The sequence below is a fragment of the Saccostrea echinata genome, unplaced genomic scaffold (genome assembly GCF_033153115.1).
Source record: "Saccostrea echinata isolate AGI-Se365-2 ecotype Australia unplaced genomic scaffold, CSIRO_AGI_Sech_v1 ptg000088l, whole genome shotgun sequence".
Lineage (NCBI taxonomy): Eukaryota > Metazoa > Mollusca > Bivalvia > Ostreida > Ostreidae > Saccostrea > Saccostrea echinata.
Window position 1 is genome coordinate 702,225 of NW_026889837.1, and position 72,089 is coordinate 774,313.

The window sequence follows — 72,089 nt, forward strand, 5'->3', positions numbered from 1 at the left end:
GCATCGTTATTATGTTAACAACTTTCGTGAAATATTTTCATATAAGATGATAAAGCACAACAATTTGCACAAAAAATACACAACTACTGACGGTTTTAATAACGTTTTAGCACCTTTATTAATAGGTATTATGACGTAGTCAATATGAAACTTTCGAGATACGCCGGAATCGTGGTTTGCGGCTGACTTTTACACACAGCAGTCACGTGATAATAAGGAAATGTAGGGCACTGTAATGGTGAATGTTTACATCGCAACGAAATATTAAGCAGACGAAATTATTCGACGTCTTAAAAAAAGGAAGAACACAGATACTCCCAGTCCTACTGGTGTTCTTTGCCAGGGTGTGCAGCAGACGGGAGGCCAATTGAGGCACTTATTCTTGAATGCAAGGCGTCCAGGCCTCAGCAGGTCTTTCGATCGAGACGAGAAGTTTTCCCCTAAACGATACTACTCCGTTTGTTCCGTACATTTTGTAGATGGATGTCCCACTGAAAATAATCCTATCCCCACCTTATTTAGTCGATACAATTTCAAGATTCCAAAACAGAAACCACCGCCATTGAAAAACGTCAGCATATGCGAATACAACCGCTATAAATATACATGTATACCTCTACATCAACAGAGAAGAAGTGTGAAGAGGGTCAATGTAAAAAAAAAAAAACCCAGGGCCATCCAGGAAGCTGATTAGATTCGAGGAATTCTTGATGACACTCCTCAGAATTAGACTTGGTGGCAACACCTCTTTATTTACTTGCTGACTTGTTTGGGGTAGCTGAGAGTCGGGTATATCAAATATTTAGCACATGGATTAATCTCATATTTAGGGTATATTACTAAGAAATATAAGATTCAAACTGCAAGTTCACTAATTTGTCTAAATTTCAAATAAAAATGTAAATATTGTTAATATTTTTTGAAAATATCTTATTATAATACAAATGGTTTATTTCCTTAAATAGATTAATTACTGGTAATTGGTAAATATATTATATTTATATTTATTTATTTATATTCACATACAATTTAATATAATTCACACATAATACTAGTATTTTGACGTTGAAAAGTATTACTATGTAAACGTATTTTATATAGGTATTTGGACCTCAAATTAAATGGCCTTCAAGAGTAAAAGTAAGGAAATCCGTGCCATACTCGTTCAACAAAGTTTTTCCTAGGACAAGAGTTCACAGTAATCGACTGAACAGAGATGTTTGTTCGGCGGCCACGTACACCTGCAGCACAGCATCAAACATCAGTAACTATAAGAGTCATAACACATTCAAGTGCCTTTTTGGAATCACTCCCTCTGGTGCCTTCTCTTTTGTGTCTGAGTTATGGGGAGGGAATGTTTCAGACAGATGTATCATGGCTAAAAGTGGATTTCTTGACCTAATTATCTCCTGGAGATGAGATAATTGTGAACCATGGCTTTTAAATAAGGGGCTACTTACTTGAAAGGAAGGCAAAGTTGATAATACCACCTTTCACGATAAAATGTAATTAGGAAAAGGGGAAACAACCCACAGCCTCTCAAGTGCGTGATACACGAAACATTGCAAAACTTCGAATACATGAAGAGAGGGCAATTCAGAGATTAAAATACTTTCAACTGTTGTCAACTGTTATGCCATTATCTTTAAAACCATTAGAGCAAGTCAGATAGTCACTGTATCTGCTTTTCTTACTAATCTTGTATCATCACTTGTCAAATGAATAATGATCTACATATGATGCATGTAATTGTACTATCCAAAGATGCGTTCATGTTCTATATAGTTAACTCTATGATCATGAATAGTAGCTACACGTATGCACATAATATGACATCTGAAACTTGTGCTTAAATTAAATCAAAAGAATAAGATCTTTTTATGTATCTGAATGTTCATTCCATTAAGACATCTTGATACATACCAGGTCTGGGGTCAATTACTTTAAATGTAATGCATTAAATTACAATTACTTCGAAATTTTTACAATTACAATTCCCATTACCATAACTCTCATTTAGAAAAGAAATTAATTAAATTACAATAACTTTGTTAAAGTAATGAATTGCATTACACATTACATTTTATAAGAGAAAAACATAAAAAATTTATTACTACACAGTTTATACCTATACTTTTCACACTTTGTGCTTGATTGATATGCTTTCCCCCAGGTCTATAAGTCAGAGTGGTATTTGGATTTTGGATTAATTCATTTATCATGTTCATGTAGTGTATCAATCTACAGATGACAAAGAAAGTGGATCAGAACACCTTTAATATTGTAGTTTTGTTCAGTCTCTGAAGTTAGTTCCTCCGTTTTTTTTAAATAAATGTATTAATGTCACTTGTTTTGTGGCTTCTTTGAAACCTAATGATTTCTTCTTTTTTTTAATTCTGGCTTTCTTCAATTGATTTTATAACTGTCTTGTCAAGAAGTTTTCTATTAAAACAATTATTTAGTATGCCTGTCAATCACCATTGAATAAACATTTTTTTTTTTTTAAAAGTAAGATATAGGATTTTAATTTTAAGACTTTAACATTGTAAATAACAAAAATAATCTCTCAGTGACCTTTATTTGTTTCAGATTCAATAATAAAGAGATATTTAAAACCAAAATGTAATTGAAATGTAATTGAAAAGTAATGGTCATTACTGACATTATTTTTAAAGTAATGCATAACATTACAATTACTTGTAATTGAAAGATGAATCCATTACACATTACATTTAACTACTTTAAAAAAATGTAATGATTACAATGCATTACCATTACACATTACCATTACCCCAGGTCTGATACAAACTGTAATGTAAATATTGTATTTATTTTTGAAAGAATTTGATCATGATGATTGAGTTTTTTTTTTTTCGTTTGTTCCTAATTTATATTTATCAGTTCAGGTATTCTGCCATCAACAAATTATGAATAAATGAATCCTGTACCTTAGACCAAAAGTGATTTAAGTTTTTCCTCACTGTTATAATCAAGAATGTCATAAATTATAGTTCCTTGTACAAATCAGTATGCATTACATGCTTATCTCAGCTATACTCAGAGAGACATAATTGCAAATTTCAAATGTCTGTTGAAGAAATATTTACATTTTTGTACAATTTCCTCAAATTTTAAAGGATCATAATGTATTCGCTCACAGAAAAATCCACATTTTGTGTAAAAACACAGGAGCTGAAACATTTTTTTTTTAATTTCTCCAATAGAGTTATTGTTCAATGACTTGCATGGGTTGTTTATTGAATGGTGAGCGCTCACTTCAGGTTCTTCTCCTGTAAAGTCCTGTAGTTTTGTGTATTGGCCAATATAGGATGAGATGACATGAGGTTTGTCCCAAACACATGGAATATCTGTTCCTACTTGAGTGTGACAGTCTTTGTGCCTCTCACAGAATGAAGCCACAGCAAATATCGAAGCCGTACAGTGCTTACACGACCCATCATCTCTAAAATCAAGAATTGTTGTTCAAAGTGATGAAGTATTCAATATAAAATTTCATGACATGAATTATTAATAAGTGTATTGAGCAATTTACATAATCATGAATGCTTGTAGGCTGAGACTAGGCTCCCTCTGTGTATGTTTTTTTTTTTTTTTTTTTTTTTTTTTTTTTATGAACATTAGTATAGCTTTATGAAATAACATTTTTGGTAATTATTGCTTTAAATCCTACTGGAGAATCTGTAGTCATACTGTTAAAACCAGAATATTTACACTACATCCACCTGAGTGAATCTGTCCATTGCCCTCAACAAATATCCATGTCTTGTATGGATCTGCATTCTGGCTAGTCTCAGGAACTGTGTCACACTTGATGAACTGAAAATCATCAGACAGGGGGGACACTTTCACTTTATCAACGTGGTTGTTTTAGTCTGTATCCATTGTCTTGTCTCTGTCTATGTTTTCAACCGAGAATGACGTACTCCAGCCATCGTTCAAGAGTTTTATGAAAACATCGGAAATCTCAATGTCCGGCAGTTTTATGAGATCTTCAGACCACCTATCAACACTTGTTATACTTTAGAAAACTTTATCTCCAACAGTTCGTCGTTTGACATCATCACCCTGCTGTAATTAATCATCTGCCACTTCTGAATTTCAACTGCCAGTTCAAAAAGTCTTATCAAATGATGTTTTAAATATATTGAAAAAGCTATACCTTTACGGGAAAAAAAGTCTTTCAGCATAGGCACTTGCCAAGAATTGAAATTATAGTCGTGGTCGCAGTCTGTATCTAATGACGCCGTCGTTTACAAGAAAACGGAAGTAAACATGCCCTTCATTTCACGTTTGCGTGATGTAAAAATCGGGTCGGAAACGTATCTCTTAAGTCGCGTGTTGTGTCATGAGACTTTGTCCTGTATCCCTTTAAACCTAAAGTTTGTTACTAATACAACCTTTCTTTTATTTTTCTATTAAATGTCTGAGCGCCACCGATATGTACATGTACATATTACAAAAAAATCACACATATCTAGGGTAACTTTGTTGCATCGTTATTATGTTAGCAACTTTCGTGACAAGGTCTCGCTTTTCACTCAAAATGCCCACAACGGTATTCCAACTACCGAGCGTTTGGCAAAGGAACAGCTGTAGCCTATTTATACAAAATTCGGTTTGTCGCAGTTGTCTTTCGCCCACGCCCTTCCGACTGCGTAGCCAGCGCTCTACAAGTTGTGGTGTCATGCAATCAGATTATGTGGAAATATATTCCGAAAAAGACACCAAGGGCATCGCAAAGTGGAAAATCCCCTTGCAAGAGAGTACATTTCTGTAATTTACATGTCAGCAAAGGACATCTTTCTCTATGCATGTTTCCCCTGCGCACGAACACACTAACCCTGTCAAAAACTGACAGGCAAATCACTATATCCACTCTATCTTCGTTTGAAGGGTATAACGAAAACAAAATCATGATTAATAGAAAATATTTTTCCTGAGTTAAAAGATGATCAACAATAATTCATGTTTCATTGTAATTATTGCAAGTTAATTTTCAAAAAAAAATATGTTGCAAAAACATCTTCTTTTCATAAATGTTGATTTGCAATACAAATCATAACTCGTTAGCTCATTAAAACATCTGTGTCAATTTCATTAAATGTCGCTATCAAATTTGTACTAGTCAAGTAATGGTATATGTAATAGTTGTTATCATGAAAGATAAAAACATTGAATTATCTGTACAAAGTGTAAAGTTTTGTTTATGCGAAGGGGTTATCTCTTATGATTCCTTTTTAGTACATATATCGAACAAATGACATAAGTTTAAATATCATACCTGTGGTCGTTACTTTCCATAAAATAAAATTCTGCTGTATCTACGGGTATGCTTTGTCAATGGAACTTCCAGTTTTGACACACTTGAAGTTTTAAATTTATGAAATCTACTTTTTGTGAAAATTCTTGCATTAGAACATAAATAAAAATGAGCGAAAATGTTCGTTAAAAATAAAAAAAAAAGATTCCAGATACTTTGATGAAATGTCAAAGTATCGTTATGGTTATTACGAAGAAAGATGTTAACCCCCCCCCCCCCCCACACACACACACACACCATCGCTTAACAGTTACAGTAAGCTGTAAGTATAAGTTTCCTTTGACTATGCAGGAAAGTCTTGTCACTTTCAAAGAAAGTGGCACCCATCAGCCACGTACCTCAAATCACTTGACTCGACACTAATTTAGTGTTTCGGCGGTGTGATACGAGGTTTATGATTTTTAATTTCTTACAGTATATTACTTAGCTGCAAATCCGCCATCACCAGGAGCCTATTTGCACATCTGTTATACAGATTATTTAATTAGTTAGGAGGTGATCATATCACCCACATTTTTATTGCGTTTATATGACACAATAGGCAATTCAGAGAAAATCGCATTGCAGTCCTTATCTTTACAAAGAATGTGCCAGTATTTTATTACTTTCCGTTTTATTTTCCAGAGTCCAGGATTGTATTTGGTTACAAAAACAAGGGGGATCTCTTTCTTTTGGTAGTATTTTTCACCGTGAGAGCTGTGTCCCTATTATAATTATCAAGGACGTTTTGTATATTTTGATTGATTTCATTTTCATATTAGCCCCTCTTTTTGAGATTCAATTTAAATTCACTTAAAATTTCATTAAGTGCAGTAGTGTCACTGGTATTTCTTAAATGACGAATGGTTTCGCCTTTAATGAATCCTTTAAAAACAGGAGGATTATGAGCACTACTACGATCCAAATATTGGAACGTATTGGTGGGTTTAATATACGTTTAAAAATCCAGGATTAGATTTCTGTCAAATCTACATTGTATTTCCTTTGAATACCGTGGTGTCTAGGAAATTCATACTTTGACAGTGATTTGAGGTACGTGGCTGATGGGAGCTACTTTCTTTGAAACTGATATGAGGGACAATGTCCCAATGGCTTTATTCCCATAAATCGCCGACTTTGTCTGCGATCCGTACTTCCTTTCATTTGATCTCACTGATTCATTTGTTTCGGTGTTGTCATACTACACACCCTCTATTTTATACTATGTATAAATCTTAACTTGGTACGCATATTTTAAAATGCACAAACTCTCACTTAAACGCATACCAGTCAAAATGGAATTATCAATGGATGACGATTTACCCTGTAACCAGGAACAATTATAAGAGCAAAATATGGTTCCTGATTCCTATGAGGAGGATATATTTGATTATAGTATTGATCTTTCTAAAATAGATCTACCCAAATCCAATAGAGGCGCAACAGCGGACCCTGCACTTGCAGACATTGTGTCAGACGCTGTCAATAATTTTGACTTGGAATTACACAACAGACACACAATCGCATGTGCACGTGAAGGAATGTCAAACGCCATAATCTCCGGGAAGATGACACCCTATATGAGATGGCAATTGGAATGTAACCAAAATTTAGGTGATCCCAACATAAGCCACACTTTCAAAGAACTTTGGGACACAAAAACCCAATCCATGAAGGAAAAGGTTCTTTAATCGGCTGTTGATTTTTTTGGTAGTAAGATTAATGAAATCAACGATCAGCTTAGGGAAATCTCATATTAGAGAAAACGACTCCCGCCGCTGGTTTGGCTAAAAGTGAACGCAACAACAAGACAAGAGAGTCGAAGGAGAAATTTGACCGCCTCCTGTTGGAATTCAAAATGAACATTAGGTCTGAAAAAACCCCAGTCAACCGGAATGAGTCCGTGAGATATATCCACCCCAGACAAAAACCTCGCATCCATGCGAAAAAGGGACAGAAATTCCATCCGTATTGAAAATGAATTAAATTCTTCCATAGTTCTGTGACTGAATGACTACGTATTTCAGTTTGTACTTAAGAAATGATATAATTACTATTTTGTTTTGGTTGGAATTAATTAAACAGGTAAATAAGCTTGCATTATACTTTTTGTTAACTAAGTTTGTCATGTGCAAATGGAGTTCTGAAGCACGTGACCTCCCACGTGCGCTGGTTCTTAAGTACATTCATATTAGAATGGCACGTCGTTTCGATCGAAACGCTAAATCAGAGCGCAAATTGTGCAGGGCTAATAATAATAAAGCCCATAAACACCCCTATTAATGTTATTGGGATTTAAATTCAAGGCACGTGGTGTGGGTTGACCCATTCAAAGGTTATAGGATAGAATCGGTTTTATAAATAAAATGGGCAGTAAACAGGAAATTGCTATAAACTGTTTCTTTTAAAAATTTTCTGAAAGATTTTCAAGATTTTTGATTTTCGCTTTTGTGATAATTTACGGCGAAAATTGGAGATTAGTAGTGTTAATTTTTCCAAAATCGCCCAATACGCCGGTAAAAAAAATGTAAAGATAAACCTTTGTTTATCTTAAATGGTTGTTTTTATTAATACGCTCAGAGGATCTTTCTACTGACCAATCATTGAATGCATATGAATAGCAACGTTAACTTGACACCTATATGTTTACATTTTACTTCGAACACGTGGTTCAACTCACTCTACGATCGATATTGAATTCATTACAAAAAATAAACCAATTAAAAAATCTGTTTAAATGAAAAAATACAAAGAGCAGAAACTATCGAAGATGCCACGGGCGTTTGTAATTTGTTGTTACGTTGTTAACTAGAAAATGTATATAAAATGTTGTCTGTACACGTTCAGAACACTAGCGCTTCAAGGTTAAGGAAAACGAGCAGCATTCCTTATAGTTAAATGGACAAAAAAGTTTGGGTTTTTTTTTTCAAGTTACAATACCCGTGATCATCTGTGCTTTTTGGTCAGGGAACCCACCTTACAATTGTATTCACCGATAGTGCAACAAAGGAATACAGACGAAAATCACCTTACAGTATGAATGATAAACCTAGAATTCCACGTTTATTTAACATGTTACTAATAAATTGTATGTAATTGTGAGCATGGAAATAATAGAATAAAAATGGAAAGCATGAAAATGCCTGGAAAAAAATGTTCTATGTGCCTTTCCGATCGCCTTGTTTTTATTTTTCAAGCGTAAAATTCCTGTAATATCCGTAGTAACCCACAATGCAATTCAACTCATTCAGATTAGGCTATATTGGTACCCCATTTGCTAATCTAATGCCAAAAATAAAGTCCTAGTTCCCATGCAATCATGTTTGTATAATACATAAGTACAGAGGAATACTTATTGACGTTTGAATAAATTCAAAAGAGATTGAAGTTCATTTCTACAGATATTATTCAGGGGTGAAAAATGAAACGCAAGATAACTTTTCTGTTTACCATGTCTCCACGTGCTAGTCACTTCCTAGCCACATTTCCGTGAATAATTAACCTTATCTCGTTGTAGTCTCGCTAGATCTAGCCAGACTTACTGTGAGTGTTACTTGGAACTCCTCGGATTTTATAATTTGCAGAACACCGAAAAAGAAAATGTTCCGAACATATTAGTAGGGGTAATAAAGAAAGAGAGCAGAAAACAAAGTTCTTGTAGCCGACCCGGATAAGTAAACAAATCCTTTTCTGCATAAATACAATGAATGATGAAAAAATCTAAGCATACCTGGTTAATAGACTTTAATTCCTTATATTGTTATGGACCCACTGTGACAGTAATAGTTGTTTATTGATTTATTTATTGTTGATATTGTAAAAATATAAAATGCAATATTAATAGGAATAATAATAGTTAATGATTATTCCTGAGATATGAAGAAGTTACAATTGTCATGTGTATTGATGTTTATTTTTGTGCGGTACTGTACTACAGTGCATGTAAACAAGGATCGAATAATTCTTGTATCCAGCAAGAAATATAGTCCAAGATGATTCAACGATTGGTTAGAGGTGCAGAGACTACTATTTATCAACTTTGTCTATCAGCAACTGGTGTTATTTAGAATTATTATACGTAATCACCCAGCTGACAGCCAGCTATAATTAAGTCAACACGTGCTCAGCACATCGTCACCTCGGAGAGATGATTCAGCTTTAAACACCATTTATCATGATTTATAGACATGATAAACAGAATCTAAATGATTTAATTACTCACATCTGAATATTAAGACATTGTTAAATACTTTGTATAAGCTGTATCGGTCGTCATCTCTAGGGAGAATTCAGCAATGTTTTCTCTCGCAGACACCATCATAATGAAGGGTCACGTGATAAACACTATATAAGGCCGATCCCGATCTGATTCCATCACTTTGGTCACATAGCAAAATGAGCCAGAAGCAACTTTTTCCAGCCAGACCATCCGGCTCAGAAGGTGAATATTTTGCACCTTCTCTATTAGTTAGATAGATTTGAGCATATGTTCCATTCATGATCTATTGATGTTTAGTAGAAACACCATCATAACCTTCTGTATCATATTCAGCATCCCTACTCATCTTCCTTAGAATTGAATTAGAAACGAATAGAATTGCAACTGAAAGAATTTAACACCTTTCATCACCTTCTACTAGAATTATTACTTAGATTTTATTGTATATAATTCTACACTAATATAAATTGTCACCTTCTCAGAACTTCTACACCTTCTTAGGCATCATCTCGAGAAAATACCAATACCTAGAGACCTGAACCACATTAAAGAGCGCGTTTGACCCTGTGCTTCTTAACTTAATAAATTCATAGATATTTTAAATCATATTTGTCATTACTTGATTTCTGACAGGTACAGAAGGGCTCACAAACTTTGAAAAGTCTGCAACCTTTACTAATAAAATAGCAGGTCATTATATTACTACTGGTTTCAGCAGGTGTGGCGTTTCAATATGTTTGGTTTTAAACCCCCGCTTACGTATCGTTTTTCATGTCATCTCATTCCTCAAATATTCGATTCGTATTTATGATATCGTTGGTCTGAGTATTTAACCCATGAGACATATAAGTCATGAGAAATAGAACATACTTAATTTCTATTCATGATCATATTTGCATGACTCAACAGAATTTTTTCAGTGTCCAATTGAATCTGTAAAACCAGATATTAAGAATAATGAGTTCTAAATTTGACGTCATCTGGCTATCTGTGAAGTTAGAATATCTGAATGTTTCCTTAACACATTTGCTTACCATAATTACGCATGTACTATACACAGAATCAAAGAAGAATTTATGATTCCTCGGTCCTTATTCTGAAGTTGACATTAAAAAGATGCTTGATTTTCTGATTGACAATATCTATGTGGTTTTTGGACACCAGGTCTTCCAACAATCTATTAGAATTCCCATGGGTACCAATTGCGCCCCGTTATTAGCAGACCTTTTTCTGTATTCCTATGAAGCAGAATTGGTCCAAAATCTTATAAGTAAAAAGAAGAAAACACTTGCTGTGGCCTTCAACCCGACATTTAGATATATCGACGACGTATTGTCAATTAACAATAATTATTTCCATTCTTATGTCGATACGATATATCTCAGTGAGCTTGAGATTCAAGATACCACAAAGTCTGACACATCTGTTTATTTTTAGATATTTTACTTGAAAAAGACGTTAATGGTAATCTAACAACCAAGCTTTATGAAAAACGTGATGACTTTAACTTTTCAATCGTCAACTTCCCTTACTTATGCAGTAATATACCTTCATTACCTGCATACGGGGTATATATCTCTCAGTTGATTCAGTACGCCAGAGCATGCTCTACGTATGTACAATTTCTAAAACGAATTGAATTATTGACTAACAACTTGATGAAACAGGAATATCAGCAGTCTCGTTTAAAGTCATCTTTTCGTAAGTTCTATGGTCGATACAATGATCTTGTCAGCAAATACAATTCATCATTGCGTCAAATGCTGACTGGCGTTTTTCATACTAATTGTTAGGCCATTATTTACACACTGAATTGTCGACTGATTTTTCCGTTATTTCCCGATCATGACAAGGAGCACACGGCGGGTGTGACCGGTCGGCAGGGGATGCTCACTCCTCCATGGCACCTGATCCCACCTCTGATGTTTGGAGGTCCGTGTTTGCTCTGCTCCTATTTTATAATGTATAATGCACTTTTGAGCTTGAATACTGATCCTTATCTCTATTTATTTCATTGCAGTGCTTAATAGATCTTTCCGTCCATAGTTTGAAATGAAAATCTCCAACAAATTGACCCATACGTTAAAATCATTCCAGGACTCCACATCACTCGGCACATCTCGGCCGATTCGTACCTCATCAAACCTTGGCTTTATCACGTGAACCTCCATTGAACCGGAGCTACTTTATTCGCAATATTGTTGCGCCCTACAATTACACGTGCACAGTGTGTTGAATTAAACGTTAACAAACATGTGGTTATTTAAAGATACTAAGTGCAAGTTTCTTGGTAAGTGTTATTCTTAGTGTTACATAAATGCTTCTGAAAAATTTTATCGTATTTCAGATGCATGTTTATTATCGTTTTCAAAGCGTAACGTTTCCCTAAGCGGTAAACAGGCAGCCTTATCACAAATGTTAAGCGGAGATGCATATCAAGTTTCCTCATACAGCCGAGGTTTGATGAAGGTGACGGAATCAGCAGAGGTTGCCGAATGGATTCCACATATCGTATCGACTAATAAATTTCTTTCGACATGTAAACGTCAACAATGCAACCTCATTAATTGTACACGTCATCAATATTAGTAGAAATCAGTAATAGATTTATAGGGGTTATTTCAAAGTTTTCTTAAAACCTTAGATTTATATGGGATAAAAAGAACATCTATATTTGCATGATTTGATATTTCCTTATTTCAACTTGTTGATCAAATCAAATATAAAATCACACAATATCCACGAAATCTTTTAACTAGAATGTATAAAACTATACTACAAAAGAGTGTCAAAAACCATAAAATTCCACATAAAATTATTCACGCATACTCATTATTTGTTATAAAGCGTAAAATAAATTATGTAATAATAATGAAATATAATGCACATATTTACCAGGATTTAGGGCAAATGATGTTAGCCCTGAAAAACGACATATTTCCCAACGTGCAGCATATCATAGCACAATGGATAATACTTGATGGATTTTGCAGTCTAATGACCTGTCCTGATCATTTCCTTTTCAGAATCAATCATTTCAGATTTTTCTACCTTTCTTATATGTTATGGGTACATTTATGTACCGTGATGTCAAAGGATATGAGGCAATCTAACACAGCCGAATTTTCGGATACAAAAATTTCTGATTCTCATGATATTGAGATTTGAAACCATTATTCAGAGGAACACGATGGAGAAAAAATTTCCATTCCCCTCCAGCAACCAAAAAAATCCTTAAAAAATGTGCTAACCCCACATGGGGAACGAGTTACATGTACACGTCTGAAAGTGCGCCATAATGCCAAATATTATCACGACGTCATGAGAAACATTGTTAACTTTTCTACACTGACTGTAGAGCCAACATGGAAAAGGGTAAAGATTTTATTTAATTTAATATATATAACGTTCAATAAAGGATAACATATTGAACGTTTTATATATATATATATATATATATATATATATATATATATATATATATATATATATATATATATATATATATATATATATATATATATATATATATATATATATATATATATATATATATATATATATATATATATATATATATATATATATATATATATATATATATATATATATATATATATATATAATTTAACAATTACCATCATATCAAAGACCTTACCTCTGAGCTGACTAACCCATAAAATGAATGTTTTAAGATAGATAATCACAAGGCAAGCGTAAATAAGATACCCACTTCATATAACTGATATTAGGTTAGACGTGCGCTTAAGGGTAAGTAATATGCTTTAGATTGATACTCTTATGAAAAATTTCTTATAAAGGATAACTTATATTGAAATGGTTTAAAACAGGCAAGAGAGTGTTTAAAAAGATCTCTGATTAGAATTTTGTATAAATTAAATTGCTTTTAACAAATAGAAATTAATGCTAGATTCAAGCTTTTTTTGTCATGGAGTTTGGGAAGTGGCAATATATATTTTATTTTCCCCTTCACCAGTGTACATTATCTTATTCTATTTTTTTTTATATACACGGTATTTCAATATTCATTCCATTCATCTGATGTTGTATTTTTTACAATGACAATTTCTGATAAAATTATGTCGCATATGATACTCAAACGTATCAAAAAGTACTTATCTATCCGCCACATAATTTTTATCATGCGTTTAAATCTCTCCGTATCATTTTTGTAAACATACGGGGAGCAAGGTCGATTGCAGATTTAATGTGAAAAAACATGTAAACCTTAAGAACATATATCTCTAGAGTTAAATTTAGAGAAAGAAATAGATTAAAAGGAATAAAGTTGATAAGTTTTTTTAATAAAATGTATCGAGTACCAGTAATAAAACATCATTTAAATTGATATTTTCGTAGACACTATCATGTACACGAGGATACCATACGTTCATTTATGTAAGGAAAAGTAAACGTTGATTTTGTTCAGCACTTGTATTTAATCGATTTAAGTATAATAACATCTGATAAAGTTTTATTTGTCTGTCACGTATTCAACCAAGCCATGTGATATCAAAACCAGTGGGTTTTTTTTTTTTTTTTTTTTTTTTTTTTTTTTTTTTTTTTTTTTTTTTTTTATAAAATGGCTGGGGGAAATGCTCTCTGCAAATAATCTGTACATGAACTTGCTTAAGTAGCTTGAAAAATAAAATCAAAACCGCGTTCAGAATTCAATATTGTGCTTAGATAATATTTTAAAGCTCAGTGTAATGTAAATCTTATACAGTACCAATTTTGATGCACCAGATGTGTTTTGTGAACGTTGGAAATTCGAAATATTTAAATAAATAAATTTAATTTAATTAAAAAAAAAATTAAACATAGTTGCTGTCTCAACTGTCACGTTAAAGTTAGCATTTCATTTTTTCTTTTTGTTCTTCTTCACAAATATGCCTAGCAGGTTTCATACGAATTGTGGCTATCTTACAAATTGTGAACACGAATTACTATTTTGCTTGTTTTATGAGTGTGAACCATCGTCGGGGGGTGCTTACTCATCTAGGCACTAGTCATATCTAGTATTTTCAAAGGCTTTTACCTATTCTAGATTTATATGGAATTTATTTAAAACAATTTATTATTATTTTTAGTGGATAATTTTAGATCTAACAGTGTTTGTTATCTTCATCTTTTTTATATATAAAACAATGAATTTTTAGCACTCCACGTACTAAAACGTTTTATCAATACCTGTTATTATTCAATTGTTTCATGTCTTAACATGGGCAATCAAAATCCCTCCACAATTACGCTCCCCAAACGAAGTTTGGGAACATATTGTTTTTACTCTGTTTCTTGTTATTATTATTAAGGTCTTCCGCTTTACTTCGGAAGACCTTATTGTTTTTCTTCTGTTCTCTGTCTTCAGCAGAAGACCTTCTTAGGTTTCTTGTCCACTGTTGTTAAGGAAGACCTTATTGTTTTCGTTTGGTTTCTTTTTCCCTATTATGGTCTTCCGTCTACACGGAAGACCTTATAGTGATTCCACTGTTTCTTATTAAGGTCTTCCGTTTCCACGGAAGACCTTATAGTGATTTTATTGTTTCTTATTATTAGGGTCCTCCGTCTTCAGCGGAAGACCCTTCTATTATTCTATTGTTTCTTTTTCACCTTTATTATTCTTTTTTTTTCTTTACAAATTTTGTGCAGAAGATTTTTCAGAGTTGGCTCGTTCAATTTGTTTCAAATTTTCAGGGTTGATGGTTCTTTATCTGAAGTTAATTCTGGCAATTCTGTATTTGATAAATCACTTCCGGTCGGACGTTATTGCCCTTTAATCGAATTTTTAATGACTATATTGTCTACACTAAAAACTCAAAAACGACAAAAGCTAGAGTGCTGAAATTTTCAGTGATAATAGAGGACATGTTCTTGTTGTGCACGCCAGTTTTAAAATTTTCCTGATGTCCCTAGTATGGAAACTCGGTAGGGGTCGAAATTTAGGACATGAATTAGGAGTGAATTTTCGAGACATTTTTTATCATATCTTCAAAACTATGAATATTTTCTTAAAATATATTGAACTGAAAATGTGTAGAATTACTGGATCTTTTATGTGACATCAAGAATAAAGGGCTGACTTATCACATTAGGTGCCAAGTGGGACCAAAAGTCTTTAAAGCAGAAGTCTTTAACGATCAATATTTTGTTATACATTACTAAAGGAAAAATGTTTATCTGAAAAATCTTCAACTATATATTATGATATTTATCTCATATGTTACATAATTAGGGGCCATAAGGGGTCAGGATGCTAAATCTTTGACGCTTTATATCTCGAAAGTGGGAAATATTTTGATACATGTAAACAATATTGAACAAAAGATGTTCAAAATAATGTGCTAAACAATATGCAACCTTTCAATATTTGCTAAACGTCCCCATTCAGGAGTTGAAGGGTCGGCCCCTAAATATTTCTTTTGCATATATCTCCGAAACGAAGAAGAATTTCTAAATAGTTGTTGAACAAAATGTGTTCAAAATCATAAGAGCTTTAAGGTGATATCAAGAAAAAGGGACTGGCCCTTCAAAATCAGGGCCGATAGTGGCCGAATGTCTTTCATCAATAACTCTTTAACGATCAATATTTTGTAAAATATTACTGAAGCAAAAATGTGTGTCTGAGCAAACTACAACTATATGTTAAGTTATTCACATCATATTTCGCATAATTAGGGGTCATAAAGGGCCAAAATGCGAAATCTTTGACGCTTCATATCTCTAAAGTGGGAAATATTTTGATAAGCAATATTGAACAAAAGATGTTCACAATAATGTTCTGAACAATATGTAACCTTTAAATTTTTGCTAAACATCTCCATTAAGGAGTTGATGGCCCTTAAAATTTCTTTGGATATATCTCGGACATGAAAAAGAATTTCTAAATAGTTGCCGAACAAAAAGTGTTCAAATCATAAGAGCTTTAAGGTGATATCAATAAAAAGGGACTGGCCCCTTAAAATCAGGGCCGATAGGGGCCGAAAGTCTATCAATAACTTTCAGAATAGTTGTTTTACAAATAGTGTTCAAAATCATGAGACCTGTAAGAAGATAGAAAGAAAATAGGGCTGGTCCCTCAAAATAGGGACCAAGACGGACCGAAAGTATTTAATCTATAATCTTTAATCGTTAAAGATTATTGAAGCAAAATTGTTCCTATTAACAATTTATGTATATCATTATATTTGAACGAAAGTCTCAGTCAAATTCTGATCTCATCTTATTAAAAATCGGTCGGAAGATCCAGTCGTTGCTCGCAACGAGATCGCATCTAGTTCTTATACCCTTTTTTTTTTTTTTAGACTTTTTTTTGTGCACGCGATTTCTCGAAAACAATTCGATGAATTTATTTGACATTTTAGGGATAAAAGGTCTTTATATGAATTATATATAAAAATCAGTTTTTTGGTAAATTCGGTTCCAGTGCCAAGTTATGGACAATTTCATGATTTTAAAATGAAATTTTGTCCTCGAAGGATCTAAGAAACGGCTAACGATATGAACTGGAGAGTTTTTAGAGATGATAGACCATGACGTCTAGATGTTCGAAATTACCTTGGTTTTCGTCATCAGTACTTCCGGTCGCTACCGGAAGCGAATTAAAAAAGTCGAATTTTTCAACTTTTTTATTTTTTAACATTTTTCTTTTTTGTTTTTCAATATATTTCTATGATTTTAGTAGGGTTAATAGAAACATTTTTCACAATGCTAAATATATAATTTGTTTTAAAATTGATAAATCCAAACTCTAGAAATTATTAAGGTCTTCCGACTTCCTTCGGAAGACCTTATTGTTTTCCTTCTGTTTTCTATTATTATAATTATTCCACTTTTCATAGTACAGGCGATATCTCAGCTGTGCGTGATTCAATTCTAAAGATTTTTTCAGGGAAGATGCATCATGAATATATCTCCAGGGGTGTCCCTCACTTTTTTGAAATTCACTTCCGTTCGCGATTTTTGGGGAAAATTGTATTTTTTGAATGGAATTTTGTCCGTTAATTTTCTCGAGAACTGCTAAAGATATGAAATTGAAACTCACAGACTTGATAGAACATCAAATGGAGATATGGAGATCGACCTTTACTTTTCGTCGTTCGTACTTCCAGTCGCGAACGGAAGTGAATTTAAAAATATTAAATTTGCAACTTTTTTGTTTTTCAATCTTTTTCTTTAGGATTTACAGGGTTTATAGAGTGTCTTACAAGAATTCTAAATATGTATTCAATATTTTGATGCGTGCATTTATTGCAAAGATATGACCGATCCAAACTTTGTCCCACTGTCTGGTGTTCGAATCCTGCTGGAGGCAGTTCATTTTTTTCTTTGTTTCTCTCTTTTTTCAGTTGCAAATGACTTCTCTCTCTCTCTCTCTCTCTCTCTCTCTCTCTCTCTCTCTCTCTCTCTCTCTCTCTCTCTTTGAAAACATGTATGGTAGTTTTTGCTGATTTTTAAAAGCTTTTTTGTCAGAGATTCTGTAGAAAACCTTTCGACATATACTGAATATCTTTGCATCTATAATATGTCCTTCTAAAACTATTTAAAGGATTTCATGCTTGTCCCCAAAGTTTGACCCATTCAAATGTTGTCACCCCTTTTGCAATAAAACCTTAATTTCGCTATTCCTCCGAAACTAAACCATAGAGATTCCAAACCTTCATCAGTGTCTTTGACTCATTTAGTACTCTCTTCATTCTATCATTGCAAAAGCATTCTTTGGTCCCTTGTATGAGTTACTGCCCCTGAAAGTTTACGCTGCTTACATTTAAGGAACTTTTTTTTAAAACGGTGTATCCTAGAGACATGGGACCAACTGCATCGGCATATTTGACTTTGACCTTGAAATATAGGTCAAGGTCAAAGGTCAAGGTCATTTAAAAACATAAGAAACTCCTTATATATGTGTAAAATATAGCAATTCACCAAATAACCTTGACCTTTGACCTTGACATTGGGTCAAATGAAAAGTAAGGAATGCATCCAGCTCCAGTATCAGGTATAAACATAGAAAGTAAAGATTTACTGGTTTTTTTTTTGTAATGACCTTGACCTTTGACCTTGACCCAAAGGTCACAATCAGGCTTAAGGATGTGGAAGTAGTTACAATTCTTAGTTTAAAAGAGGCATAAAATAAATAATTCATCCCCCCCTTCTTAAAAAAAAATTGCTTCAACAACAACGTAGAATATTTCTGTAAAATTCAAACCAGACCTCGGATGGACACCATATTTGGTACAAATGTAGTATAGACCTCAGAGAAACTTTCTGGAGAGTTTTACGGTGAGTCTTATAAGTGTATAGAAGTCACGAAGTTTCACGGCAAAAACTACAAGTTCTGTTGTGTTTGAAATTAAAGTGCAGGTGAACAAAGAAATGACCTAACCCTTTAATCGGCTATTTCTTCAGATGTCGTAAGTAGCATTCGATTCTCCTGATATGATACGACATTTTAATACCAAGCATTCTCTCTTTCTTTTACATTTGGAATTTATTTGATTTTTATTTAGAATTAATCAGTTTCCAGAAATAGCGATTTTCGGTATATTAAAAACAATTCTAGCTTTCATTGTCGTGTTTCCCTTCTAAAAATGCATGTTGGGAGTTTAATTTGTGCTACACATATTTAATTTAACCCAAAGAAATGCTTATTTAAATGTTTTTTTTTTTTGCATTCTTCTTCCTTTTTTCAGCCCAAATGACACGGAAACACTTAAAAAGGTGGAAAGGCCTCTAATTGTTCTCTGAACAATTAGTTTACTATAGTTATTATTAAGGTCTTCCGACTTCCTTCGGAAGACCTTATTGTTTTCCTTCTGTTTTCTATTATTAAGGTCTTCCGACTTCCTTCGGAAGACCTTATTGTTTTCCTTCTGTTTTCTATTATTATTATTCCACTTTTCATAGTACAGGCGATATCTCAGCTGTGCGTGATTCAATTCTAAAGATTTTTTCAGGGAAGATGCATCATGAATATATCTCCAGGGGTGTCCCTCACTTTTTTGAATATCACATCCGTTTGCGATTTTTGGGGAAAATTGTATTTTATAAATGGAATTTTGTCCGTTAATTTTCTCGAGAACTGCTAAAGATAAGAAATTGAAACTCACTGATGTAATAGAGCTTCAAATGGATATATGGTGATCGACCTTTATTTTTCGTCGTTCGTACTTCCGGTCGCGAACGGAAGTGAATTCAAAAATGTTAAATTTGCAACGTTTTTGTTTTTCAATATTTTTCTTTGAAATTTACAGAGTTAATAGAGAATCTTCTAAAAATTCTATGTATGTTTTCATCATTTTGATTGATGCATTTATTGCAAAGATATAACCGATCCAAACTTTCTCGTATGTTGCGGGTTCGAATCCTGCTGGGGCGGGGGATTGTTTCTCTCTTTTTTCAGTCGTAAATAATATTTTTCTCCGTGAAGACATGTATGATAGTTTTTGCTTATTTTTTAAAGCATTGTTAAGAGAGATTATACAGAAATCCTTTAATAATCATGATCTTTGTTGAAAGAAATTGTTACATGAACGCAAACGAAAAATACCTTCAATAAAGTATTAAATGAAGTGAGATAGCATACCGTTCTGGAGAAAAGTTCGGTCGGAAGACCACTTGTTGCCCTAGCAACAAGAAACGCATCTAGTTATTATTATCTTTTTTAAAGACAAAATTTTGTGCACGCGATTTCTCAAAAACTGTTCAATGAATTTCTTTGAAATTTTCAGGGATAAAACATTTTTATATGAAATTTATAAGAAATTCCGATTTTGTGGAAATTCGGTTCCAGTTCTAAGTTATGGACAATTTCCTGATTTTAAAATGAAATTTTGTCCTCGAAGGATCTAAGAAACGGCGAAAGATATGGACTGGAGACTTGTAAGAGATAATAGACCATGACGTCTAGATGTTCAAAATTACCTTGGTTTTCGTCATCAGTACTTCCGGTCGCTACCGGAAGCGAATTAAAAAAGTCGAATTTTTCAACTTTTTTTATTTTTTAACATTTTTCTATGATATAAGTAGGGTTAATAGAAACATTTTTGAAAACACTAAATATACAGTACAGGCCACGAGTTTTCCCCGTCGCACGGTGTGAAATATTCTGTGTCACACAGTGTACACGATGTAGCATGGTGTATGTGGATTTGAAATACACTGGTTTGCACACCGTGCTGCACCGTGTCTAGAAAAATCCCAGCTAATGTTCACCGTGTCGCACCGTGCCCAGGAAACTCCCTCCGTGCCGCACCGTATCCATAACATTACAGAGAAAAATCATTTTGTTCCGATAAAATATTTTAAGATTTTAAAACAATTATCACATTTATTTATATGTATAATTATCGTTTCCTAATGTAGAAGACATTGACATGTGTTTTGAATCTGACTAATGATGTATGTAGTAGGATTAAATATCAGTAACAGAAAAATTAATTTAAATGGAATTGAATTTACCGTGCGCCCAGAAGTTCATACTTCGTAAAATTGTTTGGTTACTTTTTAAAATTATTACTTGGATTGAAATTTTTAATGTCTGAAGAATTCAATCCCACGCAATCACGTAACGAAGAAATGGCACGATCTGTTACATGTCGTATACGATCCGGGCTGCATGTATTTGATTCAGTATACAAACCGAGCGTTTATATTCCAGAGTAAAGCACATTTTTTTTGTTAATCTTAATATATTATTCTGAATTTATAAGCGAGAATCGAGAGCAAAAACACGAAATTCCTGTGCAAAATAATGTGCATATTTTTCGTAACAGAATAAATTCTTTACATAAACTAGTAAGTATGAATTATATTTTAAAAATCCTTTTAGTGTAAGAATCTAATATGTTTTTTCCTTAATTATGTAAAGAAACAATATTAGAGAAAGAGAAAAAGGAGAGAGAGATTCTTTTAACCCCCTTTCGCATAAATCTGAAGAAAAAAATCATTTAATTCTTTGTTTAATAATGCCGAAGCCTAGTAACAGACGATTTTTTTTTTCCTTTTTATAAACTAGTATTTATGTTTTAAAATCCTTTCAGTGTAAGTATTTTATAAGTTTTTATTTAAATGAAAAGTGTGTAAAGAAACAATGTCAGAGAGAGAGAGAGAGAGAGAGAGAGAGAGAGAGAGAGAGAAAGAGAGAGAGAGAGATTCTTTTAACCACCTTTCGCATAAATCTGTTAAAAAAATAAATCTTCGTTTTATTTACATTACCAAATTCAAAATTAACCATTCTCTAATTCTATTTAAAGACTGTAACATTGTTTCATAGCCAACCCAGTTGCAACATGTTATTCTCGGTTACACACGAAATCCTCGTGCTATACCTGTCAATCAAAATCGCACGACGCTAGATGGCCAAAAAAGTCTGTTTACGCGGAAAGTGTTGTAATTTGAAACATTCTTATGGTCAATTCCGAGTTCACACCTTTCTTAAAAAAATATATTGGGGCACTGCCGGAGGGATGGGGGCGCTGTGTGTTTATCACACCTTTCAAATTCTTTCGTGTGTAACACACTCAACTGACTTTCAACCAAATTCATCTACCGGGTTACGCAACCACACGTGTACTTTGGCTTGATTACAAACTTACTTTGTAAGTCATTCCTTTTCAGACACATATAAACATGTTACCTGTTTGATTATGGTTGTTTTATCTCACAATAGCGTAACATATAATTTAATAAAAATATCTACAGACTCTCGATAAAAATGGGGGGGGGGGGGGGGTTAACAAACATAATAGCTTGAAAGAGGCCAGAGATTTTATTAAGTACATTTTTTTTCTCTAAAACCATGATAATAACCTAACAAAGACTTTGACCATAGAGAAGCTTTATTCTATGCATGTACATCCCCGCTCTACATGCGCTTATTGATTTTTTTTTTTCTCGCAAACCGTTCGACACATTTTTCATTAAATAATTTCAGGATAAGGTAATATTTGTACAGTATCTGAACAGCAGATTTGAGTTACAAAAATTCGACTTATTGTGTGTGTGATATATATTTACCTCCATATTTTACAAGATTACAGATTGCAATAATCCTTGAATTATCAGAGAGTTGATGAATTATGTGCGTGTGTCTGACATGTTTTAATTTTTTTTAATTCTCTTAATGTAGTGTCATATTGTAATTTTTGAGTTTACCAGGTGGTAGTAAATACAAAAATTACAATATGACTATATTGTAATTTTTGTATTTACTACCACCTGGTAAATTCAAAAATTACAATATGAGAGTAGAAATGATTTATAAAATGAACATGCATCTGATAAATAGGACATATGAATGGATACGTGCGGCAAAAAAAATTTTTTTTTCTATAAAAATGACTGTAATTAAAATGAACACAGTTATAATCGAAAGAAAAGACAACCAGGTAATTTATTTACGAAAGTGTAATCGCTTTTCCTTCTAAACATTATAATAGTTTGCTGAACATATTTTTCGTATAACTAGGTTTTGAAACACAACTTACATGGATCACGTGGATCTTAGATTTTAGGGCATCTTATTTGTATGCCGATAATGAAGAATTAATATTTAAGAATAAAGTTTAAAAAAAAAATTAAAAAGCTTACTAGTATTTTAAAGGAAATTGATATAATTGACAATGAATAGTATTTCTTTTTTTAGTTCTGCGTGATATCGTAATGGGACACTGAGATACACCGCGCGTACACACCGTGTTACACTGTGCACAGACATCTTAACTTCAAAGGCGCTGACACTGATCGAGGTCCACGCAAAAGCGTGGACTTGCGGTCCACGGAGACCACGTGTTTTTCAGGGAAAACTCGTGTCTTTCAGGGAAAACTCGTGACCTGTACTGTATAATTTGTTTTAAAATTGATAAATCCAAACTCTCAATACTCAAGAAGTGATCAAAGAAATTGAAAATGTCAACTTTTCTTTTTTTTTTAATTAAACATTGATCACTTTATTACATCTTTTTCACAGATTCGAAAGATGTTCTTCCCACCGGAAAGAAAAACGACAACTTCCGGTTAAAAAAGAGAAACTAAATAATTGGAGTATTTTACTTTCCAATAAATATTCTTTATAGATAAAGTATTTGAAATGAATTTTAAGTATGTTATTCAGAGTGCAAATGTCTAAAGTAACCTTTAATATCTTTCAAAAATTCACTTTCGGTCGCGTGCTTTCCTTTCCTCAAAATGATAAGTTGTCTGAGCGAGATCTCAAAAACAGGTAAAAGATTAAAACACCAAACTTTTATGAGTAATATACCTTGAGGAGTAGGCAAAACCATTTGGGTTAAACGCGTCAGTCGTCACTTCCGCTGGTCACAGGAAGTGATCAAAGAAATCAAAAATTTTAACTTTTTTTAAATTAAAAATTGCATTACTTTATTTCATCTCTTTCGCTGTTATGAAATATTTAGATTTCTCCGGAAACGAAAACATCAACTTCCGGTTTTAGGAGATAAACTACGTTATTTTTATATTTAACTTTCTCATGAATATTACTTATTGATAAAGGACTTGAAATAATTTTATGCATGTTGTAGATACTGCAAATGTCTAGAGAAAAGTAAGAGATTTTTATAAAATTCCCTTCCAGTCGCGTGTTTACCTATCCTCAAAATTGCAATTTGTTCTCACAATATTGCAACAGTAAAAGTCTGAAGTCTAAACCTTTCAGGACTGATACTCAGTCATCAGTTTATTTGAATCGTGAGGAAATCTCGTTACTTCCGGTCGTGACGGGAAGTGATGTAAAAAAGTGAATGGTTAATGGTTAGCACGTTGAATTTTCAAGCTGACGACCAGGGTTGAATTTCCATAGTGTCTGAATTCCTTTTATCACTTTTCAGCTTGAATTTTCGTTTTTATTTTCAGAATCGGACGGAAGACCTCTCATTGCTCGCAATGAGTTTCTAGTTAAGGTCTTCCGACTTCCTTCGGAAGACCTTATTGTTTTCCTTCTGTTTTCTATTATTATTATTATTATTCCACTTTTCATAGTACAGGCGATATCTCAGCTGTGCGTGGTTCAATTCTAAAGATTTTTTCAGGGAAGATGCATCATGAGAATATCTCCAGGGGTGTCCCTCACTTTTTTTAAAATTCACTTCCGTTCACGATTTTTGGGGAAATTTGTATTTTTTAAAGTGATAATAAACTTTAATTTTAACATTTTTTTTCATTCAGATTTTATCTCAGATCAATGTTAAACAATTATTGAAATGCAAATAATACGTCTTACAGTAGTAGCAAAGTGATTTTTGTTAAAGAAAATGCATTTCTATCATACATCGGTAACTCTTGCTTCCCAGACAGTAATGCAAATGATATGCATATGACCTCGGATGTGAACTCATTCGAAAAAAAAAAATACGCATGCGTGTAGTGCATATTGGGGAAGAAAATGTCGGCGGCAACGAAATCAAAGCCAGGACCAAAGCGCAAGTTGACCGATTCGGCCATAAAACGCAACAAGAAAGAAGCAAACTCGAAACTAAATAAAAACAGAATTTATATCGGTGATCAATATGATCGATGGACTGAGCTGAAGACCGATCTCCATCTCAACAATAACACCGAAGTTGCAAAGATTCTCCTTGACAGGTAGGTCAAATATAACCGCGTATATCTTGCTTTCTTTTAAATGAATTGAGCTAGAGTCAATAAAACAGCTATAATTTATAAACTCGTTAGTAATATATGGCTATGTATACATTGTTCACTTCAGCGCAATGACATAACCAACAAAATTATTTTGGGGGGCCCCTTGAGGGGGCAGCCATGGACAATTGGAGACGTCTTTATCTTTCATGGAATAAATGAATTTTTTACTGATTAAAATTGTTCAACGCAACATTTGATTTATTTTAAACCCATATGATGAACTATTTTGATAATGTTTTTGTGTTTAAACACATATTGCAATATATTTTATTTAATTTTGGCAGTATTATTTTACATCATGCATCAGTATCAATCAATCAGCTTTCCTAATCATTTCACACTGTAGGAAGTAATCCGACTCTAAAATATGTAAATTTAGTAGAGTTTAGGCATGTTTGCTGTGGAATAATATGTGGTTTGGAACAAGTTTAACCCCCCCCCCCAAAAAAAAAAAAAAAAAATTGTAAAGTTTTAAAAACTTGGTAGAACACTAAAAAATCATGCAGTACCTGATTTAGGCGATTCAATGAAAGTCCTAGAGAGTGAGCAGAGTTACCACTGTTAATTTTATGTTTTAAATTATGTAATATGCAGCTTTGATTTGCCCTTCAGCCTGTTAAGATTTGCTTGCTTATAAATCATATATGCAAACATTATTTGACAAAATTAAAGATTTCTGTATGATCTTATAATTTAAAAATTACCTCAGCACTATCTGCAATTTATAGTGGTAAATATTTTGCATGTAAAATTTTATGTTATTTAATATTCTTATACATAGATTGAAAATACCCCACTTATTTACATTTGTTTCATCTTTGGTATAATTAGTATAATATATATATATATGAAGTATCTTAGAAAATGAAAAATTATAATTTTTCAGGTATCTTGCAACCCAACCACCAATAGAATATCAGGTTGAAGAAATTCAAAAAACTCCAGTGATTGGAGTGCAAGTTGGTCTGTCAACACCAGATGTTAAACATGTGCAGACTTCAACACCTGGACCTTCTTATAAAACTCTGATTCATCAACTTGCTTGTCCTGTATCAGATATTTCCTCTGAATTAAGCAACAGGTAATTTTTTTTTCTAAATAAATAGTGTCTCATAGCAAATTCATTATCGTACTCTTCCACTTTTAAATCTTGTTCTTTTTCGTATGGCCTAGCCAAGATAAAAATTGTTGTGTTTCCACTTACCAGTGGACCCTTGATAACAATTCAGACCCTTGACATGTATTTTGGTTCATGTTCATTATGATATAATTTGCAATAATTAAGAGAACATTTATCTGAGTATGATATAATCATATTTACATAAAGCTAATTAATAGTCTATAATAAAAAAAACTACCAAAAGTCAAGAGAATTTTGGCATTCAATATCTTGGAGTTTTATTAAAACGCTGAGTTTGCACTTTGTAAGCGAGTATGCCCCAATGACCCTATAAGTTATGATTGAATCTCTGTTTTGTCAACCCTTATTCATTATCTCCTTTTATTACCATAACTACATATACCAGTATGTACCAGTAGATATTTCAGATTTCAAAAATTTCAATCAGACTTTATAAGAAATTGTATTTTTTTTTTTAAAACAGGGATGAGGAGTTATCTGGTGTAGAAGCATTGCCAACAAAGAGGCGGAGACTTCAGAAGTCAACACTGTCAAACAGTTTTCTTTATAGTCCACAGTAAGGATAAAAATATATGTTATAAGTAAACATAATACACAAGTAATAAATTCCAATAATGATAATTAGAATATAAATTGTCAAATTTTTAGAACAATGTTTTATGAATATGCAGTCATTTTTACTCACCTGAGCCGAAGGCTCAAGTGAGCTTTTCTGATCGAAATTTGTCTGTTGTCTGTAGTTGGCATTGTAAACTTTTCACAATTCATCTTCTCCAGAACTACTTGGCCAATTTCAACCAAACTTGGCACAGAGTATCCTTGGGTAAAAGGGATTCAAGTTTGTTCAAATGAAGGGCCACGCCCTCCTCCAAGGGGAGATAATTACAGAATAGCGAAAAATTAATGGCATCATCGAAAAATCTTCTTCTCAAGAGCCAATGGGCCAGGAAAGATGAAACTCATGTGGAATCATTGTCAGGTAGTGTAGATTCAAGTTTGAACAAATCATGACCCCCAGGAGTAGGGTAGGTCCTTAATGGACGATCAAAGTTTTACATAGGAATAGATAAGAAAAATCTTTAAAATATTTTCTCAAGAACAGCAAAGCAATGATTGGCCATATTTATGTGAAAGCATCCTCAGGTGATGTAAATTCAAGTCTGTTCAAATCGTGACCACCGAGGATAGGGTAGAGCCACAATTGATGATCAAACTTGTAGGGACAAAAGTCACAGTTAGTCAAAAAAATAGGTAAGCATCCTCAGGTGGTGTAGATTCAAATTTGTTTCAAATCATAACCCGCCCCCCCTTTAGGGGTAGGTCGGGACCACTTATGCATTTAAGCTTTTCAGTACTAAACTGATTTTTGCTTTTTTCCTAGCCACAGTGCTCAGGTGAGTGATGTGGCCCCTGGGCCTCTTGTTAAATTAATTACACGTAACAGGAGGGAATACTTGTAATAGTTTTTCAGCTGGTTAGTGGAGTGATTTAAATTGCACACATGTTGTAGGTTGTCTGTAATTGACATCACTGAAACTGATGACCATGAGGATGACAGTTCTTCAGATTCTGATTATGAGCCAAGTTTCAATATAAGTTTGAGGTACTGTAGTCTTTTCTGTCATACTAAATTTGAAAAAAAATAAATAAATAAAATTTCTTTCAAAAAATGCATGTTATGGACACTGTGACACTGACTTTCAATTAAAGATTGCTTATGAAAGAAAATTGAACTTAATCAAGGAACCATCCACAGTTTTTGTAAAATAGCAGATTTTTTACATCAATTTCTTTTTAATTTTTTTTATGTAGACCTAACACTGCCAACTTCACTTCATTTGACATAGAAAATTATTCAGATGAAGAAGAATACAATGAAAATGAAGATGATGACATTTGTGAGCCAAGTACTGATGTACAAGACATGGTAAAGATTTCCAAAGCAGAAGACATTACATCAGACCAGTCATTTCTGGTGTACAACCAATGCCTGATGAAGCTTGCAGCAATCAATGTCCCAAAAACCTGTACAGCAAAAACCTGTGGAGCAGAAGTCTCTGTCACCAAGAGTATCATTGGATCAGCAGTACATTTGAAATGGGTAAATGATAAGTGTTTTCTAGATTTTTAGTTGTGCTTAATTAAAATCTTGGTGGAATTAAGGGAGAGGTGGATGGGAGACAAATCAGAGAAAATTGATTCAAATTTTCATTTATTTTACAAATTGTCATTTAACTTGTTGCTGAGAGTTATTTTCTTATATTTTAGCTTTCATGTCTGATGTTCATTATCACTGTTTAATTACATTAACTAATTAACAGGTTTGCAGACAAAATTATGTATTGTACGAGTGGTGCTCCCAACCCATTTTAAACAGAAGAATGCACAGTGGGGACTTGATGCTTGCATCAGCCATTTTGCTCTCGGGAAATAACTTCAAAAAGATTGAATTGATGTGTAAATTTTTAAATCTTCCAATAATAAGTAACACCACCTTTCATAAAATACAGAGGACATATCTTATTCATCAGTAGATGAGTTTTGGGCTGATAATCAATTGAATACCATCAACCAATTCCTTGGTGAAGATTTGGTCATCCTTGGTAAGTATTGAAAAAAAGAAAATGTATTCTGAACCACACACAAAATGTGCGAGTCCCATAAAAATCGCTTTGTTAATCCATCTATCCTTCCACCTTTATGTCGACATGCAATTTTGTTGTGACAAGATAAGTTTAGATGTATTCATGGGTTCATACAGAGGTGCTTGATTATAATACAAGACAACTAATCAAAAACTGTGTCTGATCAGATAATGTAGGTATGTGTTTCTACTTCAATCAGCATTATTTTTTTGTGATGGAGTATGAATATCTCCAACAGTTATTACATTTTAACCTTATACAGAAGAACATGTAGTTACCAAAGGAGGAAGGCACATATATGAGGGTCATATCAGTTTCCTTGGTTGTTTCAGTATATAAACATTTTTTTTATATATCCAAGGAACTTTCTGTTAGGGAGAAATTTATATCACACTATATCCTTCAAGCTTGCATGTTCACATCCATGATAAATTAAATCATTACAGGGACTTTCTATATAAGTGTTTTTATTTTTCTGGTTGCAATGTTTAAAGTTTTAATTATACAAATAACATGACTGATTTAAAATTATACAATTGTTTTATTACCACAACTTTAATGTGTTTTATAAACTATGAATGTTTTATATTTTTATGTCCACATAAAATGTGGAAATTAAATATGAGCAATTTTTTAATTTCATTTCAAGGTGATGGAAGAATGGACAGTCCTGGACATTCTGCACAGTTCTGCTCCTATACCTTTATGGAGTATAGTTCTAAAAAAATTCTATGTGTGGTCACCATGGACAAAAGAATTACGGAACTCAAAAGCACAAATTTAGAGAAAGCTTGTTTCATAAAGGGTCTCAATTTCTTGCTTGACAGTGGTTTGAAAACTGTTGAGGTGGTCACAGATGCCCATAATCAAATTGCTGCAGTGATGAGTAAGTTTTACTACACACTAAAGTGAATTTGTTACCAGTATTCCAGTTTCTATACAGAGTTTAATTAATTCTTCTTTTTTTTTTTCAGAAAAAGAGTACAAGCACATTCGCCACTCATTTGACATATGGCACGGTACTAAGAACTTAGGAAAGAAAATAATGTTGGCAAGTATAAGTATTATTGACCTAGGTTTTTAATAATGTTGCTCTGAGTCAGATCTATACATCCTTTATGCATATCCCTCAGTTATCTGAGACTTGGGGGGCATATAGTTTTTGATCTGTCTGTCTACAAAAACTTTAACCTTGGCCATAACTTTTGAAAGGTTGGTTCTAGCAGGGACATAGTATTGTTTTTGAAGGGGGGCAGCCAGAGAGAAAAAAAAATACATCATACCATATATACCAGAGTAGGCTTCCTGATTTCTCACGTTTTTACCACATTATTAAACTTCCAGACAAAAGTTTTTTTCAAGATTTAACATTTTGTATCAACAGATAACTTTCGACATATCAATGTCAGCAGTATGACAACATCAATTTGGGAGGAAATCAACAACATAGTTTCACAGGGGTTATTTCAAAGTTTTGTTAAAAATAAAAAGCAAAGGAGATAAATTAAAAAAAAAAACATCTATAATTGTGTGATTTGATATTTGCTTTATCCAACTCGTTAAAATGGTGTATATTTGCTCGGCAAGACTTGGGGCCATTTCAACTTGTTGGATATATACAGCAAAAATCAAATCACACAATATAGATATCTTCTACATCATCCTTATTTGACTATACTGCTACAAAAAGTTGAGGGGCCAACCAGCCTTTTAATGAACATTTATAATTGGAAAAAGAGTAATGTTTAGAAATTTTTTTTTGGGGGGGGGGGGCTCCCACTTCTTGTTATATTTTGAATTTGACAACATGGCACTTTCATTTTATGCTATGATCCTATGAAAGATCAAACATTATGGGCAATAAATAAATGTACCAGTACATTATAAAGCTTCAAATGTGTGACACAAAACAAACTCTCTTTTTAAGAAATTATTTATTATATTGCACAGGTTGGACAAGAGACTGATAAGAAGGAACTACTGAATTGGACTAAAGATATAATGAATCACTTTTGGTATTCTGCACAGATCAGTGAAACATACGAAGTATTTATTGTAAGAAGAAGTAATAAGTATCAATGCAAAACTTCACACTTATCACTGATATAAATGTACCACTTATACATGTTTATATTTTTACTCCAAGGGTGTCTGGTTTGGGCTTCTTCATCATGTGACTGACGAGCATGAGTGGATACTGCCATATGGAGACAATGCATCGAGTTCTTGCAGTCATGGTCCATTAACGGAGGAGAGAACTAAAGGATGGATGCAGAAAGGCTCACCAGCACATGTTGCATTGCGATACATTGTTATGGACAAAAGAAGACTCAAGCAAGTTCATTATTACTTGAATTGCAGGTATTAAAATCAATATCTATTAATTGTCTTATGCTTTTATTGAAACAATAACTTGCTTTTAAGCTCACATGAGCCAAAGGTTCAAGTTAGCTTTATAGCTCACCTGAGCTGAAAGCTCAAGTGAGCTTTTCTGATCACCTGTTGTCCGGCATCCGTCCGTCTGTCTGTCTGTCCATCCGTCCGTAAACTTTTCACATTTTCAACTTCTTCTCAAGAACCACTGAGTCAATTTTAACCAAAGTTGGTACAGAGCATCCTTGGGTGAAGGGGAGTTTAAATTGTTAAAATGAAGGGCCAACCCCCCTTACAAGGGGAGATAATCAAGAAAAGACAAAAATTGGGTGGGGTCATTAGGGCGGGGCCACAATAGGGAATCAAAGTTTTACATTGAAATATATAGGCAAAATCTTTGAAAATCTTCTTCTCAAGAACCACTGGGCCAGAAAAGCTGAAACTTAAGTGGAAGCATTCTTGGGTAGTGTAGATTCTAAATTGTTCAATTCATAGCCCCCGGGGATAGGGCGGGGCCACAATAGGGAATCAAAGTTTTACATTGAAATATATAGGCAAAATCTTTGAAAATCTTCTTCTCAAGAACCACTAGGCCAGAAAAGCTGAAACTTACATGGAAGCATCCTTGGGTAGTGTAGATTCTAAATTGTTCAATTCATGGCCCCCGGGGTAGGGTAGGGCGGGGCCGCAATAAATATTACAAAGAGGAGGTCTTGTGAAGAACTGCAGGGCCAAAGTAACTCAGGTGAGCGTTGTGGCCCATGGGCCTCTTGTCTGATTAAAATTTGTCTGTTATCTGTCGTTGTTGTCCTTGTTGTTGTCAACTTTTTACATTTTCATCTCCTTCTCCAAAACCACTGGGCCAATATCAACCAAACTTGACACAAATTATTGTTGGGTAAAGGGAATTCAAGTTTGTTCAAATGAAGGACAACACTCTCCTTCAAGGCCTTAGGGGAGAGTAAATTAAGAAATAGTGAAAATTGGCAGGGGTAATTTAAAAATCTTCTCAAGAACAACTGGGCTAGAAATTTGAAACACAATATGTGGATGCATCCTCAGTTAGTGTAGATTCATTTTTTCTCAAATTATGACCACAGGGGATAGGGTGGTCATGGAGCCACAAAAAGCAATCAAAGATTTTCATAAGAATATATAGGGAAAATCTTTTGTTGAAGTCTTCTCAGAACAGCAGAGACATGATTAATTCATATATGTATGAAAGCATCCTCAGATTCGAGTTTGTTCAAATTATGACTGGTGGGAGTACACTATGTTGTCTTAGTTTAATTTTACATAGAAATATATTGGGAAAAAAATCTGCTAACAAAGAACAGAAGGGCCATTATAAGTTTCTCAGGAGAATGCCCTGGCTCATGGGCCTCTTGTTGTTTATACATGTACAAGGATTGTGGCATTGAAGAAAAAATTTCCATCCCAGATAAGCAAGGTATGAAATTTTTTTCTGCAATGATCACAACCTTTAATTTCCTTATTAACAAAGAAAGAAAGACATTTTATTGTTTAAATTCTATCCTCATATTCTATTTTGTTCCACATACAAGTTGGGTAAATGTATTATCAATCTGTATGTTTAATGTAAGAGCCATAAAACAGTTGACCATTGACACTTCTTTAGAAGATGGCTTTTTTAAAAAAATAAACTTGATAATTTACAATTTAATTTTCACATAAGTCAAATATGAACGCCCTATCATATGTCATTCAAAAGTACCCAATCACCAAAGTTAAAATTTTTGAAAATTAGTTCAGACATCAAGGTCAAGGGGTCAAAAGTCATAGCATACTTGGAAACATTTTGTTACAGGTATTGCAGATGTCAAATATGAAAGCCCCATCTCTTCTCAATCAAAAGTTGTAAAAAAATATATTTTTAAAATATTTTTGAAAAGTAGGTCAAACTTCAAGGTCAGTGTCACGGGTCAAAAATCAAAGTATGTGTAGAAAGGCCTTGTCACAGGTAATATACATGTGTAATATGAAAGCCCTACCTCTTCTCATTCAAAAGTTATGACCAAGGTTAAAGTTTTTGGGACAAATGGACAGACAAATGAGATTCAATGTCCTCTCGCTTATGCGAAAGCGGGGGATAAAAATTGGAGTGAGATATATATTTGTCATCCTTTTTGCAAAACTCGTGTGATTTTGAATGTAGATAACTACGTAGCTGTTCACCATTTTTTTTAGAAGCACAGCAGAATTGGAGAATTTCCAAAATTTAATTTTGGTGTATGCCTCCAAAAGACATTCCTACAGTCCCCCAACGTATAGGGCAAGAAATAACCTTGCAGCACTTGACCACAATGGTCACTGTGAGAGAGAAACAAAGAAAAACAAGGATGGTTCTATAAGGTAACTGTTTTTTAGATATGCAGCTGATGTTTATGCCTTTCCATTTGTCAATTACTGTAACTTCACTGTAGACATGTATTTAAGTGTAATAAATGTACCAGTTTGCTTGCAAGAATTACTGTATAAATTGTTTTGGTTAAATTACCTTATTAATCCTCATAAGCTAAGTTTACAATATTTATTTATTTTCCTCGTAGGTATCAAAGATCCTTCAACAAAAAAAGTGGTGTCTGGTCCGTACACGAATTGAAAGCTGAAAAAAACTACCCCTCCATTCCGGCTTTGATTCATAAAATAATCACAAAGCGATTGGAAGATGCTATTGGAATGTCTCAAAATGTTGTTTTATCAGCAGATGATCCTAGAAGAATTTCCAAGACCTTGGCACCAATTCCTCCACCTACAACTCAAGAACTTGTCCTTAAACAGAAATCTAGATTTGTTGATCAATCCAAATAAGACTTTCGATTATTCTTGGGACACTAGTGACACTCTTGAGCCTTTTGACTTTCATGGAGAACAAGAAGTCTGTGAGCGAATGCTCACTAGTAATACCCACACTCTGATGTTAATATGCGCTCTCATGTTGACGTCGAATTCATACAAAAATGAATCCCACTATATGACTTGCCTAAAGAACGAGTGTGCTAAAATTTCAAGCATCAATAATGAGTAGTTGCTGAGAAAATTGTGACGAAAATTTGATATGGACAGACACACAGATAAACAGGAAGTTGACATCAGATTCAAACAAAAATGAATCCATCCATATGGCATGCCTAAACAAAGATTGTGCTAAATTTTCAAGTATCTGTGATGAGTTGTTGCTGAGAAAACTGCAATGGAAATTTGGTTTGGACAGACACACAGATAAACAGAAAGTTGACATCGGATTCAAACAAAAATGAAACCCACCATGTTGCATGCCTGAAAAAAGAGTGTGCTAAAATTTCATTCATCTGCAATGTGTAGTTGCTGAGGAAACTGCCATGAAAAATTGTTACAGATTCACGGACACACAGACAGATACAAAAGAGTAAAACAGTATACCCCCTTCCCTTCTGAGTGGGGGTATAATAAAAGTTCATGTACAAGATTTTCCAGGATTGTTAATCATGACCATTTTCTAGCAAGCTGTTGTCATTCTTTGAATGAGACTAGTACATATACATATACATGAAGTGCATATTGTAAAAGGTCTCTCTAAATATGGTTTGCATTTACTAGTAAATTATTCTCATTGAAAATTACATTATATATGTACATGTATATATGGTAAATACATGTTGTTTTTTTTCTAGGACTGTTGTGCAACTACTAATGATTGCAGATATCTTGTTATATTTAAATTCAGATCTGCTGTTGTGTTTACAAGTGTGATCCTTCACACCTGATTTGCAATATTTATGGCAGTTATCAGCTGCCATCTTTCACCTGATATGTGTTATATTACTAGATGTCCTTGCCTGCATTTTCTAACAAGAAAGCGATTTTAAATTGTTAATTTTTTTTTTTATATTATCTCTATATCATTACAAACAAATAACATCAAAAGTTGAATCATTGTTACAATAAATTTGTTGAATTTATCCTAGTCTGCCAGGTACATAACCTCTGTACTGTCCAAAAGCATTTGGATACTTGTCTCTGATTTTCCAAACACAAAAGCTTGGGATAGGTCTGCGGTGCCCAGCTCCTAGATGCCCATGCTGCCACAAAGTGTACTGTCTGTACCCAGCATGACGATTGGCTCTGTTGTAGTCATCGTCATCTTGAATGACAAAGATTTCCTGCCTGTATTCCCGGGCAACATGTAAAATTAGTTCATCAAGAACTACTATATCAAAGTCCTGAAAGAGAATATATATATATGGCATTGTACATACTGCAGAAAATTGGTCATAATGAAAACTACATCATCAGGTTTGTCTGTCAAGGTCATGATTAATTAAGGTCATAAAGATCATTGAAAAAAAAAGAGTTTTCTGTTTGTTTAGTAAATGACAGGGCCATCTTTTGTGTGTGTGTGTGTGGGGGGGGGGGGGTAGTTCAAGTTTTTAAGAAATGATAAAGATAAGTTTGAATATGATACAATCTATATCCCTGGAAACAAACTTAAAATTTAAGTATGGTTAAAAAAAATTATAGGAAAGGGTTGATTTTGATTTGTTGGTCAGAGTACATCAAACAGGTCACTTTTTATTGTTAGCTCAGTGTAGTAAAGCCGTTGATCTGGATCATAGCAATCCGAGATCAGAAATGTCTAGTGTGAAATAGTTGATTTTTTAAAATAAATTGGAATTTCAACGAAAGTATAGACGGAACAGACAAGCTAATTTCAATTCACTCTTGTAACTTTGCTGGAGAGTTTGAGAAAAGCAATTGTGCAGGTAATGTTTAAAAAAAAAACTTGCTCTGAGTCTTGAGAAGCAATTCTGCTCAGTTTGTCCACAACAGACGCGTTCTAGTTGTGTTGGCATCTCCCTGCAATAAGAACAGGTGCACCAGTCAGGCTGTCCTTGCACACGAGTAGGTGAATGGTGTCCACCTCCCTGGGCCCTGCTGCTCTCCTCCAGGACATCAAACTTGGGTTCCTCTGGCAGAGTTGGAACATAAGATCTCTTAGGCTATCTTCTGGCATATTATGAATGCGTTCCTGAGAAACAAACATTGAAACGTATGATACATCCACTTCATGCAAACATCTGTTACACGTATGTAATTTATCAACATATTAAGACATCAAATTAACTTTTATAAAAGTAATATATGTTATACTTGTAAGTGTATTTAAAAAGGGAATATTTGAGTATGCCTACCTGCAACTGAATATTTCTTGCCGCAACCGCATCTCTTCTGTCCACTGTGATCTGCCTTCTGCCGCGGCGAGCAGCACGAACACCCTGTCCCCTTGAACGACTAGATCTTACTCTCGCAAGACGGACACGTCCCCTTGCCAATCTTGCACGTCTAAGCTCATCAGAGCTTGAATCAGTATCAGGACCCTAGGAAAGGAAAATTTTTAGATGACATATACACAACTAAATTCGTTTTTTTTGTTTTAGTCTTTAAGTATAATCAACACGTGTAGGCATAAAAAAAAGAGAAATTTATCATGAAACTTATTTATTATTAGGGTCTATAGTATGGTCCGTGATCATCAGTCAGAAAGTGCAACTGATTTCTCAATTATCTTTTGAGCTGAAATTTTATAGGTCTAGATCATCGCCGCCGCAGCCAGTGATTGCAGAGTGACAGTGTGAGTGATAACGTTAGCAGCTTAGCTTCTCTCCATTTTTTTTTTTTTTTTTTTTTTTGAAGTAGAGATCAATTTAAATAAAACATAAGACCAAATGGCATTGATAAATGTATCAGAGACAACACACTGTTGCAGATTTTTTTTTTTATGAGGCATCGGATCTGATCATGCGGCAACCAACATTTTACGTTAATCTCGGTCAGTGTCGGTACAGTAATTTGTTACGTAGGCCTATATGTTTTCGAGAAATTATTCCTGATATTAACTTGACCCTTGAGTATAATTCTTTTATTTATAGTTTAAAAATAATGAAAATACACACAGATATAGACTATGAAACAGTTTACTGAAAGCGAATATGTTACTTTACATGAAATAACGTAGTCCTGTGAACCCCCATCGTGGGCCCCAACGAACATTTTCTTTTAATTTTAGAAGTTTTCATGTTTAAACTAAAATTTCATGAATTGCAAAGTGTTAATATTTTTTTTTTTGGTCATAAACTTTTGTAAATTTAAAATCTCTTTTATTAACTGGGCTTATAATATACTGAAAGTACATACAACTTGCGTTTTGGAATCCATCTTGCTTTCCACTTCGGCTATTTCCGGACTACGAAGCGTCTTCGTCATCAATGACGATTGCGACGTAAGACTCAGCAGCGAAAGATAATTAGATAGTCATCATCGTAATTTTTATTGAAGTAATCTTACCCATATGATCCTTTTACACACCAGAACAACAATAATTTATTGTTTTCCGTGTTTTGGAAAAGAATAAGATGGTTTTTAGGGATATGAAAAAATGCTTAAAATGAGGTTTATTATCACTTTAAATGGAATTTTGTCCCCTAATTTTCTCGAGAACGGCTAAAGATATGAAAGTGAAACTCACGGACATGATAGAGCATCACTTAAAATCGCGATATCTAAAAAACTACTTAATCATTTTCAGCCAAATTTTCAGGAATGATGTGTTATCTCATGTCATTTTGAAATATTGAAAAAAAATTTGGAAAATTTACTTCTGGTCATGAATTATTACGATTTTACATTTTTTCCACTAAAAATCTAGTCCGTGAATGTTCTCAGAAACTGTTCAAGGTAGGAGTCTTAAACTTTTAGGCATGATAGAATGTGATTTGTAGATGTGTGATGAAAACATTTCGTGGGTCACGGTAAGTGATTTAAAAAGGGTAATTTTTTAAACTTTTTTGTTTTTCAATATTTTTTTATGATTTTTATAGGTTGAATAGAGAGTCTTATCAAAATGCTAAATATGAAATTTGTTTATCAATTGATTAACCCGTACTCTAGATATTTATTACTTGCTACTATGATGCAATCGTCTTTGATAGCGTAATGGTTAGCATGTTGAATTTTCACGTGGGCGACTCATATTAAATCCCAAGAATGTCTGATTTTTTTCACATTGTTGTTTGGGCTCAAATGTAAGATTTTATCTTTAAAGGGGGGGAGGGGGGGGGGGGTATGTCGTTCAATGTCAGACCAACGGTGTTTGACTTCACAATAGCACTATGTCTTTTTACTCCTTCATAAAGAGTTTGCAGTTGAATTTTGCACTAATTAATGTGCATACATGCAATTGTGATGTGCCAGAACAAGGTAAATGTAAGTGTAGCTAGATCCCTATGCAATTGAATCACAAATTGGAGATTTGTCAAGTAATATTTTGAAAGTAGAATTCATTATTTTATCATCTAGATTGAATGACAATTAGTAATTTCAAATGAGAGGGAAAACAACTTCAATGACATTTAGTTCAGAGCAAAATCCGTCATAATTAAGAGCTCAGAGCGACTTAGCGCAAAAACGTATGGTTAATTAATAGGGCTGGGTATCAGTTAGGATTTTTGTATTGCGATATATTGCGATATTTGGAACTGAACTGTGATATAAATTGCAATATTTTTTATAACAATTAAAATGCTCTTTTCTTATTCTATTAACCTGCATTTATAAACAGAGTGTATATAACTTTTATGAATATGTTATAATAAAAAAGTTCTAGTTGATTTCATTAGAGTTGCAACGAAATGCAACCCTTTACCGTTTGGTACTGTTTGGAACGATTGAAAAGTTTCTGACATCTTAAATTTCATAATTTACTTTATAAACTTAAAGCTCAAGCATTTGGCCGGTATATCGGTACTGGAAAAACGTATCACAATACGATTTTTTTTAACGAATCACAATATACCGGAATATCGATATTATTGCACAACTCTATTAATTAATGATATACGGTGTATTAACACAATAAAACACAAAAAATCTGTATACTCGAAACAATATGTGAAAAATTATGCTTTCACGTAATACATCACTAAAGTGTCAGTCAATATGTTTTGCGTGTGTGGTGCTGACTCAAGGATGGGGGGGGGGGGGGAGCAAATGCATGAAAACAAGTAAAAGAAAACAAATCAGTGTAGATAGATCTTAAATTAAAAAAAAATCTTATTTATCATAATTTTATATTTTGTACAATTAAGTGTGAGAATCTGAAAGTTTAAAAAAAATTAACACAAAGATGTTTTGGACATAGATCCCCCCTCCTTAAAATGATGTCTCGTATTTTTTTTCCGTTTCAGTATTGCAATATTTTCAAAATATAAACGTTTAATCATATTTTATGTATGAAGGTGTTAGAGGGAATGCACAACATAACATGTTCTTTAGTGAGGATCAACTTCTCTGAAGACAGAATAGAGACGGAAAACCTTCTTGTTGCCATGGCAACAAGGTTTCTAGTTATTTAGGTCTTACGTCTCCAACGGCAGACCTTATTGTTTTCGTTGGGTTTCTTTTTCCCTATTATTAAGGTCTTTCGTCTTCAGCGGAAGACCTTCTTGTTATTCATAGGTTTCTTTTCCACAGTTTTTAAGGTCTTCCGTCTTCAGCGGAAGACCTTCTCGTTATTCTTTGGTTTCTTTTCCACTGTTTTTCTTCTTATTTTTTTTCTTACAGATTTTTGCACGCAATTTCTCGAAAACGGTTCCCTCGATTTTCATGAAACTTTCAGGTCTGATAGAACATTAAAAAAATCTTGATACATTTTTTTTTATTTTGATGACGTCATTCCGGTCCGAAGAATTTTGCGATTTAGTGATTTTTGGAGGGTCAGTTTGTCCGCAAGTTTTCTAAGAAACCACTCATCACAGGAACGTGAAACTTTTAGGGAACACAGAGCAATATATGTAGATCTGTAATACGTAGTTATCTTTTACCGGAAGTGCCACACGTTGACGCTCGCTATGGCCTGAAAAAAGTCGTATCGAAAGTTTCAAAATTTCGAACACTTTCTGTACGATATCTTTTTACTTGGAAATGTGTTGTTAAAACATATATAACAAAATTTGTGCAGAACTATAAGATCTTTTAAATGATATCTCGAAAAAAGGGCTGGCCCCTAAAATAAGGAATCTAAAGGGGCCAAAATACTTTTCCTGATATCTCAAAAAGTATTTAGAATTTGTAATACTTCAAAAAAGCAAAGTTGTTCAACATGACAAGTAGCAGCTTGCGAGATCATCAAAATGCGTCGAATGACGTCACTTCTGGCCGAACAGGAAGTAGTAGAAAATAGCTTATTTTCACAGATATTGGTACAGTGCTGCTATCCCACAAGTTGACATGGGATGGGATTGGATAGGATTCAGGATTGAGGATTCACGATAGAAACATATAGTTAATCCAGTCCTATCCTATCCTGTATCCTACAGCCTTTAGGTTGGAGTAAAGGTTAATTCATATTTCAAAATAAATTACAGAAACGCAAAAGGATATAGAGCGTTTACAAAAGAAATATTAATAAAATCACAAAAGGAAATAAACATCTTTTTTTCTTAATACACATTTATTCTATTACCTTCGAGTAATATGGCGTACGATCTAACCGTGAACGATCACCGGAAGAAGTTTCGCATGTAAACAAAGAAGAGATCGGACATCAAAAGATCGTATTTCTTCAGCATGTTTGGATGATTAACTCGATTCCTACTTGTGTTACAGTTCAATAACATGTTTCTCTTTTAAATGTGTTCTGTTTGTCTGGATAATTCCACTTGAACCGTCAACGGTGGACTATAACAGATCATAATCGCAGTTGTTTGGTGCAAGACCATGTAAGTATACTACACACTGTAAATGTGTGCATGTTTATACATATCTCTCCCTTTAAGCAATGTTTTAATGACTTGAACTATTAAAATTTTATTCTATTGTAATATACACGGAAATCGGATGCGGAAAAAAGAGGTTGTGTAGAAAGGGGACGGATAGGGGGATTAAATATTTACAAATATTTTGTCACATGATCAGATGTATTACATCTTTTTCAGTTTGTTATTGTTATATTATCATTTCCCTACTGTGGATAAAAATATTGTTTCTTATCTGATTGCAATTTAAAATAATTAAATGCAGAATCATCATGATCATTTCTTATGCTACTGTCAGGTCTGGTACAATCACTAGATTTAGCTACGTAGCTTGAATTGCCTACATAGCTTTATTTACCTACCTGATGTAGCTTTATTTAGCTACTAAATCAAACTTCTTTCTTAAATAAGAATTTTTCCCAGAAAGTGCAGAAAATTGCACTTTGATGCAGTGATAATTTTCAACTTTGAACTCATCTAAAAACAATTCATGAAAAATTCACTCTTGGAGATGTGTCTTTTTTTGCACACTTGCAATCAAAGTTCTAAAAGTTTTGGGGCTATATACAACAGTTAATTTGTGACCTAACAGTTACTTCCTGAGTGTAATAACAAAACAACAAAGAAAACCAGTTTTGGTTAACATGAGCACAATGTGAAGTAATCATACTTATCCACGCCTCATCGCGCACAAGGTGTGTACAATTACTCAAACAATGGGAATACATATTTTCATAAAAGTGTTCAAATGCAGCAATGTTAAAGCTATCTCTGCTTTAGATTGCTTTTTAAATGATACCTAGAATAAATATTGGTAGACATTTTCTTGCGACTTTTTGTCTTTTTAAAATAAAAAGCAAAACTGTGAAAAGTTGCCTTGAAATAGCTAAATAAAGCTACCTGAGGTAGGTAAATAAAGCTACGGTAGGTAATTTTAGCTACGCAGCTAAATGTACTGATTGTACTGGACCTGACTGTGTATAATAAGCTCACTCAGAACTTGCATGTACATTGTATGTATGACCTATTGTGAGTTAAACATAAAACATGTAACATAAATTAATCATTTATTATTCTTCTTCATTCTAGAGAATGGTACTCAATTTTGCCTGCCCTCATCAGTCATCACAATATAAATGATTTTACATTTAGTAGGTATGATTAGATTATTTGTGTGTGTGTGTGTGTGTTTATGCATGTATCATTAAAATACATAAAAATCATTCTCTAAGTTGAGATGAAGTGTCTGCAGATTTTATGAATAAGTGATTTTCTTCTTTTTAAAATGTTGACAGTAAAACTGAAATTAATATATACATGTAATTGTTCTGGTCATCATGGTCATGTTATATGTATTTTCATTTTTATATTCAATTTTCGAGCAAAAAATGAAAAGAAATTAACAAACAACATATTAAATCGATTAATACGAGCAAAAAATCGAGGGAAAAAACATCCAAACATCTACTCATACTAGTTAGCAAGTCGACGAGATGAAATGAATTATAATCTACAAGTAAATTATGTTTAATTAAGATATGAGTAATGACTATGAAGTTGCAGTATAAGATTTGATTTTGCTTGATTTCTTTAAAATTGATGCATTACTCTGGGAGAGAAAAAGGTGAAATTAAGACAATAGTACATGAAATGAGAAAGATAATCACAATCATATACAGTTTTAATGTGTAATGTATATGACAAAATTTACAATCTACATGCATATAATGGTGTGTGTTTTTTCTTCAGGACAATCCTGCAAATTTGCAGCTGTACAAATTGCACTTCATCTCATCTGCTGCTGGAATAAATAATGAAAATTTTTCAAACCAGTGTCCAAGAGCCACCTAAAGTCTGAAATGAAGGTGTTCTTTATTAAGGAGATCAGTGTGTGATGTATTTGTTTCCTGTGCATTGATGACATTTGTGAAACTGTTTGGTTACTTTATGACCATCTCTCTGATAACTACTTTGACATTTGAAATTCAATTTGAGCGACGGACAAGCAGACCAAATAATATGCATGTAAAACATTACACAATTGTAATAAGACATTGATAAACTTCAATTTAAACAATCTAGATGTACATGTATCTTTGAGCTTGGCATTGAAATACATGTATACTTTACATGGACACTTTAATGAATTTGTCTCATGATAATGAACATTCAATTGTTATACATTGTAAACATAAATTGTAGGTAATATGTATTTGGTCCAATATATATAATTATATTTATTTTTCACTGAAAAAAGGAATTACCTTGAATAAATATTGTGAACTTTGTCAAATATTTTTATTCCTCATTAAGACACTGAATAACATTCAAGATCAAATGTCAAGGTCAAAAACAAGATTTACTTAAATTTGGGTTATAAATACTGTAACAACTGTGGACTCTTATGCATATTTTATAAGATCTAAGGAATATGTGTGAGCTGACTACAGTAATTATTGCTGTCAACCTGTTTGACTATGAAGGTTTAGGAAAATGTTTTCTGTTAAACATAAGTTGATTAAATTCTCACACATAAATATTTTTTTTTAATTAAGATACACTTGTACGGCACTGAACTGACCATAAATTGAGAACAAACTGAAGCGAAATAAGAAGTTTTAACATTTTGAATATCTTGATTTTTATTCAGCAAAATGATGAAAATGTTGCATGTTTGTAAAATATTCACATACAAACAAATGATGAACTGAACATTTCAAACAAGAATAACTTTAATACTAAATATAAAACAATTTTTTATCATACATTTAAAATTGAATATAATAAGACAATATTAACTTATTTAATAAATGAAAGTCAACATTTTCTAGATCAAAATTTTGACTTGTCTGTTCTAGGTATATGGTCTTGTCATATCTTGAAGTTCTTATTTTGATTTACGTCAAAAGTAAAATCTAATATACAGCTGATATAGGTGCAGTTAGATCTATACGTTATTTTCGTGATGCCCAGTTAAGGGAAAAATAAAGTTTTGCATATATTTTACATGAACAGATGAAGCATACACATCAAACAAATCCTACTTTTGTCATTATTTAGTATGTGTGGACATGATAGAGAAATTGTTTCTTCAATGGGTACGGTTATAATTCAGTGTACCTACCCCGCATGAAAGATTTGGTATTCGTGGCCTGATTCTTATAAAGAGTTTAAATTTTGTTCCTTTTGTCTACTTTATTATAACATTAGAAAAGTATCTGCAATCTTTATTGTTTCCCCCTTTTTCTCTCTCTAATTTTAACTCCATTTATTTTTCGTAGAGAACAAATTCGAAAAGAAATCACAAATACCTTGACGTCTCCCGATCATTGTTAGTATGTAAAATTAAACACAAAGAAAGTTTAACTATATTTTTTTCTTCAATTCTTCCGAAGTTCCAATTTCTTCACATGTTTGCTAAATCAGTACTTGCCTACATTTTATCACAACCATTCCCCACGATAAATTAAAGTCCAGGCTTTTTGATATCATTGACAGCTGCTTTTTCAATAAAAATGGAACTCGTAAATATACTTACCTTGTCATTGGTCATTTGCAAAATTATTTTGTTAAAAAACATTCTGATTGTTCACACAAGTACTCTGAAGTTGACATTAAAAAGATGCTTGAGTTTCTGATTGACAATATCTATGTGGTTTTTGGAGACCAGGTCTTCCAACAATCTATTGGAATTCCCATGGGTACCAATTGCGCCCCGTTATTAGCAGACCTTTTTTTGTATTCATATGAAGCAGAATTTGTCCAAAATCTTGTAAGTGAAAAGAAGAAAACACTTACTGAGGCCTTCAACTCGACATTTAGATATATCGACGACGTATTGTCAATTAACAATGGCTATTTCCATTCTTATGTCGATACGATATATCCTTGTGAACTTGAGATAAAAGATACAACAGAGTCTGACACATCTGTTTCATATTTGGATATTTTACTTGAAAAAGACGTTAATGGTAATCTAACAACCAAGCTTTATGATAAACGTGATGACTTTAACTTTCCAATCGTCAACTTCCCTTGCTTATGCAGCAATATACCTTCATCACCTGCATACGGGGTATATATCTCTCAGTTGATTCGATACGCAAGAGCATGGTCTACGTATGTACAATTTCTAAAACGAGGTAAGATATTGACAAATAAGTTGATGAAACAAGAATATCAGCTGTCTCGTTTAAAGTCATCATTTCCTAAGTTCTATGGTCAATACAATGACCTTGTAAGCAAATACAATTTATCATTGAGTCAAATGCTGACTAACGTTTTTCACACTAATTGTTAGGCCATTATTTACACACTAAATTGTCGACGGATTTTTCCGTTATTTCCCGATCATGACAAGGAGCACACGGCAGGTGTGACCGGTCGGCAGGGGATGCTCACTCCTCCATGGCACCTGATTCCACCTCTGATGTTTGGAGGTCCGTGTTTGCTCTGCTCCTATTTTGTATTGATTAATGGACGTTTGAGCTTGAATACTGTTCGTTATCTCCATATATTTCATACAGGTATATGGAATGGCATGGAATAAAAAGTTGAATACACAAAGAATAAAGGAAGTAAACAGTTTCATCAGTTCATCAGTAATAGATTATTTGCTATTGTTAAAACTCAAGTAACGAATTCCGGTCGCCCGCGTGGCGCAGTGGTTAGAGCGTCTGCTCTAGAGTCGCGAAGTAAGGAGTTGATCCTTACGTCGCGGGTTCGAATCCCACTGTGGGACGTGGAGACCGGTCCTTCGGATGAGACCGTATAAACCGAGGTCCCGTGTCGCAGTAGGTGCTGGCACGAAAAAGATCCCTCACTGCTCAATGGCCGTAAGTGCCGAGTATAGGACAAAATTTGCAGCTCTCCATCGGCAAGTGGTGGCGTCTCCATATGAGTGAAAAAATTCTCGAGAGGGACGTTAAACAACATACAAACAAACAAACAAAAAAACGAATTCCGATGTGAATCTGCTTGCAAAAAATTTGGCTAGCAAGCTCTCATTCTATAATTCCGCACTATATAAAAAAATTGACCTCCCTGACGCTCGTTACTTCAGGCAATGATACAAAGTAAACATCGATGATGGCTGGTAAAATTGCGCTGGTGTAGTGGCTTCCATATTGACTTTTTATGAAGGCGATCTGGGTTTAATCGCGAATTTGTTTGCTTAAATTTACGTTTTCAACTTTATAAATGATGTTGAGTGGGGTTTTTTTTGTATCAGATGATAGAACATGCTTTCTAGATAGGCGAAGGGACCTTTTCATGCGCCGTCGTTAGTTCCGGTCGCTTCCGGAGGCGAATTTAAAAAACGATTTTTTCAACTATAATATTTTTCCTGTAATATTTGTAAGGTTAATAGATCCTCTTTTCATAATACTAAATATATAATTTGTTTTCGAATTGATAAATCCAAACTCTTGATATTCGTCGTTTTCACTTTGAAGCGGGAGTTGAAATGGTGTAATGGTAAGCACGCTGGATTTTCACGCCGACGACCAGGCTTAAATCTTCAGAGTGTCTGATTTTTTTTTTCACTTTTTCAGCTTGAATTTACATTTTTATTTTCAAAATCGGACGGAAGACCTCTCATTGCTCGCAATGAGTTTCTAGTTATTATTATTTTTTGGACTTTCTAATTTTGTGCACGCGATTTTCTCAAAGACTATTGGATGGATTTACATGAAATTTTCAGGAATAATGTGTTGTAACATGAACCTGATCTACCTGAGAGAAAATTTGAAAATTCACTTCCGGTGCTAAGTTACAGACCATTTTCTGATTTCAAATGACATTTTGTCCCCGGATAATCACAAGAACGATAAGAGATATCAATGTCAAACATTCAGGGATTATAGATAATGATAGATACTAGCTGGGTCGCTCCTTCGTTCGTCGTCGTTTCTTCCGGTCGCTTACGGAAGTGATTAAAGACATCGTAAAATTTCAACTTTCCTTTTTTAAATCAATACCCACATCACATTATTGAATCACTTTTGTAGTTTCGAAATATGTTGGTCCCACCGGAAACAATAACGTCAACTTCCGGTTATAAGAGAAAAGCTACATAATTTGAGTATTTTTCTTTCCCATTAATATCTTTTGTAGATAAAGTATTTGTAATGAATTTTAAATATGTTATTTAGACTGCAAATTTCTAGAGTAACGTCAAATGTCTTTGTAAAATTCACTTCCGGTCGAGTGTTTTTCTGTCCTCAAAATGCGAAGTTGTCAGAGCAAGATCTCGAAAACGGTATGAGATTAGGACACCAAACTTATATGAGCAAAAGACCTTTAGATGTAGGCAAAACCATTTGGGTTCAGAGCGTCAGCCATAACTTCCGGTCGTCACAGGAAGTGATCAAAGAAATCGAAAATTTCAACTTTTCTTTTTTTAATAAAAAATTGCATGACTTTATTGCATCTTTTTTGCAGATTCGAAAGATGTTGGTATCACCGGAAACAAAAAACGTCAACTTCCGGTTATAAGAGAAAAATTACACAATTTGAGTTTTTTACTTTCCCATAAATATTCTTTATAGATAAAGTGTTTGAAATGAATTCTAAATATGTCATTCAGAGTGCAAATGTCTAGAGTAACCTTAAATATGTTTCAAAATTTCACTTCCGGTCGCGTGTTTTCCTGTCCTCAAAATGAGAAGTTGTCTTAGCGAGATCTCAAAAACAGATAAAAGATAAAAACACCAAACTTTTATGAGTAATAGACTTTGAGGAGTAGGCAAAACCATTTGGGTTAAACGCATCAGTCGTCACTTCCGCTTGTCACAGGAAGTGATCAAAGAAATCAAAAATTTTAACTTTTCTTTTTTGAATTAAAACTTGCATTACTTTATTGCATCTCTTTCGCTGTTTAGAAATATGTTAGATTCCACCGGAAACAGAAACGTCAACATCAGGTTTTAGGAGATAAACTACGTTATTTTGATATTTAACTTGCTCAGAAATATTGCTTATCGATAAATTACTTGAAATGATTTTATGTCTGTTGTAGGTACTGGAAATGTCTAAAGAAAAGTCAGAGATTTCTTTAAAATTCCCTTCCAGTCGCGTGTTTACCTGTCCTCAAAATTAGAATTTGTTCTTACAAATTTGCTCGGCAACAGTAAACGACTTAAGTCTAAAACTTTCAGGATTGCAGATTTTTTAAAATTCCCTTCCAGTCGCGTGTTTACCTGTCCTCAAAATTAGAATTTGTTCTTACAATATTGCTCGGCAACAGTAAACGACTTAAGTCTAAAACTTTCAGGATTGATAGTCAGTCATCGGTTTATTTGAATCGTGAGAAAATTTTGTATCGCCGTTATTTCCGGTCGTGACAGGAAGTGATGCCAAAAAGTGAATGGTTAATGGTTAGCACGTTGGATTTTCAAGCTGATGATCCGGTTTAAATCTCCAAAGTGTCTCAATTTCTTTTATCATTTTTTCAGCTTGAATTTTCGTTTTTTTTTTTTTATTTTCAGAATTGGACGGAAGACCTCTCATTGCTCGCAATGAATTTCTAGTTATTAAGGTCTTCCGCTTCAGACGAAAGACCTTATAGTGATTCTACTGTTTTTTCTTCTTCTTATTTTTTTTCCCCTTTTCTTTTCCGGGCGATTTCTCAGAGATGGCTGGACGGATTTTCTTGAAATTTTCAGGAATAATAGAGAATGAAAATACCTACAAATGTATCTCTCATGTTTTTCAAAATTCACTTCCGGTCGTCAGATATGTCCGATTTCCGTTTTTTTCAAAAATATTTTGTCCGAGTGAGATCTCAGAAACGGTAAGAGATTAAGACACCAAACTTATATGAGTAATAGATCTTGAGGAGTAGGCAAATCCATTTGGGTAAAGATCGTCAGCCGTCACTTCCGGTCGTCACAGGAAGTGGTCAAAGAAATCAAAAATTTTAACTTTTCTTTTTTGAATTAAAACTTGCATTACTTTATTGCATCTCTTTCGCTGTTTAGAAATATGTTAGATTCCACCGGAAACAAAAACGTCAACATCAGGTTTTAGGAGATAAACTACGTTATTTTGATATTTAACTTGCTCAGAAATATTGCTTATCGATAAATTACTTGAAATGATTTTATGTCTGTTGTAGGTACTGGAAATGTCTAAAGAAAAGTCAGAGATTTCTTTAAAATTCCCTTCCAGTCGCGTGTTTACCTGTCCTCAAAATTAGAATTTGTTCTTACAATTTTGCTCGGCAATAGTAAACGACTTAAGTCTAAAACTTTAAGGATTGCAGATTTTTTAAAATTCCCTTCCAGTCGCGTGTTTACCTGTCCTCAAAATTAGAATTTGTTCTTACAATATTGCTCGGCAACAGTAAACGACTTAAGTCTAAAACTTTCAGGATTGATAGTCAGTCATCAGTTTATTTGAATCGTGAGAAAATTTTGTATCGCCGTTATTTCCGGTCGTGACAGGAAGTGATGCCAAAAAGTGAATGGTTAATGGTTAGCACGTTGGATTTTCAAGCTGATGATCCGGTTTAAATCTCCAAAGTGTCTCAATTTCTTTTATCATTTTTTCAGCTTGAATTTTCGTTTTTTTTTTATTTTCAGAATTGGACGGAAGACCTCTCATTGCTCGCAATGAATTTCTAGTTATTAAGGTCTTCCGCTTCAGACGAAAGACCTTATAGTGATTCTACTGTTTTTTCTTCTTCTTATTTTTTTCCCCTTTTCTTTTCCGGGCGATTTCTCAGAGATGGCTGGACGGATTTTCTTGAAATTTTCAGGAATAATAGAGAATGAAAATACCTACAAATGTATCTCTCATGTTTTTCAAAATTCACTTCCGGTCGTCAGATATGTCCGATTTCCGTTTTTTTCAAAAATATTTTGTCCGAGTGAGATCTCAGAAACGGTAAGAGATTAAGACACCAAACTTATATGAGTAATAGATCTTGAGGAGTAGGCAAATCCATTTGGGTTAAGATCGTCAGCCGTCACTTCCGGTCGTCACAGGAAGTGGTCAAAGAAAGCGAAATTTTCAACTTTTCTTTTCCGATTTTTTTCTTTCATCACATTGTTGCATTTTATTTGTAGATTCGAAATATGTTGGTCCCAGCCGAAACAAAAACGTCAACTTCCGGCTATAAGCGAAAAACTGCACAATTTGATTATTTTACTTTCCCATAAATATTTTTTATAGATAACGTATTTGAACTGATTTTTGAATATGTTATCAAGACTGCACATGTCTAGAGTAACGTCAAATATCTTTGTAAAATTCACTTCCGGTCGCGCGTTTAAATGTCCGCAAAATGAGAACTTGTCCGAGTGAGATCTAAGAAAATGTAAGAGATTTAGACACCAAACTTATAGGAATATTAGACCTTGAAGAGTAGACAAAACCATTTGGGTTAAGAGCGTCAGTCGCCATTTCCGGTCGTCACAGGAAGTGATCAAAGAAATCAAAAATTTCAACTATTCTCTTTTGGAATAAGACTTACACCATATAATTGTATCTTTTTCACAGTTACGATATGTGTTGGTCCCACCGGAAACAAAAAAAAAACAACAACTTCCGGTTATAAGAGAAAAACTACATAATAGGGGTTTTGAATTTTCCCCAACATATCACTTATAGATAAAGTTCTTTAAATGATTTTTATTTATGTTATTGAGACTGCAGATGTCTAGAGAGACTTGAAATATCTTAGCAAAATTCACTTCGCGTGTTTTCTTGTCCTCAAAATGAAAAGCTATTTCAGCGAGATCTCGGAAACGGCATGAAAGTAAGACAACAAACTTAGAGGAGTAATAAAACTTGGTGAGAAGGCAAAACACATAGGGTTAAAAGCGTCAGGCGTCACAGCAAGTGATCGAAGAAATCGAAAAATTCAACTTTTCTTTTTAAAATTAAAACTTTCATCACTTTTTTGCTTCCCTTTCGCTGTTTTGAAATATGTTAGATTCCACCGCGAAAAAACTTTAAACTCCCGGTTTTAAGAGATAAACTACGTTATTTCGTGATTTAACTTTCTCATAAATATTACTTATAGATAAGTATTTGAAATATTTTTTACATATGCTCTAGATACTGCAAAAGTCAAGAGAAAATTCAGAGATTTTTATTCAGTTCACTTCCGGTCGTGTGTTTTTCCTGTAATCAAAATTATAATTTTTTCTCACAATTCTTCGGCAACAGTAAAAGACTGAAGTCTAAAACTTTCAGGACTTAAAGTCAATCATCAGGTCATTTGCATCGTGTAAAAATCGTGTGTCATCATTACTTCCGGTCGTGACAGGAAACGAAGCAAAAAAGTATTTTACGTTATTTGGTTTCTACATAAGTTTTACGCTAATATCGACGTTGGAAAAGACAAGTTCATGCAAACAGGAAGAAGTATAACGGAAGATCTTTTCATTACTAGTAATGAGTTTCTAGTTATAATTATTATTATTCTTACCGATTTTGTGCACGCAAGTTCTCGGTAACGTCTTGGCCGATTTTCATGAAACTCTCAGATCTGATCGGTATTGATCTGAACCTTATTGGAAATTTTTTTTTCGTTGATGACGTCACTTTCCATCTCGAGATATTTAAGATTTTCTGATTTTCAGAGGGTCGGCTTGTCCTGGAAACTCCTCCGAAACGACTTAAGATATTGAGTCACGATTTTCAGTGAAGGTAGGGGAAGGTTTGTAGATTTGCAGGCAGGTGTCCAAATCTCTCTAGCGCAAAAGGCGCAGAAGCTCGGTAGGGCTCAAAAAATGTCTCAGAAACATCTCACAAAATTTTACACCTTTTCTTTTATATCTTCATACATGCTAAGAATTTGTTAAAACATATAGAAGAAAAGTTGTGCAGAATGATACGACCTTTCATTTGATAGGAAGAAAAAGGGGCTGACTCCTCAAATTAGGGGCTGAGAGGGGTCAAAATCTTCCATCTTTAACTCTTTAACGATCAATAATTTGTAATACATTACTGAAGCAAAGATGCTTATCTTAACAATTTACAACAATATATGACAAGATTCTGATCATATGTTACGTACATGTAATAAGGGGTCAAAAGGGGCCAGAATGCTAAATATTTGACGCTTTATATCTCGAAAAGGGGGGAATATTTTGATAAGCAATACTGAACAAAAGATGGTCAGAATAATGTTCTAAACAATATGCACCCTTTCAATTTTTCTCAAACGGCCCCATTAAGGACTTGGAGGGATGGCCCCTAAATATTTCCATTCAGCATATCTCAACAACGAAAAGAAATCTCTGAATAGTTGTTGAACAAAAAGTCTTCAAAATCAAAAGACCTTTCATTTGATATCAAGAAAAAGGAGCTGACCCCTCAAATTAGGGTCTCAGAAGGGCCAAAATTATTTCATTTTTAACTCTTTAACGATCGGTAATTTGTAATGCATTACTGAAGCAAAGATGTTTAATGCCAGAATGCTAAATCTTTGACGCTTTATATCTCGAAAAGGGGGAATATTTTGATAAGCAATACTGAACAAAAGATGGTCAGAATAATGTTCTAAACTATAAGCACCCTTTCAATTTTTGTCAAACGGCCCCATTAATTATTTGGAGGGGTGGCCCCTAAATATTCCCATTCAGCATATCTTCACAACGAAAGGAAATCTCTGAATAGGTCTTGAACAAAAAGTCTTCAAAACCACAAGACCTTTCAATTGATATCAAGAAAAAGGGGCTGACCTCTCAAACTAGGGGCTCAAAAGGTCCAGAAGCCTGTAATCTATAGCTCTTTGATAATGTTATTTAAATCAAAAGAATGAAATCTAATTAGGGAAGTCCATATATTATTATCTTTTAACAAAGTTCATAGTCAAAATCATATCTCATCTTATCGAAAAATCGGACGGAAGACCTACTCGTTGCTCGCAACGAGATCTCATCTAATTATTATTATTATTATCATTAATTTCTGCAGATGAATGAACTAAAAAAAATGCTGATTTTTGAAATTCATAAATGGAAAGATGCATATAGTTTTCATTCATTTTTAGGCCACTTTTAAAAATCTTTTACCCCTTACTGCATATCATAAAATCAAATTGAATCAAAACGCACGGCCAACCTATATCATGTGATAGAGCATGCCACATTCGATCATAAATATCATTTTTACGCATCAAAAAAAAAAAAAAAAAAAAAAAAAAAAAATTCTTACTCGGAGAATTACATAAAAAATTATTTGTAATCTAAAATAACTATTAAGCCTGATTTACATGTAGTTTCAGAAAATATCCATTTCTAAATTTTTTTTTTCAGTTTTTCAAAGTCGGTGAATTGCAGCAATAAATATTTTTACTATGAAATATCTATTAATTAAACTTTATTTCTTTTTAAAACAATCCACTACTAAATATTTTTAACTATTTTGTGTAAGAAATCGTGAATTTGCGTTAACAATTGTGAATGATCGTGTAACGTGAAGAATCGTGTGCGTGAAGGATGTTTCATGGAACAGGTTTAATTGTGCGGAATCGTTCATGTAACGTGATCGTTCGTGTATGTTGTCAACAATAACGTTGCAGGAACTGTACATGCACATTTATCGATCGCCACAAAAAACAACAATGATCGATTTCCCTACTGTATTTGGAATATAAAATGGGCGGAGCTTACTGGCGGCAAGATTAAAGCGGGGTCCGCTTCACGCACGACTGCGTAAAGCGAACCCAGAAAGCGAACGCTGGGTTCGCTCTAGCGGACCCAGAGCTGACCCCGAGCGAATGCAGAGCGAACCCGAAGCGCACCCAAGGCGAACCCAGAGCGCACCCAAAATTTCTGAAAGCGGACCCGTAGCGGACCCCAAGCGAACCCAGAAATAGAACCCGGGATGCGCTTTGGGTTCGCTCTGGTGTTAGGTTTTGTCTGGTCGGCACTGTATATATATATATATATATATATATATATATATATATATATATATATATATATATATATATATATATATATATAGATAGATAGATAGATAGATAGATATAGATATAGATATATTTATATATATATATATATATATATATATATATATATATATATATAGATATATATATATATATATAGAGAGAGAGAGAGAGAGAGAGAGAGAGAGAGATCGGGCTTTGGGTAATGCTAAATGTACTGGTAATGCATTGCAATGCATTACTTGAACTTGAAGTAATGCTAGTAATGTGTAATGCCCACAAATTTGCATTACATGTAATGGTAATGTAATGCATTACTTTCTCAAATCCAAAGTAATGCTGGCATTAGATAGCATTACAAAGCATTATTTTGTATATATCTTTTTTAAAAGATAAAAATAAAAATTTACATGGAAATTATTGTTAAAATATTTTGGTTTAAATAATAGAAATGAATGAAAAAAGTGTTTGAATCAACTCTCTGTGTCTATTTAGATAAACTTTTTATTCTGTTGAAAGTACAATTTACCACATATTTAAATTTTAATACTTATTTCAGATTAGATTTAATATCAAAGAATATTTAAAAGATTTTTTTCAAATATCCTTTAAACAGTTATTAATGTACACTGTAAACTGAAAATTGCCACACAATGCCTCTAAGGTTATGTAATTATTAAAACAATAATGTAAATGTACTCTTTCTTCTGACTGTGTTCATGAAACATTAATTGAGCTGGTCTAACTTGATCAGACCATAACAAATCCATTGCACCAAAAGGAATGGCGATAGAAGACAGGCATTCTACTTTTAACAGAGCAAAATGTACATATTGTCCAACCTTTTTTACAAGTTTATCAGTGCATTTAATTGTTGTCATAATTTAAGGTACTCGATCCACATAATCTTGAAATGTCTTATGAAGTTTCAATTATTTTTAGCTTTGGGGAGGGAGTAAATTACCCCAAGAGTTAATTACTTTATGACATCAACAGTTACACATATTGAACATGTTTTATCTTATTGGCAATTGAAAAAATTTGAACTTCCTATGAATAATAAAAAGATATGTAAGTTATTTACAATGTAGTAAATATAAGTACTTGAAATAAAATTGAATTATCATACATCATGTTTAGATTTCAAGGGGCGGGATGCATGTTTATGAAAAAAGCTGCAAAGTTTCGTGTTTTTATTTTTGAAAACCTCCAATAGTAATGGTAATGCATTACTTTACTAAAGTAATGGCAATGTAATTGATTACTTGAAGAAATTAGAGTCATGGTAATTGTAATTTAATGCCCAAATTCTTGAAGTAATGATAATGTAATGCATTGATATATAGCCTGATATATATATATATATATATATATATATATATATATATATATATATATATATATATATATATATATATATATATATATATATATATATATATATATATATATATATATATATATATATATATATATATGAACATGTATAATAATCCAATTTTTTAAATAGATGTAATGGAACACATTTTTCACTTTATTTTAGTCGTCAGATTCATGAAATGAATTGGAAGTACTTTCTTTTACAATCGTTCTATATTGGAGACTGTGGACTGTCTTTCTTTTCGTGGATGGGTATGTACAATATTTATTATATGTTTAATTTATGTATTTAAGGGAAATGCTGGAAGATTACGTTAAATGTGCCTGCAGAACAATTTATATTTATAACGGCATGATAAATGTATTGTGTTATATATTGCTAACGAGGTTTGCTTGCTATTTCATTTCGTAGACAGGTTCTCAGAATGAAATAAACAGCTATCTAATGATTTCTACTACCTGATACAATATTACTCAAAAATATAAAGAATAATTTGAAGTAATTTTTTTCTAAAACAAAATATACATACATTTTAAATCTGTGAACACGGCATAAAAGAAGGGCCCCAGGGAACTGGAAGGGTCGGATCAGGTGGCTTATAAATAGCAATTAAAAAGAAATTTAAACAATTATTCATATATGGCAATTCATGTTGTGTAATACAAAATGCATTTATTAAGCTTCAAAAAGTAAATGTATTCTGAAAATTATCATTTAGATTTAAATGTTTTCATATATCAAATCAATTCAATGTTAAATGTGGAGAAACAAAGAGAGAAAGTTTGAAAGTTAACTAATACGGATGATTATTGCCTAAGTTTAAATCTTTGATTTCTTTTAAGAATTTAAAACCATTCTTAAAAAATAATAATAAGCATGTCTTTATCTTAAATTTGTCACAGAAGACAACAGCCCGACTGCGGATTTGTGGAATATAAGCTGCTTTTACAGTTGTTGTTGCTGTTGCAAAAGAAAAAGCAAGTGATTTATTTTTTTCATGATGTTTGTATAATTATTTTTCACATGTATATCATCTTTAATTCTTACAAAATACCATATCGTATTAGATGTGCGATGTATCGGAAGGTCTGAAGATTTTTAAAATATTAAAAAAAAAAACACAAGATATTGGAATAAAGAACTATTTATGGTTTAGTCCATTTTTTGTTCCCCTTCATTTACTATTGGAAGTTGTTGCGTTTTCTGAATTTGTTATTTAAATAAAAAAAAAAAAAAAAAAAAAAAAAAAAAAAAAAAAAAAAAAAAAAAAACGTAAGAAAAGACACAAATATTATATCAATTAATATGAACTATTCATTTAGTTGATAAAATATTAAATATAATACTTACAAGTTTAATTTATCCTAGTTACCTTTTAAAAATATTTTACAATATAATCAAACTCCCTGGTCACTATAACATTCGTTAAAACACCTTTCTACAATTTTACAATATAATTTGAACCTCTAATCACTAAAACAGTTGTAAAAAAATACCTATCAACAATTGTGTACACCCTTAACGGCTGCCGTACTTCTACCTATTCTAGATCAAAAGCCCGTATATATAAGTGGATCTAGGTAACTAGGTCATAGCAATACCTACATGTATATATTTACAATATACAACTGTATCATTCAAATGGTAATAAAAATACGATAATATTTATTTAAAATATATAAAATTGTATCATAAAATCAGTACTCGAGTCAAAGCACAGAATAAATACGAAATTCTTAATACAAATGATGTCGAGATCAGGATTGGAATTGCAATATAAAAAACATGTGATTTCCCAGTAAAGTCAAAACATACGACTTCACAGTAATGGATACAAGATGTAGTTTTCTACAAAAATATACATGCTCATGGAAGCAGAGGTAAAGAAATATGTACAATGAATATGACTAACGTTCAAATTAGTTATTATAATATGCATTTATATAGTAAACGTACAGAAACACCAAGTTCGAATTTCCTCGACATGTCACAACAATGAATATCATCACGTATCAAACATTTAGATAGAAATAATACACATTGCATACATGAAAATATAATTAACTTTCCACATTCAACACAGAAGTGTTAGGGCAAGTGTGTCACTAAGAAATAAAATGCATTATTGATCAGCCATTTCGTTGCCATGGAAACTATCTTCAAAGACATCGATATACCTTCAGACCTGAAATCCATTTTTTTATTGTCATTAAACGAATCGTTAATTCTAGTAGTATCTAAAATATCTTCATAGAATTCTTCATTTATACTCTGGGAAGTGTTATGGTGACTGCATTACTACTTTACTACTGCGTTAATATTTTAATTTGATAAGTCTTTCAGTTATTATGGAAACCAAGAAAAAATATTTTTTTTTTAAATTGATAAGACAGAAAGATACCATGGAAACCATCTTCAAAATCTTATATATCCATACATGAAATCTGTCCTCTATTGTTAATGAAGTTATGGAACCAATCGTTATACCGAATTAAGAAAATATTTTATAAGGATTGAATATATATATTTAAATTTACGGCAAACTACAAGTAGATGTTTTTGGAAAGGCGAGGGTTGGGGGGAGGGGTTATCATAGGATCACCCTGTCCATCTTATCATAAGTCTTTATGTTCATGCAGTCGTAACTGACAATATATTCATAGATGAAAAAAATATACGTATACTTGACACAAACATTCCTGACCAAAATGAATTCTAACCTTGATGTCATCTAGACAGATTCAAGGTCACTGACAAAAATATTGATAAATCTGTGTCTAATGTATAACTTAAAGGGTTTTTATCACTTGTCTATTTTTTTTTTTTTTTTTTTAAATGAAGCACTATTATATTCTTGAAACATATCACTATCGTTTAATTATGAAATTACTTTGAAAACAGTCATAATTAGGCAATAAACGACCGTAATATAGAGTTCTCGAAGTAAAAATCTCCACGAATTAGACAGGGGTCACGTGGTACTGAAACGTCATAGGTTTCAATGGTTAATTAGAACTCGTAAAGCTTATCGTAAGAAAAATGTATCAAATAGATTTTGACGTTAAATAATATACACTACACAATAAGGTCGGTGGAAATTTTGACATCGACGATATTTTTTTTATTTAAAGACGGTCAATCTTTTATGTATGAACGTCGAGCAGAGAGAAATAACCAAGAAAATATGCCAACGATAGGAGAGGACACCGAAGACGACAACTCGGGACTTCCGACTAAACAGAACAAATAACTAAAGTTGGACTTCGTAAATATTTATAAATATGAGAATTTTAAATTCAACTTCTTCATTATATTAATAAACTGTATATAAATATTCGATCTGTTCCAGTGAATATCATGTACTAGAAATTACATTTCTTCAACACTGTTCGATGGCGCTGCACGCCATTACGAAGTTCACATGTACAGTATTCTTACTAGCATGTACTAGATTCTGTGCGACTTTAAAATGAGTACTAGATATTTTTTTTCCGTTTTAAAAAGGTACTATATCCTTAAAATATTTTATAGTATCTTATAGTATTTTATCCGTAATAGGGCATAAAAGATTGTTCTGAATGGAGACAATGTCCTCGCGTTTGCACTTCTCGGCTAAGTCCAGGAAATGTGGAAAAAAGTCTTCCTAAAACCTTTCTTGTGCGCACTTGTTGATCCTAAAGCCACAAATTTTACCTTACTAGCTGTAAATTATCCAATTATCACTTATTTATTTACTAAAAAGGTCTAATAGACGAATGAGTCGTTTTGTATACACAACAAGTACTTTGCTTGACCAGTATTGACACCTATGACGTCAAAGCAATGGCGCATAGCATCGGCGATGAAAATATGCATATTGGGAAATTCAAACTTTGAATCTTTGAAACATCAACAAAATTAATTTTCTATCAAATATTTTTAAATATATGACTTTAATAGCATGTAAACTTTGTCATATCAAAAAATGTTGAAACATGATTAAAACCCTTTAAAATAATGATGAAAACTTGAAACTCGTTGCGAGCAACGAGAGGTCTTCCGTCCGAAAAACTATCCTAATATTTCATATTCTTTGCATGGAAGATGTAATTATTTGCATGTAAAATTACATATCTATGTGCTTGTAATAAAGACATCGAAATGTGAAAAAGGTTTTTCAAAAACTTCAGGATTTTAAGATTGTTTTATTTTTTCAAAAATGAAAACAGCTGAGATTTCACATAGGGAAAAAAAAACCAAACATCATTTTTAAAGATGAGAACGTAAGTTTTAGCTAAAAGTTGAGAAACATAATTGGGGCACAGTTAGAATTATACCCAGTTCGCATGTGTGAAAATGTACTATGGAAACCATTACACCAGCACAACGTAGTTATCATTGATGTTTACTTTGCACTCACTGCCTGACGTAATGAGCAACAGGTGGATTAAAAGTTTTTCATTATACATGTAATAGGATAATCATTATAGGATGAATGATATGGGCAAGTAACACTAAAACAATGAATTTGCTAAGTTTTCCTATATATTGTATTTTCCCATTTACCCAAAAAGTGGACTATTTCCGTTAGTTTCATATTCATGAACAGACTGTAATGTCTCGCAACAAAACATGTCTTGCCCCCCACTATAGTAATGAATCTGATACCATTTATGTCCAGTAACTTGTATCTGTAAAAAAATTTCTATCAATTCATTAATTTAATGTTTTCTCAGACGTTCGCTATAAGTTTAATACGGACGTCCGAGAAAACATTCAATTCAATTTACTGTTTTCTAAGACGTCCGCGATAATTTCGACACGGACGTCTGTGAAAATATTGGATTGAAATTCAATTTCTAAAAGGTATTTCAATCCAGTGTTGAAAAAAAAAAGAATATCTCGTGTTTGGTTTCATCAATTTTCAAACAAATTAAAAATTAAGCATTTTGCAGGGAGTACCTCATCAATAATATCAAAAAATATTGGAAAACAAGAAAGTTGAAAAAAAAAAAAACAACTTTAAATTTGCTTCCGGTAGCGATCGGAAGCATTGACGACGCACAAAAAGGTGATTCCCTCATCTAAAGTCATAAACTATCATCTCTAACAAGTATCCAGTCGATATCATAAGCCAATTTTGAAAAAAAAGGGGAGACAAAATTTCATTTTTATATCAGAAAACTGTCAATAACTTGGAACCGGAAGCGAGTTTTCCAAATTTTCCTTCTGATTAACAAAGTCCATTTGACGACTGATAGTTCCAAAAAGTTTCACTTAAAATCACTGATTTTTTTCGAGATATCGTCTGCACAAAATTTTGGGGGAAAAATAATAAGAAAAAGAAGACTAGAAACTCACTGCAAGCAATGAGAGGTCTTCCGTTCGATTTTGAAAATAAAAATGTAAATTCAGGTTAAAAAAGGGGGGGGGGATGGGGAATCAGACACTATGGAGATATAACCCTGGTCGTCAGCGTGAAAATCCAACGCGCTAACCATTACGCCATTTCAACTCCCGCTTCAAAGTGAAAATGACGAATATCAAGAGTTTGAATTCATCAATTCGAAAACAAATTATATATTTAGTATTTTGAAAAGAGGCCCTCTTACCCTACAAATACAACAGAAAAATATTGAAGTTGAAAAAATCGATTTTTTAAATTCGCTTCCGGAAGCGAACGGAACTAACGACTAGGCATGAAATGGTCCCTTCACCGATCTAGAAATTATGTTCTATCATCTCATAAAAAAAAACACTCAACATCATTTGTAGAGTTGAAAACGTAAATTTAAGCAAACAGTTTCGGGATTAAACCATGATCGCCTTCGTCAAAATTCAGTATGGAAGCCACTACACTAGCGCAATTTTACCTGCCATCATCAATGTTTCCTTTGTATCATTGCCTGAAATAACGAGTGTCAGGGAGGTTAAAGGGTTTTTTTTATTATAGTGCAGAATTATAGAATGAGAGCTAGCTAGCCAAATTTTGTGCAAGGATATTCAAATCGAAATTCGTTACTTGAGTTTAAACAATAACAAATAATCTATTACTGATGAACTGATGCTCTGTTTAATTCCTTTATTCTTTGTGTATTCAACTTTTTACTCCATGCAATTCCACATACCTGTATTTCATACAAACGTGTCCGTGTAATCTTTTTCTGCATTTCTGCATCTGACCATTTTTTTTACTATGAAAGAAGAGTCACGTTACATTACGTCACGAGTATATCTTCGCGCCTTTTCTTTGAAATGTATGTTCTATTGAATGGTCTCAATTCTCATATATATTATTGTATGTACCGTACAGATTACTCATTTTATTGCATTTGGAGGTTAGAGTATTTATGTTTTCAAAGACAGATTATCCATTTCATAATCTGAAAGATCCAACAATTCCTTCATATTTCATTGATCCTTATGGTAGTTTCGATCAACAAGACGCTCGGCTGGCTCTGTAAACTTCAACCTGCCAATCGGCAATCCTCGACTGACACCGCTACGCTCCATACAAACCTCGGAAGTGATTGGTGGAGAAATATGCATCAAATCGATTACATTTCTCCGCCGGAAACTGTCTTGTAACTCATTTCATATTTTACTCTGCATAAACTTCTTCAAACATTTTTTTTCTCTTGTCTTATTCTTCCTTGGATATTGGTTTGTGATCACAATATCATGTAAGTAGTCTTTAAAAGCTAAACATAGTGTTGGGCGTGCTTCAAAGTAACTCAGACTTCATAGGTGTAATATTTAGGGGAATTTCAAATAAGATCACATGACTGTATCAGCAAACATGGTAGAACACCATTGACGTCCGAGGTTAGTGTGCGAGGAACGAGCCATCCAAGGAGCTCCGAGTGCCAATCTGCTCGTCAGAGTTTACGAAGACAGCCGCCATTTTGGACCCGCTTCAAATTTTAAAATGCGAATATCGAGAGTTAAGATTTATCAATCTGAAAACAAATTCTATATTAAGCATTTTCAGAAGTACCTGTATTAACACTACTACTATCAAAGAAAAATATTGAAAGTCAAAAAAGTTTTAAAAAATCAACTTTTTAAATTCGCATCTTGTAACGACTGGAGGTAATGACGACGAACGAAAAGTCACGTCCTGGATAGTATTAATCACGATCTATAATCCCTGAAAGTTTCACATTGATATATTTTACCGTTCTTGAGATTATTCGTGGAGAAAATGTTACTTTAAATTCAGAAAATGGTCTTTAACTTGGCACCGGAAGGGAATTAACAAAATTTTCTCGGACAAAAAAACTTAAGATTACAACACATTGTTCCTGCAAATTTCAGTTAAATCCATCGAGTAATCTTCGAGAAATCGCGTGCACAAAATTAGATGGTCAGAAAAATAATTATAACTAGAAACACATTGCGAGCAATGAGAGGTCTTCCGTCCGATTCTGAAAATAAAAACGAAAATTCAAGCTGAAAAAGTGATAAAAGATATTCACACACTATGGAGATTTAACCCTGGTCGTCCGCGTGAAAATCAAACGTGCTAACCATTAACCATTCACTTTTTTACATCACTTCCTGTCACAACCGAAAGTAACGGCGATACAAGATTTTCTCACGATTCAAATAAACTGATGACTGACTATCAGTCCTGAAAATTTTAGACTTCAGTCGTTTACTGTTGCCGAGCAATATTGTGAGAACAAATTCTAATTTTGAGGACAGGTTAACACTTGACCGGAAGTGAAATTTATGAGAGTCTCTGACTTTTCTTTAGACATTTGCAGTATCTACAACATAAATAAAATTATTTCAAGTACTTTATCGATAAGCAATATTTATGAGAAAGTTTAATATCAAAATAACGTAGTTTATCTCCTAAAACGGAAAGTTGACTTTTTTGTTTCCGGTGGATTCTATCATATTTCAAAACAGCGAAAGAGATGCAATAAAGTGATGCAAGTTTTAATTAAAAAAAAAAAGAAAAGTTAATTTTTTCTATTTCTTTGATCATTTCCTGTGACAAGCGGAAGTGACGACTGACGAGTTTAACCGAAATGATTTCGCTTACTCCTCAAGGTCTATTACTCATAAAAGTTTGATTTTTAATCTTTTAATTTTCACCTCTTTTTTGAGATCTTCCTCAGACAACTTCTCACTTTGAGGACAGGAAAACACGCGACCAGAAGTGAATTTTTGAAAGATATTTAAGGTTACTCTAGACATTTGTACTCTGAATAACATATAAAAAAAGAAAACACGCGACCAGAAGTGAATTTTTGAAAGATATTTAAGGTTACTCTAGACATTTGTACTCTGAATAACATATAAAAAAAGAAAACACGCGACCAGAAGTGAATTTTTGAAAGATATTTAAGGTTACTCTAGACATTTGTACTCTGAATAACATATAAAAAAAGAAAACACGCGACCAGAAGTGAATTTTTGAAAGATATTTAAGGTTACTCTAGACATTTGTACTCTGAATAACATATAAAAAAAGAAAAGTTGAAATTTTCGATTTCTTTGATCTCTTTCTGTGACGACCGGAAGTGATGGCTGACGTTCTTAACCCAAATGCTTTTGCCTACATCTTAAGGTTTGTTGCTCATAAAAGTTTGGTGATCTCTTACCGTTTTCGAGATCTTGCTCAGACAACTTCTCATTTTTTAGGACAGAAAAACACGCGACCGGAAGTGACTTTTACAAAGATATTTGACGTTACTCTAGACATTTGCAGTCTGAATAACATATTTAAAATTCATTTCAAATACTACATTTGCAAAAGATATTAATGGGAAAGAAAAATACTCAAATTATGTAGTTTTTTCTCTTATAACCGGAGGTTAACGTTTTTGCTTCCGGTGGGATCATTATATTTCGAAACTACAAAAGAGATTCAATAATGTGATGAAAGTATGGATTTTGAAAACGAAAGTTAAATTTTACGATTTCTTTGATCACTTCCGTAAGCGACCGGAAGTGCCGACAACGAAAGAAAAGTAGCGACGCGGCTAGTATCTATCACGAACTATAATCCCTGAAAGTTTGACATTGACATCTCTTGTCGTTCTTGAGATTATCCGCGGACAAAATGTCATTTTGAAATCTGGATAGATCAATTTCATGTTACAACACCTAATTCCTGAAAATTTCATGCAAATTCATTGAACAGTCATCGAGAATTCGCGTGCACAAAATAAAAAAGTCAAAAAAATAAGAATAATAACTAGATGTGATCTCGTTGCGAGCAACGAGTGGGTCTTCCGTCCGATTTTTGATCAGATGTTTTCAGAATATTTCCCCATTTTGAGATATAAAGCGTCAAAGATTTAGCATTCTGGCCCATTATGGCCCCTAATTATGTAACATATTATGTAAATGGCATTATATATGGTTGTAAATTGTTGAGATAAATATTTTTGCTTCAGTAATGGATTACAAAATATTGAACGTTAAAGAGTTTTTAATTAAAGACTTTTGGCCCCTCTCAGCCCCTATTTTGAGGGGATAACCCCTTTTCCTTCATACCACTTTAAAGCTCTCATGATTTTGAATATTTTTGTTCAACAACTATTTACAAATTCTTTTTCGTTTTCGAGAAATTTGCATCAGAATAACTCCTTAATGGGACGTTTAGCAAAGAATAAAAGGCTGCATATTGTTCAGAACATCATTTTGAACGTCTTTTGTTCAGTATTGCTTATCAAAATATTTTCCACTTTTGAGATATATCAGGCGTGAAAGATTTTGCATTCTGGCCCCGTATGGCCCCTAATTATATAATATATGACATTGATATTATAATATGTAGTTGTAGATTGTTCAAATGAGCATTTTTGCTTCAGTAATATATACCAGAATATTGATTGTTGAGGAGTTATCCATTAAATAGATTTGGTCCCTCAGATCTTTTCATTCTGCATAATTTTTTTTTCAGTGTATATTAACAAAATAATTATAGTTTAGAAGATATGATACAAAAATGTCTCGAAAATTCACTCATGATTCGTGTTCTAAATTTCGATCCCTACCGAGCTTCCATACTAGTCACTTCCGGAAAATATCTAAACCCAGGTGCACAATGGCAATATGTCCTCTATCATCACTGAAAATTTCAGCGCTCTCTCTTAAGCCGTTCCTGAGTTCCATTGCAGACATGGAAGTCCTCTGAATTTCAATTAAGGGGCGATAACTTCCGACCGGAAGTAAATATCCCTTAACAGACTTGCCGGAATTAACTTCAGATGTCCACGCATCTACCTTAAAAATTTGAATAAAATCGAACTAGCCATCTCCGAGAAATCTTCTGCACAAATTTTGTAAAGAAAAAAAGAATAACTAGATGCGATCTCGTTGCAAGCAACGAGAGGGTCTTCCGTCCGGTTTTTAATAAGATGAGATTCGAATTCATAAATATATAAATAGTCAAAACGTAAAATTTGCTTCACTTATGTTTAACAAAATTTTGATCATAAAAGAGTTATAAATTAAAAGGGTTTTGGCCCCTCTTATGGCGCTTAAAAACGTAATATTTGATGATTTTAAAATATATATAGAAGCAGATCGTGAAGATGAACATTACTGTTTAAAAGTTACAGATGAAAGACTTTTGGCCCCTCTGAGGCCCTAATTTGAGGGGTCAGCCCCTTTCTCTTGATATCACATTAAAGGTCATGTAATTCTGAAGACTTCTTGTTTAACAACTATTCAGAAGTTTCCTTTTGTTTTCGAGATATGTACACTTGAAATATTTAGGAACCGTCTCTTTAATTTTTTTGTAGAGGTTGTTTAGGAAAAATTAAAAGGATACATATTGTAGAGAACATCATTTTAAACACCTTTTGTTTAATATTGCTTTTCAAAATGTTTCCCCTTTTCGAGATATAAAGCATCAAAGATTTAGCGTTTTGGCCCCTTATGGCCCCAATTACGTAATATTTGAAGAAAACTTTAAGATATATAGTTGCATATTGTGAAGATGAACATTTTTGCTTCAATAATTAAAATCAAAATATTTAATGTTAAAGAGTTGTAGGTGAAAGACTTTTGGCCCCTCTGAGCCCCTAATTTGAGGGGTCAGCCCCTTTCTCTTGATAACACATGAAAGGTCTTTTAATTCTGAAGACTTTTTGCTCAACAACTATTCAGAGGTTTCGTTTCGTTTTCGAGATATGTAGACCTGAAACATTTAGGGGCCGTCCCTTTAGAAAAATTAAAAGGTTGCACATTGTTAAGAACATCGCTCTAAGCAACTTCTGTTCAATATTACTTTTCAAAATGTTTCCCCTTTTTGAAATATAAAGAGTTAAAGATTTAGCGTTCTGGCCCCTTATGGTCCCAATTACGTAATATTTGAAGAAAACTTTAAGAAGTTGCAGATTGTGAAGATGAACATTTTTGCATCAATAATTAATTTCAAAATATTTAACGTTAAAGAGTTATAGCTGAAAGACTTTTGGCCCCTCTGAGCCCCTAATTTGAGGGGTCAGCCCCTTTCTCTTGATATCACATGAAAGGTTTTGTCATTCTGCAGACTTTTTGCTCAACATCTATTCAGAAGTTTCGTTTCGTTTTCGAGATATGTAGACTTGAAATATTTAGGGGCCGTCCCTTTAAGTTCTTGAAGGGGCTGTTTAAGAAAAATCAAAAGGTTGCACATTGTTGAGAGCATCATTTGAAACAACTTTTGTTCAATATTGCTTTTCAAAATGTTTCCCATTTTCGGGATATAAAGCTTCAAAAATTAAGCATTCTTGCCCCTCGTGGCCCCTTATTTGTGTAACATATGACGTAAAAATCATAATATATAGTTCTAGTTTTCTATGATAAATATTTTTGCTTCCGTAATGTATTCAAAAATATTGATTGTTTAAGAGTTATCGATTAAAGACTTTTGGCCCCTATCGGCCCCTAATGTGATTAGTCAGCGCTTTTTTCTTGATATCGTCTTAAAGATCTTTTCATTCTGCAAAAATATTGTTCACAATGTTTTAACAAAATAATTATACTTTAAATAATCTATTCAAAATATATACAATTTAAACATAATAAATATAATATAATTTATACATAATTAAATATAATAATTTATACAAAATGTCTCAAAAATTCATTCATAATTCGTGTCTTAAATTTCGACCCCTACCGAGCTTCCATACTAGGCACTTACGGAAAATATCTAAACCCAGGTGCAGATTGGCAACATGTCCTCTACCATCATTGAAAATTTCAGTGCTCTAGCTTAAGCCCTTTTTGAGTTCCCTCACAGACAAGGAGGTCCTCTGAATTTTAAGAAAAGGGCGATAACTTCCGACCGAAAGTAAATATCCCTTAACAGACTTGCCGGAATTAACTTAAAATGTCAACGCATCTACCACGAAAATTTAATTAAAATCAAACGAGCCATCTCCGAGAAATCTTCTGCACAAATTTTGTAAAGAAAAAAAGAATAAAAATAATAACTTGAGAAAAGCTCGTTGCAAAGCAACGAGTAGGTCTTCCGTTCGATTTACGATGTTGACTGTGAAGGATTTACTCCAAAAAAAAAAAAGAAGGAAGAACAAGTATATTTGAATAAAAGAGGCGATTAAATTATTCAAAATATGTTTAGAAACACATGAAAGAATGATATCTTTAATTTCAACCCATTTCCGGTTCTTTTAAATTTACTTCTGGTATGACAAGAAGTGCTCAAAACGACTTTAAACTCCAAAATGAGTGTGTACAAATCTTTCCTGAAAGTTTGGATGAAAAATATTCATTTTTTGGACAACTTCCGGTATAGAAGTACAATTTCCGGTGGAAATGAAATGACTTGAAACACTGTTATGTCAATGTTATAAACATTTAAAAATGAAAAAAATTGAAAATTACATATTTTTAAACTACTTCCGGTGGACAACGGAAGTGACGCCCGAAAAAAAACAAAACACCAGAGACAAATGTACAGATGATGATCTATTTCGCCAAAAAGTTTCATGACTCTATCTTTAACCATTTAAGAGGAGAGACCCGGAGAAAATTTCAATATAAATAAAGAAAATCGAGAATAACTCGCAACCAGAAGTGACATCATCAACGCGGCTAGGATAAGGCTGTCCGAAGAATGTCACAGTGTACCAGCCGTAGTAACTTCTCTGAACTATCTAGATATGACGTCATATAGCATATGACGTCAAGTTCCTGCATACTTGAGCTGACTTGTCGGGGAAAGTGTCATAACTTTTACAATCCTTTCACATCACATGTAGAATTTTTTTACGTTCATGTTTAATTCAGATGTCTGTAGTGTTGTTTTAAGGCTGTTGTGATGGTGAATATTTGCAGTATAACATCGTTATTCCTTTTTGTCTTGTCTACATGTGCGTATTCAAACAATTACAAAAAAGAATGTGAAACGCTCCCCCTTACAGACAGAGATAGAATTTATAAATCTTATACATATACGACTGGCACAAGTGAATAATAAGGATTAATTGAAGATATTCTGTGTGTATCTACTAAAGAAATATGTCCTCTAACTGAATTTTGCTGGGGGATTGTATGTAATTTATCCCATTTTATATAAATTGCGATGAAGAGTGGAAAATGACCCCTTGTATGTGGGTAAGTTGAATTTCTCGTGAAATATTTTCTAAAGAATTAAAATTCAGACTTGCCCCCAGCACTTTATATATACCCAAGAATAGGTTTAATTGATTTATGTAACAAGCTGTTCACAATAATTTTGTTTTTCACTTGTGCCGATGCGATTTTTGTGCAACATTTCAGGAAATTTATAAGTGTCCGTCACGTGATCAACACAGTCATGTGACATCACAAAAATACTTTTTTTATAATACCTTATTCAACTCTCTTTAAAGCTTAACTGTGTATGTATACATAGATTACAAACTGAAATCAAAACATAGCTCAAAATAAAATAGTATATATCTAATTCATATTAAGCCTTCGGACAGCCTTAACATAGCTGCGAAAATAAAGAAAAATGCATTCAGTTCATTTAATTTGCCATTATTGCTAAAATTTTCATGAAAATCCGTCCATGCACTTACGAGAAATCGCGTGCACAAAATCGGTAAGAATAATAATAATAAAAAAAGTTGAAAAGAAACAACAGAATGATAAGAAGGTCTTCCGTTGAGACGAAAGACCTTAATAAAGGTAAAAAAGAAACTTAAGAATAATAGAAGGGTCTTCCGCTGAAGACAGAAAACCCTAATAATAATAATAAAGGTAAAAAAGAAAGCTAAGAATAATAGAAGGGTCTTGCGCTGAAGAAAGAAGACCCTAATAATAATAAGAAACAGTAGAATCACTATAAGTCTTCCATTGAAAACGGAAGACCTATTAGAAACAGTAGAGTCACTTTAAGGTCTTCCGTGAAGACGGAAGACCTTAATAAGAATAACTAGAGCCGAGCTCATTGCAAAGCAACTAGTATGTCTTCCGTTGGAGCTGCGGGCTGAAATGACCTTGAGTCAAGGTCATGCCATATTCTAAGGTTATAAGCAATCTTGTAAGGGGTATCAACTAGCAATGTTTCACTCTGTAAAGGAATGTTTGTGACCTTGAGCTTGTCCAAATGACCCAGCGAAAGCCATGACACACTCTAGTTATGAGCAAGCCCCGTTTGTGTATTACTGACTTCTCAAATTCACATGTTCTTACAGTCCATGCATCCAGTCAAAACATCTTATCCTTAGTGACCCTGGACTTGAGTTAAGGCCATCTCACACTCTGCATGATACCAGAATGTTTCACTTTATAGAAAAAAGACGGTAACGAACTTACAGTTTCTCATCCAAACTCATTCAAATAATTTTCATCAAGGCCATAACACACACTGGTAAAGAAAAATCCCAATCTGTGAGTTATTAACTGGATAAGTTCAGCAATGTTCTAACAGACCATAGATCGAGTCAAAATACTTTATTATAGGTTCAACACAATGCTTTAAGGATTCATTGTGAATGTTTTTGTTCAGTTTGGATATTGAACAAGATGTGTTTGTGAAACATCGATGCCCCGGTATTGCAGCTTATGGCAAAGGTTTAAGTTTTTCAAATCCGAATCCAACTCCAAGGTCAAAGTCAAGAGAAAAAAAATTATGTTACACTGTACCCAAAGAAAGATCTCGTCTTAGGAAATATAACTGTGAAAAATGAAATCGCTAGGACTACAGTCCCTGAAACGTTCTACTTTCCCACTTGAACGGTGAGCGAACGCTGAACGAACGGTGAACGAACGCTGAACGAACGCAGAGCGAACGGTGAGTGAACGATGTGTGAACGCTGAACGCAACTTGGTGAACGATGTGTGAACGGTGAACGGTGAGCGAACGCAGAACGCGAACGGAGCGCAAACGCGAACGCAAAGTGAACGGTGAACGAACGGTGAACGCAAGATGAACGATATATTCGGAATGCCTCTGATCTTTTCCTTGCATTGAAACTATTTTATTGTATTATAATGTCAGGTGCCAAAAAAAATAATAAATAAGTAAACCAATAAATGAATGAATAAATAAGTAAATAAAATAAATTCTCCAAAATTGTCCTAAGAAAGACGATTCATGCACATTAAGTTTTTAATCACACGATTTTTAACGCAATAAAACATTGCAATTGTTGCCGAACGCTGAAGTATAAAAGACATTTTTTTAGTTGGAAAATAAAAATGTTTATTCTTATTTGATAACAAATCAGAGAAAACTTCTGACTTATAGAATGAATTAAAGCGATTGTAACATCCATTCATATATGTATCTCCGTGTCAAGGCGATTTCATGTAAAGTAATAGAAAAAAAAATAATTACAAAGGTCAGTGGACGTTTTGCATTTATACGCTCGTATTTTAAATGTTTAATACAATAATATATTATGTGTCATTTCTATTTTTCATGATGATTTATTGAGCAGACTTCTACATGTATCTGTAGATGGCCGTGATTATACTCAGACAAGATAATACAAAGATACATATTCATATTATTTGTTATAAATTCAATTTTCAGAACTTGATATTTAAGTAATATGCTGTTATAATTTTTATCAGACAAATGAGAGAGAGAGAGAGAGAGAGAGAGAGAGAGAGAGAGAGATTCCGTTTCAGCCCCCCCTTCCTTTCAGGCTTCACTAAATGTTTGCACCTATATCAAACAATAACTCTGATATTTTTTTCTAAATATATTAGACAGTGAAAGTAACTTTTTTTTTTTTATCAACAAATCATATCCATCTGTTTGACAGTTTTACTCGTTTTTATTTTCCTGCTTCAAGTTTACACGAAGTCCACGTGCTTGTCCTGTCAATCAAACTTGAATCATTCGACACTGTGCAGGTGTGAAAGTTTCGTCACATCGAAGACGAAGTGCGAGTATTTCCAACAAGTTATAACATTTATTTTTATCATTTGTAGATTTGATACCAACATTTGAATAATTAGTGAATAAAATATATTGGGCATTAACACTTGAATTTGAAACATACTCTCTGCCAATTTCTAATACCACCGCCGACACGTGTACATTTTGAACTACTATTGTTTTGTGACTTTTTTAGATGCATATTTGTTTTGAGACTGAAATTTTTGTTCTAAAAAAGACCTTAACTTTTTTTTAACAGGTTAATTAAAATTTTCTGGAAATA

The 72,089-nt window shown here is 33.2% G+C and overlaps 2 pseudogenes; one reads left to right on the forward strand and one right to left on the reverse strand.

Moving 5' to 3' along the window:
• Positions 1-28,249: 28,249 nt before the first annotated feature.
• LOC133177164 (uncharacterized) lies at positions 28,250-34,503 on the forward strand (annotated as a pseudogene).
• Positions 34,504-35,335: 832 nt separating this feature from the next.
• Positions 35,336-36,642, reverse strand: LOC133177174 (P2X purinoceptor 7-like; annotated as a pseudogene).
• Between the last annotated feature and the right edge of the window lie 35,447 nt (positions 36,643-72,089).